Consider the following 72,089-nt stretch of genomic DNA (forward strand, 5'->3'; position numbering starts at 1 on the left):
CATAATGGTTCTGCTAGTGTAGTGATGCCAACCTGGAGAAGAGACTTCACAATACCAGCAGGAATGTTGAGAAAACTAAGCCAAGCAACATTTTTAACTGGGGTATAAAAATATTTTGAGTTTGTTTTTTACTTCTTTTTGCTGGTAAAAAAAGTGTATAATTCATCATGTCATCTACAACAGTGCATGCAGCAACAAACAAGGGGACCTAGAGGACACTGTGCAGCAAGAAAACTATGATGTAGTTACCTTCACAGAAACATGGTGGGATGACTCCCACAACTGAGTGCTGCAAGGAGTGACTATAAACACTTCAGAAGGGATAGGCAAGGAAAGAGGGTCAGTGAGGTAGTCCTGTACCGTAGAATGATAGGTAGCTGAAAAGTGTTCATCAAGCTGCTTTCCATCATTTATAGCAGTTTAGCTAACCACAGAGGTCCAAGATAGCTTGAGGCTAGACAATGTGATGACTACAAGAAGGACTAGAAAGAGGATCTGGGGAACTCCAGGCCTGTCAGTCTGATCTCGGTGCCAGAGTAGGTCATGAAACAGATCATCTTGAGTGCCATTGCATGGCACATACAGGATGGATAACTGTTGCAATCCGAAACTCAGATATCAGCAGAGAAAGCAGCTGATGGGATTATGTAGCAGGCCATGGACAGCAGGAGCTGGGAGAAACTCCACTCTGAGGAGCTTCATCACAAGACCCGTTAATATTTATCTATGTTGATTGTCCTGTTTCCTTCAGCAAGATATGGAAAGATTTCGTGATGATGTTGTCAGACCATGTAGCAACCCCTTTGTCCTCTTCCTGCCATGTGGTCCTTGCTACAGGAATATATTAACCACTTGTGTAACTGTAGTAGAAGATTGTGTAATCCTCTAGTTAGCATAATCCATCCCCTAGTTAGCATAACCCATCCTCCTCATTAACATGTCCTGCCCCCAAGACCCTTAAATTGTGAGACACACATTCAATAAATATTCCAGTTTCTACCCCTGAATTGGGATTGATTAGTTATTGACCTCTACAGATAACCAGAGGATCAGGCCCAGCCAGAATGGGTTCATGAAAGGCAGGTCCTGCTTGCTCAATATGACCCATTTAATGAATAAGGAAAAGGCTGTGGATGTTGTCTATCTAAACTTCAGTAAGGCCTCTGACACCATTTCCCACAGGATTCGTCCTGGAGAAATTGTCTTCTCATGGATTGGATGGGCAGACTCTTTGCTGGGTAAAAAGCTAGTTGGATGGCCAGACCCAAAGAGTGGTGGTGAATGGAGTTACATCCAGTTGGTGTCCGGTCACCAGTGGTGTTCTGCAGGGTTCAGTCTGGGACCAGTCCTGTTTAATATCTTTTCTGATGAACTGGATGAGAAGATCAAGTGCACTCTCAGCAAGTTTGCAGATGACACCAAGTTGTGTGGGAATGTCTGCTGGATGGTAGGAAGGTTCTGCAGTGGAATCTGGGCAGGTTAGATAGATGAGCTGAGATCAACAACACGAGGCTTAACAAAACCAAGCGCAGGGTCCTACATTTTGGCCACAATAACACCATGCAGCACTACAGGCTGAGGGCAGAACAGCTGGAAAACTGCCCAGCAGAAAAGGACCTGGGGGTGCTGGTCAACAACTGGTAGAACACAAGCTGTCAGTGTGCCCACATGTCAAGAAGGCCAGTGACATCCTGTCTTGTTCCAGAAATAGTGTGACTAGCAGAACTAAGTAAGGGATGATCCCACTGTAGTAGGCACTGGGGAGGCAACACCTTGTTTCCTGTGTTAGGTTTTGGGCCTCTCACACTGCAAGAATGATTTTAAGGTGCTGGGGTGTGACACTGCGTGTGTCCAAAGAAGGGCAATGAAGCTGGTGAAGGGTCTGGAGCACAAGTTTTATGAGGAGCAGCTGAGGGAACTGGGGCTGTTTAACTTGGAGAAAAGGGGAAACCTTATCATTCTCTACAACTGCATGAAAAGATGTTATAGAGAGGCAGGGGTCAGCCTCTTCTCCCAAGTAACAAGTGATAGAACAAGAGGAAACGACTTGCAGTAGCGCCAAGAGAGGTTTAGATTGAATCTTTACAGGAAGAGTTTTCAAGCATTGTAACAAGCTGCTCAGGAAAGTGGTTGAGTCACCATCCCTGGAGGCATTTAAGAGAAGTGTAGATGTGTCACTTAGGGACATGGTTTAGTGGTGGACTTGGCAGTAGTGGGATAAAAGTTGAACTCAATTATCTTAAAGGTCTTTTCCAACCTAAATGATTCTATGAATCTATTCTATAAAGCAGACTTGGCAATGGTATTGAAACAACTACACCTGATGTGTTCCAGATCTGATGTATAATAATTTTTTTTTTTTTTACATTGAGATGTACTGCACAGAGACGATTCTCCTGCTCAAGGATGAAAGAGTTAACCCATAAATGAGCAAAAACTTGTGACAGATGCATCTGTCATAGAACAACTGGAGACAGTTGCAGAAAGGCGTCTTAAGTCAGGATCAATGGTTTGTAGGTTTACCATTACAGGCAGTTCTCAAAAGTATGTATAGGAATCCAGTCTCTGAGTTCCTTGTCCTTCATTGTTTTCTATAGTGCCCAAACAGGTTTCTTAAAAGCAGTTGCTGACTCCTGATACTGTTCTGATAGTAGATAAATGTATACAAGCTCCACTGTTAGGTCCTCTGCAATTTTAGCTGTGAGTTACTGAATCTCTAAGAGCTTCTTCAAATCCAGTCTGGCAGTTTGGAACCCATCACATATAACTCTCATGAAGTTGAAGGTAGTTTCAAAGACTTCATCCCTGAAAAGAAAGTTTACATTGAGATATACATTTTTAACTTGATATTAGAGCATTGTATGGAAAGGTACTGCCTTGTAATGAAAAATGGGACTAATTCACAAGTGAAAACTTACTGCCTATCAGAAAATAATTTTAAAGTTCTGTAAATAATTTCCCTTCAGGCATTTTCTCATAATAGCCTGTCTGATATTCTTTCTGCCCCCATACCCCTTTCCTTGGGGATTGGTTGTTTGGGGGTTTTTTTCACCTTTTGGTAGAAATAACTTTGGTTTACTTATTATGTGGAATGTGTTTCCTTCAAGCTTTTGACATCACATTAGTTCCCACCTCCTCCTGTATCAGGTAAAATTTAAGTTATCAAATATAGAAACAACTGTCTGTTTTTAAGCACTTCTTCCAGGTACTGGTCTTTCTACAAAGACTCAGGTCCCACTTCACTAAAGTTAGTCCTCAGCTACATAACACTGTCAATGACTTCACATCACAGCATTCTCACCCACACAGGACTGCCTCAGAAGATCTCAACAGATCAAAATTCCTCAGTGGTCATCTTATACTGGTAGAGCTTTATAAATCTGTCTGTCTGAGGGTCACTAAGTTTCCCCAGAACAAAGTTTATGTTCACAGTTTACAAGAGCAAGAGTGACATGGCCACTGACAAGTACCAGCAGCATTATTAGCTTGAGCAGACATGCTGTCCAATCCAATTTTAGGCTCTGCAGACCTGCCCATAACTGCAGTTCATGAAAGGTCAGACCTGTCATTTGTGATCACCACACAAAAAAACAGATTAATGTTTCTGTTCCCATTTTGCTGGATATGTGTGGCTTCATCCACTTGCTCTTTTCCCTGGAGTGCTAGAACAATCTTCATTAGAGTCATCCAGAAAGCTGGGATAGATAAATAGCTTGTATGGGAGCTGTGCCTCCTTCTCTGCCCTGCACATTCACCTTTTACATAAGGTCATATTCAGAGGGCAAGGAGAGGAACTGGTCTGAGCCTGGAAGCACTATTAATACATTTCATTATTCCTGTTTGATGTGGTCAAAATCTGCATTGGTTCTGTCAGCTGCCAATGAGCAAGACTCACTCTCATCCTGTGTTATGGCCTGTAGCTGTGGAAAAGTTTCTTGTGATCTTCCCAGGGCTCTTAGGATTATTCCTTGACTTCTTGCAGCACCTTCTAATTGCTAGCTCAAGTCCAGATTTGAGCAGGCACCCTTGGGCAAACTCACCATGACACATCTAACTTTTGTGTCACAGAGCACTCAGTTTTGCTCAAGGAAGTCCTCCGTATTGAAACATCTTTAAGGTGAGGCCCTAGTTAGGGCTAGTACTTTAATTGGCTCTTAGTAAAGTAGACGCAAGTACTTGTAGAAACAGAAATTCCCTCTGAGTGTCTCACTCCAAATTATTTTTTCAGACCCTATGTATTTTTCTAAAATTGCTTATCACTGCCTAATTTCTTCTAACTTCAACCAGTAAGCAGAGAGCATCACGCAGGTATGACTGCTTTTAAATTTATCTGACATATGGAATGAGTGCAGACTTTCCCTCTGCATGTTTTTAGTTGATTTTATTCCCTGAAGTTCTGCCATTGCTTTATTTCTTCTGTGTATTTTATTGTTCCTTTCTGATCCCTTTTGTAGCACTATATCTGATGAGAAACTTGTTTAAACATGTCTTAAAATGGCTCTTTGTGGTCCCTTTGCAAACACGTGTTTCTTCTTCCCAACACCCCCCCACAGCAACTGTTATCTCCCATGCAGGAATGTCCTGGGAAAAGTGTCCTGAGGTGTCCCATTGGTCCTTTGTTTAACCCCTTCCTATTGGCTGTTGACCCTTTACCTGATGGTTTCTTTTGTGTGACCCTGAACTTGTGATTGGTTCCCCTTTGACCCTCCTAAAAGCCTTATAAACCCCTTCCCAACAATAAACTCTCTCTTGCCTCCTCTCCACGCCCGGTGTGCTGTCTCTGTGCCTGCCATGGAGCCACGTGGGTGCTGGGGGGAGGGGAGGGCACCTCTCCCCTCCAGGCTCGGGGCCTGAAAAACCCTGTTTCTGGAGTCCCCTTTCCCCGTCCCACAAGACGTCGGAAATGGTTCTTCAGACGGAGAAGGAACTAGAGCTGGGCTCCCCCACGTCGTGGATGGGGAAAGGGAAACCCAGACCCTTTTCCATTTGGATTGCCATGTAAATATAGATCACCAAATGAAAGTATCACAGAGTGTACTAAACTGACAGCCTTATCTGCTTTTGTGTTATCATTAGTATTGTTATGTTTGAATAGGACATCATTTCTTTCAACTTTTGAAACCCTCAGGAGCAGTTTGGAGGACTTACATTGCCAGTGCATGTTTGCGTAGAAGGAGAAAGAAAACTCTGCTTTTCTGCTACATTGTGAGTTTGGTCGCAGCACACAGAAAAAGGTAGTACAAAGCTGCACCATCCTGTGGAGGAAACTGGAAGTAATCTGGACTGGACACTAATCTGCCTCAGAAATATAGTTTGTAACATATCTTTAAATGCCCTGGCACATTCATTAGTGTTGACTGGTCTGAGGAGAAAGCGGTGACCTCCTTTCTACTTTGCTTCAGATTGTTGTCCATAGGAAACATAACCAAAACTGCCCACTAGCTTCAGCTAGAACCCTGAGATGCTCCATGAAGGGAGAACGTAAGCCATTTTGAAGTCCAGCTGTCAGGAGGTGAGTCAACATGGAAAAGACCTTCATCCTTCCTTGTGGCTTGTTGTCTTTAAAAGCCTCTACAAACTTTCAGGAACCTTCAACAGTAGTCAGCCATCAAATCAGCTTAAAATGTAGAAAGCTGAATTCTGAACATCTCCTCTCCCAGCAACTGGGAAAGGTATGACCCTTCTGACAATTCAGAATTTAACATTCAATGCTGACTAGGCAAAACAACAAGACTGTTGAAAGTTATGACCCCCACATGGCAGGGGAGTTGGAACTAGGTGATCTTTAAGATCCCTTCCAACCACACCATTCTATGATTCTATGATTCTCTGTCTGTGAACTAAGGATTTTCACCTGGCTTTCCCATCTTTGAGACCTTGTCTTATATGCAGTTCTATGACCTTCATAAGACCACAACAATGCTGTCTTTGCCTGGTAACCTGGGGACTCCTCAGAATCAAGAGGGGCTGTCAGTGTCTGCCCCTTTGAGTAATGCTGTATTTGCAGAAAGGTGAGGCTTAACAACTTGCTCTTCCATGCTTGCAGAGCATCGCTGTGAATACAAAGATGTAACATGTTTCAGACCATAATGCACGGGGATGCGCATCCTGCTTATCGAACTGAAAATCCTTCCTAGTTTATAAAACACAGAGCAACAAACAGGAATGGTTGAGCTGAAGTCTATATATAATGGATCTAAGAGATATCCTTCTGTCATGCTGAGACTTGATTACAGCCTAAGTGCTGTCAGAAGGGCCATATGTTCCATTCACAGCATGGCTTAGCCCTGTGCAGGCTCAGCAGGAGTGGGCCGCAGCTTGGCAATTTGTCCAAGGCATGTCATGAATTGACTGGGATAAAGAGATTAGGGCCCTGATCCTCCGGTACCTTCCACCTCGTGGAGTGACTTGTGTGAGTGCGAAGCGGATGTGAATGGATTCTGCTTGGCCTCGATAGCAATTTAGCACCACTTTGGGCTCATTTTGAAAAGGTAAAAATTGCTATAGAAGCAGCAGATAATCATTGACCTTAATTCCTGCCCTGCATTTCCTTTGTACTTGTGTGTTTCTTCGATGATTTGTCTGTTTCTAACAAAGTGGAGAGGAGAAAGACAAAGATAACAGCTTCTACTGCGTTCCTTCACTGCATTTGAATCTGCCTTCAAACCCTGGGTACCTGTGGTCACTAAAATCAAGACGTAACAGGAAACGCTAATGGTTGCTTACTAACAAAATAAAATTAATAAAGTAAAATACATTAAAATAAAAAAGTGGACTAGAAAATTAATTCTCTTTCCTTCTGCCAGTCTCATATTTTACTGCCCTTTTGTCCACTCCCAGTCTCTTTCTGTAATGGTGTTTTCTTCAGTGCCTTAGAAAATGGCTTATAGGCTCATAAATCAGAGGTGCAGCAGTATTTCATGCACAGCTTCTAGAATGGGGATCATGCCCAGAGCCCCACTAATTTTCATGCAAATTACTGACTCTGTTTAGAAAGGTCAGTACCGCAAAATGGTAACAAAAACACAATAGCAGGCAAGCCTAGTGGAGTTAAAGGTTTGCTCGCAAATTTTTTTTGCAGAGTCCTGTAGAAAATAACCCTGTCTCTGTCACAAAGAGAACAACATTATGATTTGAAGTAAGATTTCTATGAGTCAGGTGAGAAGTGGATAATGTACTAATGTACTTCCATCTAAAAGAGAAAGGGAATAAAATGTCAATCTCCCCTTGATTTTTACTCTCAAAGAATCTGAACAAAAGTATGATCCCCTGAATCACAGGTATGAATCAGAATTTTACAGTTTTTTGGTATTAATTGGCACTACTCATTTCTTCAAAAGGGCTCTCTGCAATTAATGCAGACAGGACAAAAGTAAGAAAGTTGATGTGGTATTATAACATCAAGCTTCATCTGTAATAACAGGTCAACTTAGTGCTAGCAGGTATAAAATTCTGTATTTTGTCATATAAGAGGACATTCAGTCTGTGATTTCTTTTACACTAGACAGAGTCTGGTATTACAGCCGTACTGGAGTTTTCTGTGCCTTTTTTTTGGTTTAGGGAAGGGAAAAACGAAATTAAATTCTCTTTCATTTGACCCAAAATAAAATATGTAACTCAACTATTTAAGTTTTTAACATTAAAAAAAAGGTGGCTATTTTTATAAAAATTGTCACTTCAGATATTTTAAATGGTTAGCTTTAAAAAAAAAAAAGGCATTTTTTTCCATTTTGACTGAAGTGACCCCATTTTTTTTTCCCTGAAGTTGTCATTTTGAATTAGTATGTTCCCTAGATGCAGTAACTGTCCATGCAAACTTGCCAGTTTATATGAAAAAGAGAAAAATAACAGCATGAAAAAAGCTTCTTTTCTGAGTGGTTGGAGTAGTCTAGAGATGACTGACTACAGTCCATGATCCATATTATCCGAAGCGAGTATTTAACAGTCAGTTCTGACTAGCCAAAAGAACGAGGCTGTTGATAGAATTCAGCTTCCTGAACCCTTACCTTAACCTGTTTGTTTTGCTTTGCTATCTGAAAACACTGTAAAATATTTGATTTAGTCCAGTTTTGCCATTAGAAAGTGCCTACAAAGAAAAATTCCCGAAATCCAGGGAGGACCTGTAAAGTGGGAGGAAGGAGCCATGGGTTCAGATGAGGTGCTGAGTCTCTGTTGTTTTGCACGGTGGGATGGCGAAACTTTGTATGCTGCAAGATCAGCTTCAGGGCATGGTTCATTCCACTGGATTTAGTGCTGGCAGGACTGGAACTTCAGTGCTTAGCAGAGTGAAAAGCACTGTTACAGTGTGCCATGCTTTGGACAGTTTGCCTTTTTAGCTGTTCAAAACATCTCTGAAGTAGAAATAAAATGGCAAATAATTTATACCCTTTTCAATGCACATACTTAGACTGGACTTCCATTCCTTCTCAGCTGCACAAATTTGTGTGTGTGTTGTGTGTGGCAAGAAATATCAACCTCTGACAACCCGTTTCCTAACAATTCACAAACAGAAGGGAAATTCATCACATACAAGCCTACGTGCTCTAATTCGGTCACCTCTAACATTAACTATTTCAACACTCTCCTTCTTACCGACAGTTCTGTTATGCCCTGTGCTAGTTCAGCTGCTCCCTTCTACTCCTCATGGGAGCTTTGCAGTATATTTAAAATAAACCCTTTGGCCTCTAATTTCCTCCATTGCTGTTCCATGCTAGTAGGCTTCTGTGATTTTCAAAGGTGAGCTTGGAAGGAGCTGCTTTAGAGTCTGATTTCACTTTTTTCTTAGTGTGCAGAAATGAAAAGCACACCACAACAGTGCCCCTCTGCTTTGGAAAAGAGCCAGATTAAAAGACCATAGAGACTTTTATAAAGCTCCATTACCAGGATAGGTTTCAATCCTACACCATTCAAGCCCATTAGACATGTGCTGAAACACATACTTTCCCCATTCCTAACACAGTAGGATACAAGGTGACACAGATCGGGTTCAACAGAGAGGTATTACCACTGTATTCTCAAATTAGAGTAAAATTGGTTTTGAGAATTCTTTCATTGTACTCCCGTGGAGAAATCTTGTCCTCAGTAAATGTTTTTTTAATCAAGTGCACCAAGAGAAACTTCAGAAGTACTGGAAGTGCGTCTTTAAAAAAACCTGTCTTCTTTGTTAAATTTTGATAAAGATACACATTTAAATGGAATCCACAAATATGAAAGCAGTATCAGTATTTGGAATTCACACGTGTGTTTATCTTTATAGCTATTAATCTAACACTAAGCTACACATCTATTAGAAAGAGCATTGAATATTGCCTTTCATCTGCTCTTTTCCTCTTCCCAAAAATAGATCTCACTCGGTAACCTTCCTACTCTTGGATAAGATGTTCAATATCTACTGGTATCCTTTCTCTTGTCAGACATGAGGTTATTACTGAATAATGATGATAATTAAAAGTACTCTAACTGATGTGACTAATAAAACAAATTCACATCAATTGTGAAGGGCAAATCTCAACATATTGGGTTTGGTTTAGATAAGCAGCCAAAAGATTGATTATCCAAATGTTATCCAAAGGCTTTGTGCTAAAATGGGAGCAGCAACAATTCAGATGAAAATCTTATAATAGCAGCTGCTTTGTGGTAAATTCCTTCCTGCAGCTGGAAAAAGAAGTGCTGTAGTTTACAACTGAAGGCAATATAACCACTCATCAAAATGGGCTGATATATGATGTCTTCCCAGAACTTCTCAAAACCATAATCACAGATACTGACACTTTTTGGACCTTGATGAATAGTTTTCAATGACATAGGGGGACTTGTGGCTTTCCATTTTGACCACTGAATATAAATAAGATCTGGTCCGGAATTTTATGATAAATATAAAAATGTTTATATTAAGACTATTTATTAAAATGTTTTATGTTATATTTATATTTTCATTTGCAATAAATATTATAAATCTATATTATTACTTATGATATATTGTCATGTATAACACATTCAGCTTTCAGGTCTTCAGGTTCATGCTTATGAACACTGTCCTCTTTAAAAGCAAATGCACTACCTTCTCAGCTCCATCTATGCGCCAACCCTGTTTGCTTCTTTGTCAACATAAATGCAAGCACTCCCTTCAGCCATGTTAGCCTTTGTCTACCAGTTAAACTCTTCTCTCCTTTATATCTTTGAGGAAATCTCTCCTCGAGTCCTACCTTCCCAAAAAGGTGTCCAAGAAATCAGTCAATTTTCTGCGAAGTGATTGAAAGGACAGATAGAAAAAAAAATAGCACATGTAGATAAAAATAATCAAATAGAAATGCTTATCCCCATTGAAGACTGTAGTTATTCAGTTGTGCTATTCCTCTCCCCTCCTTTAGCATTGGTGGTGTCCATTGTGCCCCTCTGTTTGCAGTGTAAACACAGCCCTGAAGTGATCCCTAAGGTGTGCAGGCAGGCGTGAGAGTACCCACCTTATCAGTCAATGGAGCATCTAAAATCCTCTTCCACTCTTCTGCCTGCAGAGCATACTCTGCCTAATGAATTTTGGTGCCTTCATGTGCTTGCTAATAAAAAATAAATATTAAGTAGGCAAAGGAAATAATTTTGGAATAAAAAGCTAAGATGTCTTAATGTAAAATGTATTAGTTTTTTTCCACACAAACTCAAACACATTGGTTAATAGGCAAAAATCTCATCCTATGGAATTTTTTTCATATATAGAAAGCTGAATTAAATTAACCAAATGAAGTATTTACCATGAATAGTTCACTTTGCTTTAGTCCTTGTTAAAAGAAAATCCCCAGCTGTTACTTACAGCCCTATTTGACTTGAAAACCTGGGAATCTGTTTTTAGATTTTAGAGTATATTATTTTCCTCAGGATTAGTGAATTATGTCAATATTACATTATTCAAAATACATGAGTAATGGGGCTTGGATATAATCAGTTACCTTCCTTTTCTGTTTAAAATTTCCTTGAAGGGGAAAAACCAGTAGAATTCCTTAAAAGTTAAAGGTAAAATTAAAAAAAAAAAAACAAAAACAAAACAAATTCCTTCAATTTCCTATGAAGAAGCCTTTCACGCTGAGCGCATTAAAAAAAAACACACAACCTAAACACATTCATATAAAAAGCAATTTCCTTAGATAGCAGCATTCTTTATTCCTCTTACTATTATTAAAGATGCTAGTGTTTGAATAGCTTTCTCCCTCACAAATCAGCTTTTCCTTTAGCTGAGGGAAGTCATAACCCTGTGTTTATGACATCTCATGCTGTTTCTCCAAAAATAACTTTTGTGCCACCAGTGCAGAAAAGATCGCACAGCTGATGAACTTTTAATATGTTAAACACTTACTTTGATTCTAAAAACTATATTTTCAAATTAGATGCATCCTGGCTTTCAATTTTGCACAATCAGAATAAGATACGTACATGCCCCAAGTGCACAAACTGGACTACATGTGTTCTTGAGCCCTTGAAGTGGACACAAACAAAGATGTGAAATACAAAGGACTTCGTTCTGTAAAGAAAAGCATTTCTGAGGTTTTTAGTATATATCAACTCCATCAGCTTCTGTTTAACTGAACAAAAAGTGAAGAAGCAGAACATTCTAAGATACCCATAGATAAGTGTTAATCTTTAGCTTAATAGTCTCTTTTTTAAAATACCACTTTACCGCATGAGAATTTGTGGGATTTTTTACTGTAAGGGTGACAAAGCACTCAAATATGTTGCCCAAGGACACTGTAGAGGCTCCACCACTGGAGATATTAAGCAGCCATCTGGACATGGTCCCAGGCAACTGGCTCTAGCTGGTCCTGCTTGAGCTGGAGGGCTTGGACCAGAGGACCTCTGGAGGTCGCTTCCAGTGTTGTCATTTGAGATTCACAACAGTCAGAAGGTGCTGTTACTTGCTATTATGTAAAATAAGTGAGGCTACCAAGATGAACTACTAGCAAAAACATTTACTTTTAATAGAAAACAAAATTAGCTGGGTAAACGATGGAACTTGTATTTTCTTTTGTTGGAGGGTGGGTATTATTTTTACATTCCCCTTACCATACTAATGTCTTTTTTAAAACATGGAACAGTTTCTATGGTAATTTTCTAATTTTAAAAAGGTGAGTGAAATAGCACTTCATAAAATGTATAGAAAAACACGATTAAGGTAAAATATATTGTTAACAATTTTCAATGGGAAAAATAAGTCCATAATAAGAAAAATGAAGAAGGAATAAATTTAAGCAAAATAACAAGATGACTTTTTTTTCTTAACACTATCAAAATTTAATTCTCCTGAAACCGCATTATACTAGTGTCATAGTTTGAAATTGGCCCCCCTTGAGAGCTCGAGGGGCTCAGAGCTGATTGGGTGCCAGGGCAGTGTTCCCTGGAGAACCAATTCACCACTCATGTTGTTTGCTTCTGCTCAAAATCATATATCACAGCACCAGAAATGGTTGGCAGTTCTGTCTGGGTTGTTTTGCTGTTGGTGTCTGCTGCGTGTAGGTGGACAAGGCCTCCCCCCCCTCCTCCGGGGGGGAGAGGGGAGCCCTGCGACCCCCCAAGTCAGCCTTTGGCTAGAATTAGAGTCAGCATTTGGAGTGTGCTGTGAAGGAAGAGATTCACAGCACCTGAGGTAAGAGGAGAGAGGTAGGCTTTGCAGCCAAGCCCTCTCTTCCCCCTCCTTTTCTGCAGTGAAGTTGTAGAGGGGGTCTTTTTCTTTCCCTCCACTGTAAGTGGAGGAGGGGCTCAGAACTGAAGCTGAGCCAAGAGCTTCCACTGGGCCGTGGAAGTAGGCCCGGCGCTCGGGAGAAGAGTCCCAGGCGAAATTGGAGACAAGCCAAGAGCTCGAGAGTTGCCTACTGAAGCTGACCGGGGGCAGCTGAGAACTGATGTGGAGGAATGAGGATTCCAGGATGTGGACGCTTGATAAACTAAGCTACACTGCAGCAGCCTACGAACCGAGGTGGGACACCAAGAGGGAGAGATCACCAGCAGCAGGAGAGCAAGGACTCAAAGCTATCTTCTCGAACTTCATGAGGAGGAGAGACTACAACAAACAACTGCTGGACTTGGTGAGGAGGGAGTGTTCAGGAGCCCAGAACACTCCCACAGCAAAAGGCTGTGTTACATGTCAACCTTAAAGGCTGCTCCTGGACTAAAGTTAAAGGAGGGGCTTGAAAGGACTGACTGATAGTAATGTAATATATATATATATATATATATATAGTTGCCTTTAGTTTGTATAGTATTTATTTGTGTAAATAAATGTATATACTTCCCCCTTCCCCTACAGAAGCCTCTGGCCTGAAAGTTTCTCTCCGGTGTTAGGATAAATTGTTGAGAAGGGGTGGGGGCAGCCTAAAAATTGGATTTTAGATTTCTAATGTGGCTCAAACTGCCACAACTAGTCAGATGAACTCAGAATAAAAAGGGGAAGAATTACCTGTTTAAAGAACTCTTTATGGGCTCCAGAGTAATCAAACTCTTGGTTAGAGGATGGGTAAACCAGTGCATAGATAACTTTATTATTCAGCCTAGAACCATGTTTACCAGTAAATCCAGCTGAGGGGGAAAAAACATCTAACATTGCTTTCAGTTCTCCAAACAATTTCCCATACTTCTGGTTCCCTGCAGGGTTGGCTGGTGGCTCCCTAGTCACCCTGTTGAGGACAAAGAGGGTAGTTTTATACCTCTGGTACCCCTGCTGTCCCTCCAGTGTGCCATCCAGCCCTGACACAGCCCCTTGGTCAGGAGGAAGCATTACCAGCTGAGAGCTTGGCAACAACCAGCTGAAGGAAAACGGCAACAATCTTTTCCCTCAAAACTCTCCTTACCTTCTGGCCCACAAGTACAAATTATGGAGGGTTTGGAAGGTGGAGAACACATGTCTAAATCCACTAGTGACATGGAAAGTTCTGACTCATATGCTTAATGTTAAGACTAAATGTCTTTGAGGTGGAGACTGGATTTAAGTGCATCCTATAGTCAAGTCACAATTAAGAAAGTGTGTAGAACCCTTTAGATTTGATTATATTGATCTTCTACTTTGCCAGAGCACTAACCCTAAAACTAAATAATAAATAGGCCCTAGACGTTTTTCACCTTCTTATGGTGACACTAGAGAGACTGTACTTTTACTTTTTTTATTGTGTCCTTTAGCAGGTACCTTTCTCATCTGGATTCTATTGCTTTAACATGAAAGAGGAACTGCTTTGTCTTACAAATTAGAGCCACAAAGAAAGTCAATTTCAAAATTCACTAGAAAACAAATAAGAGTTCCACTGAATCTAAAAATCACTATGGCCTTTCACGTCCAGACAGGTTTGCATGGCTATAGGAGTTATTCAGTTACACTGTGAGCATTATTAATTCAAGTGATCCAAAAAGGAATCAAATGCTTAAAACACACATGAAACTTAACAAATGTGACACAGAGAATACTATGTACCATATCATTCAGTACCTCTTGAAATTAGTTAGAATTTCATGCTTTAAAGAGGAGAACACTATTCTTTCCTCAAGTTGTTTATTTTCCATGTCTAACCCTATTAACACTGAGCTGTTGGAAGTTGGGGATCAAGATACAGGCAAAGAGAACTAGGATATTGACAGAGCATGAAGGGGCCCTGAAGAAGAATGATAATTAATTAGGTAACAGATTTGACACCAAGGATAAAATGGCAGCAGATAGTTTGCTTGGTTTGATTTCTCTTGGACAGTTTTGTCCTAAAAATTCTTTAGGAAAGCAATGCAAGCTCTGGTTTCATTGAGGACTGAATTTGATACACTTTTCCTTCAGATACCCCTATTAGCCAACAACTACATATTCTGAGTTGTTTTTTGTTGTTTTGCTGGTTTTTTGTTAGTTTGTTGGGTTTTTTCCTTGATGAGTCTTTCACATTTCTAGAAATAAGCTATTGTGCTTGTAAATTTTAGAAGCAAGAAGTGATAACTAATCAGATTTAGTGTGATCAGTAAGCTGTAATAGGTTTTGTGAAAAAAACTCAATTTTTTGATAACAAAAAAAGATTTTTCTGTATATGCATGTTTTTAGCTTCAGTAGTCATATCGTCTTTGCTGAGATCTAATCCTGAAATTAGTAAAAAAAATACTAGTCTGATTTTGTCTGTAGTACCCACAGATCAAACAATCCACATGCATATCTCTAAAGCCACAAAAAATACTTAATGCCTTACTTGTTTATGGACAGCTCTTACAATAAATCAGTCTTCACATATTCAGATGTATTTTAATAGTTTTTATTGCTTTTAGCTGTTAATTTCCCAAGATAAATTTGTAAGATAAGGAAGTGGAAATTGTTCCAGTCAAAGATGCTTTTTTAATAATTTTCCATACTACTACTCTTATTGAACATTAATAAATATTGGAAAAAAATTGAAGTATAACAGGAATTACAATTCAAATTACTTTGAGCAAAATTAAAATCAATATTGAAATAAAAATAATATTAAAATTACCAAATCTATAGATGGAAATTCGTGGGAAAATTCAGATAAAATTTTCAGATTAAAAAAATCATCATTAAAATATCAGCATGCAAAAATCTAATAAATTTTGTTTAAAAAAGAAAGCATATGTTTATTTAAGATTTAGAAAATGAAACTCATATGCTAGATTCCAGATAGGTCTATCTTCTTTTTCCAACTCTTCCACTAATTTGTTTGACATCTTGCAGTTCCTTGTTTGGTTTTTGTTTTTCCTAATATGTGCGGTCAATTTTGAATAATGTTATTTAAAACAACAACTAGCTATTTAACTCATTCAGATTTGAAAACTGTATTAATATAACATAAGAATGAAACTTAAACATTTTACAGCCTTTCATTAAGTTACATAGATCTTTCCCTATGGAAAGATTTTTTAATCTTTCTTTTCTCTTTCTCTTTCATTAAAAGGCTCTCTGGAAGGACACACAGAAATGAAAATGATATCTTCGAAAAACTCATTGTTGAACTGCCTCAGCTCTCAGCAAGGGTCAGTGCCAGTTTCATCACTGATGCCCCTGCAGCTCTTTTCTGTGCTGTTTTGCAAAAACATGACTACCATATTTCAGATCTTCTTTGTTACTTCTCTGTGGAAACTTAAATTCTGCATTAATAAAGCTTAAAACAAGAAGATTAACTTTTTTGTTCCAGATTTTGTATAATAGTGTTTGATTAAGTAAACGCAATTAGTCAATTAAGAACAAAGAAACACATGAAGGTCATGCTGAAGCAAGACACTATGTCTACCATCAGATTAGGATGAGATTAAGTGAGACTGAACTGACATTTGCAGTTCCTATTAGATTTAATTCTGGCCAGTCATGAGGAATTATTTTAGGAAGTAATAGGATTAACTAAGCAAAAACCAAGATTCAGTATTCACTTTTTTTACTAAATTAGAAGTGTTCTTAAAAAGCTTATTAGCCTTTTATTATTCATTCGTACTTACTATTAGTGGATGCTCGTGGCAAGAATATAAAAATCATAAAAAAAACAAGGCAGAACACAACTTGCATATCTGTATTTGGAAATGTTCTTAGCTAACTAAGTTTGACCAGTAAAACATACCTGAGTTAATAGAAGGAGATGATAGATTGCACATAAACCAGCTGGATCTCCCAGCTACTTGTGTCAACTTTCCAATCTATAAGTATCTTTATGGTTTTATTTTTTGTTTAAATATTTTCAGAAATAAGGGACTTAGATGGAATTCTGCGTATGTGTATACATATTCACGGTGGTCATGGCAGGGAGACGAAAATCCTAAGCATGCAATCTATTCATCTAGCACAAAGATGAGAAAAGAAGTACCAGTATGCTATCTTTAAGCATTGAATATACATGTACACACACATATTAAAATAAGGCAAGAAGAGGTCAGAAACGGGCTGCAAAGGTCGGGCTAAGAATTCTTCTTCAAAGAGAAATAGATCAGGAGGAGAAATGGATTTTCCAACAAAGGAATACTTTGAAGAACACAGGGAAAACCTCAATTTATTTTCCTTACTTCATTTGCAAACCAAAAGTCCACCCACCTCCCAAAAAAAGCTCTGATTTGTTTTTGTAGGAGTTATCAACTTCTAGTCTGAATAAACAGAAAGCTGAAAAAAAGAAGCAAAGGAAGCAACTTCACAAATTCCATTTAAAATGTCAGAATAAGACATAAAAGTAAGTGTGAGACTTTCACATAAGAAATGTCTTTTTAAAAATTTCCTGGTTTAAAGTATCAACCTGCTGAGGTAAAGGGCATAAGTAGGATTTTGGAAAATTCCAGTGCAATAGCACTGATGAACCAGCAACTCACTTAGCTGGGCCCATAGCAGCCGCTTTTTTCCAGTTCTTTTTAGGCTGCCTGTTGCTGCAGGAAGGGGATCTTGCTGTAACATGATTGGTCTGAGAAACCAGAGCTCCATCATTGCACTGAAATAAGTAGACATATTTTAATGAGCACAGTAATTGCTGTAGGTATTGTCAAGACCAGGGCTACAGATAAAGCAGCTATAGATGGTTCCCTAATGCTCCACCTGTATCTTCTATAAGGGTCAGAGCTCAAATGCAATAATCTTGCCCTTTGTGTATGAATGTGTGCAACTGAACATTTGAACAGAACATTTGATTGCGGATACAATGCTTTTTCAGCAAAAAGGTTCTTGTAATTTTTAAAACTTAGAACACTTAACTGATTCCTGACAAATGAAATTACTTTAATGCTAAGGTTGAGCTGTCATGGGAAGATGACTCTTGAAACACTGGTGAAATCACTAACATTTCAAATCCCTATTGTGTATTGATTTTCAAGACGTATTTATTAATCATTGATAGTACTGTTTTCTATTGATTAGCTGGTTTCTCTGTGCATGGGTACTTCTGTGCAGCTTTTCTGTCTCAGTCATATAACAAAAGACCCCAGAGTTTCAGAAAATGGGGGCCATTTGAAAACTACTTAGTAAATGTTTCAGCACTTAGCAGCTGAAAACATCTAAATGTAGTTCAACTGTAGGAATTATTTCAATAATCAATACTTACAGAGAGAAAAAGAATATGGGAGATGAAAGAAAGAAAAAAATTTTTAACTGAGGAAGGAAATAGACTCCATTTCTGAATATATTTCTATTCTCTTGTTTGCATTACAAACCTGACAAAACACACTTGACACCTTATATTTCAATACTTTTTTAGGTCATACCTGAGCTATCTGCTCAATACAGTTAGTTCATAGGCAGCTCCAGGTTAAAGAACAATGACTAAAAAAATCCTTGTTCCCTCCCCCTCAAGAAAAAATGCAAACAAACAAAAAAGCCCCCTAACCTTGGTTAGGATATACTAATCTTCTCCTTTTCCAAACAGTTAGTTCTGTCGCTGCTGTTTTATTTCTTAATTTCTGCACAAATATTTTAATCAATTTGGAAAACTCGCATATGCAACAGAAAAAAATTCATTTATGTTTTACCCACAGACATTAAAACTAAATAATGACTTGAGATCTCATATGTTTAACAAAACAAAATTAGACTCTGCACAATCATCTCAATATTCTATTATGTTAAGGATACAGAGGAATAAGTCTAGTAGTTTCATCTCCAGGGGAAACTCTTCAGCTTTTGTGTTCAGATATAACATCCCAGACATTTTCTAGCTTCACTTTGTGAGACAATCAGGGAAAATACCAGCCTTCACATGTAGTGGTTTCTGTGATAAAGTCTTCCAGAAATACAGAGGAAGGAAGAGTCCAGGTGCTCTACTTGACAGAGGCCAAAAACCTGAACACACCAGAGCACACATGCAATATTCAGTTTGGAAGAAGTATCTGACCTTCAATGCACTTCCATCTCCTCTGGATTTAGCTCAGACCTTCTGACATAAGTGATATTTTCATCATCATCATGGCTGGGCTTCACGAACGAAGATTTGGGGAGGGCTCTACCCACGTTTGTTACAAGCGTGCTGGTGGCTAAAAAGGCCAATACGAGACAGGCACGTCCGGCTGCAAAAGGCACAGCAGAAAGACTCCTTAGGTGGTATATTCTGCAAGACACGATTCTTTCTGCATTGTCTTTTCTCCTCAAGAGTGATCCTGCGTGCGTTCTCAAAGGCATCAGCTGCGTTATAGATGGTGTGTCTCCAGACCTCTCGATTTGAGGCCAGAGCTGACCAGTTATGTTGATCAATATGGCCAAGGCTGAGATGTTGTTTCAGGGAGTCCTTGTATCTTCTCTTTGGGGCTCCTCTCATGCGGTAACCGGTGGCAAGTTCACCATAAAGCAAGGTCTTAGGGAGGTGGTGGTCCTTCATCCTGGAGACGTGCCCTGCCCAGCACAGATGTGTTCTCAGTAACATGGCCTCAATACTTGTGACTGCTGCTTGTTCTAGAACAGATGTATTAGTCATGTAATCTGACCAGTGAATGTTTAGGATTGCATGGAGACAGCATTGATGGCAGCGTTCTAGGAGTTGCAGGTGGTGGCGGTAGATGACCCATGATTCGGATCCATATAAGAGAGTAGACAGCACTATGGCTCTGTAAACACTGATCTTGGTACTTTTCTTCAAGTGTTTATTTCGCCAAACTCTTTTATGAAGCTTTCTGAAGGCACTATATGCCTTTGCCAACCTGTTGTCTATCTCTCCGTCAATCTTACCATTGGAGGAGATGAGGCTACCTAGGTAGTTAAACTTCTGGACTGATTTGAGCACTGGTTTGCCAATGGTGATATGGGGATGATGGGGGACTTCCTGTGGTGCAGGTTGATAGAGAACTTCTGTCTTCTTTAAACTGACTTCCAGCTCAAAGAGCTCAGCAGCGTCTGCAAAGCAGGATGTTAAACGCTGCAGGGTTGCTTCTGTGTGGGAGACAAGGGCAGCGTCATCAGCATAAAGCAGCTCCCGGACAAGACGGTTTAAGGTCTTAGTGTGGGCCTTCAGTCGCCTTAGGTTGAATAGGCTTCCATCAGTACGGTATCGAATGTAGATACCGTCCTGATCCTCGAGGTCTGCTGTGGCCCTTTGGGGCATCATGCTGAAAAAGATTGTGAATAGGGTTGGTGCGAGAACGTAGCCTTGTTTCACACCATTAGTTATTAGAAAGGGCTCAGAAAGTGCATTACCATATCTGACTTGGCCGTGCTGATCCTCATTGAGTGAGATGATCATTTTGAGGAACTTGGGGGGACAACCTAAGCATTCCAAAATCTGCCATAGACCTTTTCTGCTCACAGTATTGAAAGCCTTGGTGAGGTCAACAAAGGTTACATAGAGACCTCTGTTCTGTTCCCTACACTTCTCTTGCAGTTATCTGAGAACAAACACCATGTCTGCGGTACTCCTGTTGACTCTGAATGTCTGTGCTACTCCTATTGGCTCTGAAATTGATATTTTAATGCTAATCAAAAAGCAGAGTAGGGAAGAAAATGCCATTCATTCTTTGCAGCTTACATTTTGCCACAGTGTACCAGAATTGTCCTGGCTTTTAGGTAGGCCATGTAAAGACAAAAAGAGGGAAAAATCCTTATACCCTACTGATAAGGGTATAAGGACATGTGATATGTACACATCCACATAAGCAAAGCACGATGACCATAGTTATTCAAACAGCCGGAGTCCTGTAAGTGCTTCTGGAGGCTAAGTGAATTCAATGGGTCTGATACTTACAAATGAACACAGTCCCACTATTGTAAGTCAATAGGTGTCCTGTTAATGTACAATACCTGAAAATCTAATAAATTATTTTATACAATAAAGTGGAATTTTTAACATTTGACAAATGCCTATATGGGTTATTAACAGCAAAACAAAGTAATGAAAACAATACTGCTGAAGAATTCAACTGTTGGCTGTACCATCCAAAATAAGAGATGATTCAAGAAATTAAGAGAACAATACATTATTGTGTGTTATTTGCAGTTTTGCAGTATGAGTAACACAGAAAAAGTTCCTAAATTACTTTCTGTGATTGGGGTTATTTGTGCATTTTATTTTATTTTATTTATTTCTTAAAAAATAGGTAACATCTAGAAGATTTAATGAACTGTGTGATTTGTAAATACCTGTAGAACTTGAATTGGAGATATGAATTTGACCATTGAACATCAATGTATTCATATGATACTACTCTCCCCCTTTTTGTTCCCATAGCAAAAAGATATTTCCCTGAAATATTTTCCTTTACTGAAGGCAAACCAAGAGAACAAAGGAGAGAGTTGCACTGATTTAGAATCAAAGGGACTCACCCTTACATTCTTACAAATCAGTTATATTTCACATATGATCACAGTCAAGGCACAGAAAGACTATTACAAACTGCATCACAGAATCACAGAACCATTTAGGTTGGAAAAGACTCTAAGATCATCGAGTCCAACCTTTGACTGGTCTCCACCTTGTTACCTAGACCATAGCACCAAATGCCGTATCCAGCTGTTTCTTGAACACTTTGTGAGATACTGGATCCGAATCTCACTGAATTATGGATGTGGGTCGGAACCAACTCACAGTGAGTGTCTGAGTGCGTGTGGGGAAGGGCTGGGCCTGGACCTGCAGGAACATGGCAGGGCCTGCACATCAGGCCTGTGCTGAGGGCACAGGGCAGAGCTGAAGGCAAGGCTGTCAGAGGCTGAAATGTTTAATGATTTATGCATTCTAGGAGACTTTTGCAGGCTTTTGACTTGCATTTTGGATGGACAGTTGGGCCCATCCCTCCCTCCAGTAAAGAGCCAAGTTTGCAGACTTTTGACTTGCATTATACCTCTGATGAGCAATTGTTAAAATAAACCCTACCTATGTATGTTTTCAGACACCGATTATTCAGTGTCGTTTCACTCTAATCCACCCCAAGGGAATTATTGATAAGAACCTGGGTTACTCCTCTCCCCTTTTTCTGGGGTGGGTCGTAACAAAGGCCTGCAGCCCACGCAGAGCACAGGGCAGAGCTGCAGGCCCTGCAGCCGGGCTGTCAGTCCAGGCAGAGCTGCCTGGTAGCCCGACCACACCATGACCCCTGGAGCCTGTGACTGCTACAGCACAACTCACTCTGGCCTGGAAGGCAAGGACAGGATATCCTGCCTGGGAGGGAAAACTGAACTGTGAATTCGTGACACTCCATGTGATCTCTCTCTCTTCCATGTAAATCATCAGATCTTGTTGGTAACTATTTTTCCTTTTCTCTCTCTCTCTCTTCTCCTGCAACCAAAACCATATGAACCATCAGATCTTGTCAGTAATCATTTTATTTTCCTCCTCTCTTTCTTCTCTCTTTTTACTTTTTTAATATATTTTCTTCTTTTACTCTCTTCCTTCTCTTGTGGGAAAGTTAAAAATAATGAATTGTGTTTTACTAAAGCTAGTATATTGATTGTGGTGTTTTCTGTGGAATGGGTCTTTGTGCTCAGTGTTTTAGTGAAATATTTTTTCTTGGTTGTATTTTACTCCTGCAAAAATTTTTGCCAAAATATCCTATTTTTCTCACTAAATTAAAAGAATTTCTCTTAGAAATTCTTAGAAAGAGTGCGTGACTCTTTCTCCGGACACTAATTCGAGGTTATAACCAACCAAAAGGCTTTTAAAAAGTCTTAAATAAAATGTAACTGCTCTGGGCAGCTTATAGCTTAAAATCTGGAGTGTAATACACCTCTAGGGATGGTGACTCCACCATCATCCTGGACAGTCCCTTCCATTGTTTAACAACCCTTTCTGTGAAGAAATTCCTCCTGATCAAGTATAATGGTCTCTTAAAATATCCAGTGGTTATTAATTTATATTGGCAGGATCATTAGATTAATAATTGATTTTTTTTTTTAACAAATGTGGTCTTCTTAATGTTAACATTTATTTGCTCCGAACAGGACAGAGTTTTTCCTGCTCACTCAAGTGTTTGCTTATTCAGATTTTTCTCATTTGGTTTTTTAAGAGTTCATCTTTGCAATTGATCTCTTCCCTTACTAAAGACCATGGATGAGCAAATTCTGTTTTCTTTCCTTCCAAACTACTCAAACATTGTACATTTAAGTTTTAACATTACTTGCATTCTTCTTAAAAACAACCAATAAAAAAGAAAACAGAGGGGCAGACAGAGGGGAAAAAAAAGTAATTCCTAAATCCTCTGAGTCATAGGCTATCTATTTAGAATATGCTTATTCAAAACCTAGCACAATGGAGTTCTTCTGTTCCCATGACTGGCCTTCTCTATGTTACTGTGATACTAATAATAAATTGTTATAAGCACAGAAAGTAAAAATTTTTATGCATTCAAATGACAAGGAAACTTTGACCCCATTTTCAAAAGCACCTAAATTGCCTTCAGAGTCTGAATGCCATTTACTTTCTTACATACAACGGCACTTTTGAAAATGTTACCTAAGGAGTAAAAATGGATCAGTAATGAGCCAAAACTGAGATACTGTGAATAAAGAAGCTTAAAAAAGGAGAGAGGAAAATCCAATTTAAATGCATAATACATACACACACATACACACATGTATATTTACACACATACATATACACATATATAAATTGAATATACGGTGCTTAAACAGCATAAAATTCTCTTTATCTAGGAATATTTCATAATAGCTCAAATATCTTTCCAAGTGGCAAGCAAGCTCACACTACAAGAAAAAGGGTACTTCTGGGCACTACTTGCCTTCATGAACCTTATGAACTCATAAACTACTTTGTGAGATGTGCAAAACTTCAAACCACAGAAACAACAATGTAGTCCAGAAAAAACAATTTATCTTAGAATGCTTTTTTTGTAAGCCTTCCCACTTCCCCTGCTGTCTTGCTTTTAGTTTCTCCACTCTGACAGCCACATGTGATACACCACATACACTGCTAAATCTCTGTTGAGCAAATTCAAAGCTGTCATAGGGTAAACCAGGCAAGTGTTAAGATCCTTAGAGCAAGGCATACACATTATTTAAGGTGGTCCCAGATGGCTATGGGAGACTTGCTATATTTCTTCCCTAAAATTTAAAACAAATTTAAAAACGTGGAAACAGGGAAAATTACTCAATTTTTGCTAGCAGCATGCAAGTTTTTGTAGTATGGGAAGGCACTGAGATACACACTACAAGACTTTCTCAAACTTTTTTTACTTTTTTCACAATTTTGGTTTCTGATGTGAACTTCCTAGATTTAAGAAATATAGGTCAGTTAGAATGACCCAAATTTATCTATGTCATATCAAAACTCTACAAAGTAAATGTTTGATCAGGCAAGCCTCTCAGTAAAAGTGAACACAGATCATCATAAAACTTCAAATCAGTGAAGTTTTGCACTGCCAGACACTGTCAGACTTGGATGGGATTACTCAGCGGTTCGTCCAACTTCTCTCTTCCAGGAATTTCTCAAGAATAACATCGCCACAATGGTCCTGAGGCGCTGTGGTACCCCAGATCTTCAACACGCAGTTAAGAACAATGGATAAGCTTAGCCAAGTCATGATGAAGGTGATGATATCACCACTGTCATGAGGGCAGTTTTGAATTCCTTTTCCAGGAGATCTTTGTCTTCATATTTTCCTGAAATGGAGACTTGGATAAAAACAGACTGGATGAGTCAAGATCAAAGTAAGTAAAAAATAAAGCTGGTTTACTACAGACATTTTGTAAAGACCTTAGCAGCTAGTAATTTGAGAAATAAGGTTTTCAGCATAATTTATTTTAATTTATAATCATATTCTTGATTGCCCTCTATTCCTAAGAGGTTTTTCTGCCATGTAGTGTTTTTCTTTCTTAATTTTATGATCAACAGAACTGCTTCAGCAATGTCTTTTAGGTGGGAAGCTCATCTTAGTTACTGGTACCACTTTGACCTACAGACAGATCAAATGCTCCTCCATAAATTTATCTCTGAGGAAGAAGCTTGGTCTAGAGAGGACTACTGTGACCAGTCAGCTTAATCACACAGACCACAGGGATCTCATTAGGCCTTAAAATTCACTTTCAGGAGTTCTTCAAGTACAAAAGCCATTCTTTAAATCTCCCAGTTCTGCTGACTCCTGTGTACCCAAGAGGCTACATCCCTCCCTATGGCAGTCAAGTCCAGCTATTGCACACTTGCCAACAGTGGCTGCAGAAACTCAGTGATGACTGAACTCTGATTTTCATAGCCTTAACTCTTCCTCCTTTCAGCTATTTGATGCTGGATATGCTGGCCATCAAGGAAGAGTGCAAGGCCCTGCCATGCTCTGAGGCTTCTGCCCACGGACCTTCCTTTCAAGCTCCCAACTACTAAGTCGTTTCATATTCTTTTGACATAAACTTGAGACTAATTTTTTTTTTTAAATGAATACTAGTAGCACAAGACCACAAACGGCTTGCAACTATGCTCTTCTATGATGAATATATCTTCCTATGAATATATTGTTCAAGCATTTTCCAAGAAGACAAATGTCTACTTCATATGCTGTTAGTAGTGCTTGTATTAATTCACAACCCTTTGTATACTGGCAGATTGGACTAGGATTAATAGATTATGAAGACCACTCATACCTGTCATTCCCTAAGGCATTGCCAGCTAATCCAGCTGGGTCCCAGCTGACAAGCATGGAAGGTCATCCAAACTATACTAAGAAATAAAGTAAATCTATGTCATTGCTAGTTATTGGCTCTTTTTTGAACCAAAACAGAGTTTTACTGTTAGTGCATGTTATTTTTATGATGTATTCAGGGACAACAAGGCTAGTCTGCTGTCCTTATTGACTTCAGTTTACAATATAGCCATTTCACCATCCCATTCTGTCTTTAATTTAGTCACAAAAGGCCATGAACTGGAAAGTTCTTATTATTTATTTACACCACATTACTGCCTAGGCACCTAATCAAGGATCGATTGTGCAACGACAGAGTGTACAGACATATAACAAAGAAAGCAGTCCCTACCTCAGGCAGTTGCAGTCTGTGTGGCAAGTACAGCAGGTAAACACAAGTGATAAACAGCGCAGGGCTGGATAAGTGAAAAATAACATGCATAAGATATATCAGAAAATAGATGTTCCAACTTCCTATCCAGGTTTTATGTTTGTCCTGTCTTTAGCATCCCACTCTAACGGTTGATTTTTAAGCTCTTTTGGTATGAAACTTTATGCTTACATGCAGATAAATTCCATGAATAAAAATATTATAATAATTTTACATGTGCTTATAAATAATACGTATATGAATTACACAAAAAGTTAAAAATTAGTGAGAAAGACTAATGGCAATCAGGAGGCTTTGGATGTATATCAGCGTGCATCTAATCATGAGTGCATGTAGGTGTTTTTACTGCACATCGCAGTTCATTGCATGTATAGAGTTAATATCTATTGATATACTTCAAAATCATTATCCCGTTTTATACTTGTATAGGATAAGAAAGAGGTTGGATAAATGGCTTGCAAAAGGTAGCCTATACAGCACTAGATAGAAGTGAAGATGAGTGACAGAGTCACAGTTTTGAATCACTGTCCGGGTATGTACTCGCTAGAAAACTCTCTTTAATTTTCTTCATAATTGTTGTTTATAGTGTATGTTTCATCAACCTGGTTACACTGATTCCAATGAGAGATGCCATTTTATAATTGATGGATGACATTAGGCAAACAAGTGAGGTCTGACATTCAGGTCTAGCAATCACAGAAGGCCCAGAAGCAAAGTGAGTCAGTGAAAAAATCAACTACTCTACTGTAAAATGCCCTGGAATTTAAAACAGATTTATCTCACTGAATTCATTGAGCTGACCCTTCAAATCAGGCTGTGCATATCTGAGGTGAAAATAAGAGCTGTTGTCTCTGCAAATTCAATGCTTGGGCTGCTCACCAACATCTTCCACGTGCAGCAACTGTTACCATTCTCTTCTCATTCTCGTTTTTGCAATGGGAAAATCAACACCTACTTTATGTACTTGATTAGTTACTCATATCTAACTCCTACTTTATTTTATACATGGAGAAATGTATAAGAATAGATCTGAAACAGAAATTGGAGCAGAATGAAGGCATGCTGACACTCCATCTGCTGCTGCAGAGAAGACTTAGGCAGAGAAGACAGCTGTTTCCAGATGTTGCTACTTTTGTAGACTGAACTCTGTGAAAAGCCAACATTTATGGAGAATAAGTGAGGAATGACTTAGCCTACACCTATTCTACTACATAAAATAAGGCCAGGGCACAGTCAGAAGTTCAGTACAGTACTGTTGGAGATCGTTGAATTCTTTTGTCATTATCACACTCCTTAACACAGTTTCAGCACATGCCAGATGATGCCTGGATGTGATTTGTGAAACAGCAGCTGTCAGGACCTATTCCCATTAGCCAGCCTGAAAGCTGTGATGCTGCCCTCTCAGTGGAGCAGGCACAAGCTATGTGGACACAAAGCCAGGTCACAATTTGGCCTCAGGAGCATATAATAGTCTCTGAATCACTTTACGTACTGATGACACATAGCTTTTTGAGGTGAAGGACATATGATTTCCCCATCATGAAGAAATACCCATGAAATCTATGTCCACATTCCTTCATACTGACTTCCTCTAAAGACTCTTATTCTTGTCGCAAAGACTACGTGTCACAAGATACATTTGAAGATTAGGATGTGAAAAAGACCATCACTAATCACATCATGCAAATCTGGACTGAAAACAACTAACTGGGACTTAATTTTGCTTATAAGGATCATCAAATATAAGTCTATGCAGAGCCTTAACTATGAATTCTGCAAAAAATAGGTCAAAGGAGAGAAGGGGAGATCAGGCTGACAATGCAGAAACAGATAGAATTCATGGCAGGGTGGGAAAGAGAGGAGTGAATTTGCGTGAGATGATCAGGAACTGCAATTAGGATTGGGATGGCAGGAAACAAAGCAAGTAAGTCTGTTCCTAAAAGTTACTGCTTTTCACAGGCTACAATCATAGTAAGGGTGTCTGGAAATGTTTCTGAGTAGTGGAACTCATTCCTCTGTAATATTAAGTTTTTAGGAGCACTTCTGCCATACCTTTCAGCCAACTTTCATGATTTTACATTAACAGTTTCTAAGTATATTTTGAGAATTAACTGGGATAAGGACTCTTCTCAGTAGGCAATACGGATTATGTGTCTGCATGGTGAAAGATGAAATACATTTCTCTATGAATGCTGGGCATCCAATGCCTCTTGGTGTTAGTGGAAGAGAATGGTCCAGGCGTGTTTAATAAAACTGTGTGGTCATAGTCCTTCCCCTGTCAGCTGGCTGTGATACTAGACCTTCATGGGAAGTCTGTTTTCTAGCTATGTGAAAACCAGTGACTAGCTTCCTAAAAACAACTCTACAGGACCGTGTAACCTAGATCCCAGCAGGATTTAATCAGTGGGTTAAATCCCAAAGGCCTGATAGCTCCAATGGAAAGAACTTTGTAAGTTTTACTGGTTTGCACGGATCTAACAATACAGTTGACAAAACACTATTAGGCACCTAGGAGGCACATCCAGTTCAGTAAATTCTCTCAGTTGAAAATCGTGTATTAGGAAAATATTAGATGCAAGCGTCACATTCATACTGCACTTGCTCTAAGTATCTGCTGATGGCCACTACTGGTAAGAGAATACTGGAGTAGAGACAATCAGGTGACTAAATTATGTTTTAAGGTGTATTGTTTATCTGGACATGTATGCATACACACACAGACATAGACAGACAGCCTCAGATACCCTCACAAACACAAAGAAACACTTTGAATAGGTGTTCTAGGATCATAAATTTGAAAGGTCAACAACTAATAGCTGAATTTTCTAGAGGTTAAAAAATATTACATCCAAAATTCAAATTAAAACTTGAAACGGAAGGTCAATGACTACAAACTAACAATCTCAGAAAACTAAGTCTTTGTTTCTGATATATTCTTGGTGAGAAGAAGTAAACCAATGCACTCATATTACGTGCCTTTTTTATCCATGCCCCCCACTGAGTAAATGATAGTTAAGCGTACTTACATACAGTGTATGAAAAGAAAATGAGCATTTTTGCTGGTTAATTTGAAGTGTAGCTGTCTGATTAATTTTAATGCAGTTATTCCCTAAGAAACTAGTTTATTAGAAGAAGCTGCAAATGCTACTCTTCTTCTGTAGATGTTGTCTTTTATACATTTTCAGATATTTTCTGTTGCTTTTTTTCAGAAAAGGAATAAAGCACTCTTATCAACAAATCTATGTACTTTGGGATCTGTACCTCAGAGAAATTTCATGAACATAAAAAAAAAATTTAATTTTACAGAGCTGAAGTCAGGAAAACAGAGACACAAACTATTGATATTAAATTACATTGAAAAGGACGTGTCATTTTTACCTCCCTGCTCCTATTTAATATTTTTATGTTTCAACGAACAGTCTGTGTGCACTTATTTATGGAAGGAGCCTTATAGCTGCAATTCTGAGCAGTAGCTGAGGACATTCAGCGGCAAAATGCTTTTTCTTTCTTGTGTAGCAAGAAAGCAGCCATCCCATCTTAGTTAAATCTAAATGTCAGTGGTCACGGCTGATCCTGTCCAGGTTTTTTATCATCCCTGTTAACTTGTGAACAGAGGGATCAACATTTGGCAACCAAATCAGCAGATATGGCCAGCAACACTTTGTGAGATTTTCAGGCACTCTTTAGGGGACTGTTCTTGCTGCTCTGTAAGGACTGTGAGCAGGAAGGTAAAGGGAGCTCAAGCAGCCATGGAATTCACAGATACCAGACACAAATTTCATAATATGCCAAGATTGTATCCCCCTATGACCACTTTTTTTTCTTTTTTTCAGTCCTTTCTTCCCCCCTTTAAAAAAACAGAGATATTTTTTGACTGTTCTGGAAACCCGACTCTTCTTTGTCTGCTCTTCCAAGGGGAGGGCTCTTTTACACTGTATTCATCTTCAAGCTGGGACTGCCAATTATAGCTCCACCTGGGCTCAGGAATAAAAGATGTCAGACTGCAGCCTTTGTCCTTTTTTGACTGCTTTATACTGCTATTACATTGATTGCTCTTTGTTTCCCTGCAAATGGGGTTTTACAATTGCAGTCCACCTCCTTCCCTCCCTCTACCAGACTCCCTACTCCTTGTTACAAGCTTTTTTTCTTTTCTTCTTGCTCTTCTTTTCTTTTTTTTTATCTCATTTCTACTATTAATTTTTGGTAGATGTTGAGTTTTGATGAGAATCACTTACCCAGCTCTGAACCATTGTGTTATTATTAGATTTTAAATCTCACTTAGGGACAGGCAAAGGTAAGTTGACAGTGAGATCAACACAGGCATTATCTTTATCCAGGAATAATGCAGCACCCTATGTCTCATTTACACTTTGTGATTATGACTGCTTTTAATATGATTCTTCTCTCCATTTCAGAGACCTGATGTGGATTCTTATGAATTGGTAGTGGATCCCTGCCTCTTTGTGGTCTGTTCACATCTGTCCAGAGAGCAGAGCAGGAAAGCTTCAGCCAACAATGCCAATACAACCCTATAAAGATTAATAGGGTACCTGAAAAGCAACAAGGACTTTGAGTGATTTCAAGGATTCCAAAGACTCAAGAAATCAATTTCGGTGAAAATGTCCTTGCTAATTTAGTACCTGATAGTATTTGACACCTCTGTACTCCACTAAGAACACTGAGCAATATAAGGATTTCTGTGCATGCCTTTTGCAATCAGGATTACAAATGAAAATTAATGCTAGCTAAATCCATAAGGACAGAAAGATAAAGAATACCCTTCTAATGCCTATCTATTCAAAACAAAAGTTAGCTCTATTATTATCTTCACATCTAATGAAAAGAAATAAATTAGTAAAAGAAAAGAAATTACAGACATTGGCTAAGTAAGAGTGGAATATTGTCTAAACTATTCAATCTTGCATATCATGTCAGAACTAATGCAGCACTGCTTAGCACTGAAGAACCATGTAAGGCTGCTGGGGAAAAAAGCCCACAACTCTTCCTGACACGAGAAAATTTGGATTCTAGTAGACTTGATCTTGTCATTGTTTCATTGCACATTAACAAAGACTGGCTCATGCTAGATGCTCAAAATAGGATAAAAGCAATCCCATAAAATAAAATCTCTCCTCTGTTGATGTCTTAGGTATTAAAATTCTGTTTATAGTGAAGATTTTTATATGTCCTAATTACATACTGGAACTAACTATTGTCAGTTCTGCCATGCTGAAAGAGTCTTAATGATGACATTATAGTTTGAATAGAATTTTTAAGCAGATCTAAGGTAAAAAGAGATGTAATTAATCAAATTTTAAGTTTAGTTTATCTAGGAATAAAGGCATGTTATATATTTCCCTAAGACTATTGCAACCTTTGTGATGCAAACAAGGTCTAGAGTAATGAACTTTCAAAAACAAAATAAGAAAGTAAATTACTGACATTTTAGAGGGCTGCAGAAGGGACAAAATACCTAATAAGGGATACATTTCTTCTTCCAATATCTAAAAAAAGATATTATAAACATCTTTTTTTTTTTATAGGAAATATAGTTCATCAGCATTAGCAAGATCATTATCCACATCTCATTTCTAGTGTGCCAAACAATTTACACATACTGGAATACCAGAGAAGCAAGCCAATGAAGAAGATTGAAGATTGAGTGATCTGATATACACTATTGGACATCAGATGGTACAAATCAGATGTGTATCAACAAGTAGCAGCACTGATATTGCATTATTTCATATGGAGAAAAAAGGTATCATACTGGACTTCTCTTTTTTAAAAATTCAGCTTAGTTAAGAGTGATGCCTAAAAGAAAATTCAGGGAGAAAAAAACTTCGAGACAAATTAGTTTTGAAGGTGATAAGGAAAGGATTTTAATTTGTGCCTAGGCATAGGTTACAAGACACACGAGTCCCCCAGTTACAGATGTTACAATTTTTAATATTGTTTGTCCAATTCCAGGTGTTTCCATCCCATGGTTTTTGCCCTGGACCACCCTCAGTCATGACCCTTGGGAATTGGGACTGGGATCTTTAAGACCCTCTCTTCATCAATCTTCATCTTCTTCAGGATACAGGGGGTATATATTCACCCAGTTCTTGACTGTACTTTTGTGGTTCAGGCCAGGATTAGATGTCCTCAGACAAAAGAGGCCTATCTTAAAGAGAGACTAAACATTTCTACTGGAATTCAGGGGATAATGATGTGGGGAATTCGGGTAAAAGGGGTGGAGAATGAGAGCAGTTTCTGTGCTAAGGGTAAGGGAATAAGTGCTGCCGCTTCTAAATCTACTTTTACTATATAACTACTTATAAAACTTAGAAAAATTAGAAAAATCAAAAAAACAGATGAACCTTAAGGCATCAGAGAAAAGATATTTCACAGAGCTTCAGAGAAATCTGTCACACTTCGCATGGACTGTATACACACACACTTTGTGTATAAGTACATATATTGTCCATACACAGACATACCACAGAATATACATACAGATTTACGTATAAAGATATATGTACAGGCATATGGGACAAGCAGCACACACCAGTTCATTATGTATCAAACTACATCACTGCAAGGAAAGAAAAAACTGCTGACCCTCAAATCACAGCAAACATCGTGATCCTGAGCTGTATGCCTAAGTAAATGTTTTATGTTTTAAGTACTTATGCATAGGTCAAGTTAAACTTTAGAATTTATATATTTGAATCCTACCTACCGTCAGCCTAGACTGTGTCTCTAGTGTGTGAATAATGCAGGTTAATCACCAAAGCAGGTAGCAGTGCTAGGACAACACAAAGCAGCCACCAACCCCAGCTTCCATCTCTCATCACTGCTGGCTGTGCTTTTCACTTTTATGCATTGCCTGGCTTGACACCATGGCAAGCTGCACACACATTTAAATAAAATGTGTCTAATAAGTGAGTCTCACAGATCTATTTTATATTTGCTATGTTCACTGGCCTCATCTATACTGATGAAAGCTAGTGAAAAACTTGTTAAAGGGAAGAGAAAAAGAAAATCAGGGCAGTCAGAATTAATAGCTGCTGCACTACTATGAATGGTGCTAGAAGTGGCCTTTAAAATATAATTTCAAGCTAAAAGAAAACTCTCAGAAAGAAAACTCTCAAAAAGATATAACAAAGGTGCAGGAAGGTCGTTTGTGCTATTCAAATAACCATCACATTGAAATGTTACTGCCAGAAAAGTGACATTTCCAACAGAAACATCTGCTTCCTATGAGTCGTCTGAGTAACATCCATGGAGCATAACAAGAAAATATATTTGAAGCAGAGATGCGGGAGTTAAAATCTCTGTGTTAGTTACTGAATTTGCCACAGCACTCATACAGGACCTTGAGCACCTTGCTATATATTGCTAAGTTAGGCTGTCTTCATCAGCTAAATAAACACACTAAAAGGTAGTAGAGTTAAAATAGAGTTGATCTCATTGAACGCATCGGGAATCTGTTCTAGATTAGAAGTTCGCCCCACCTTCTGCCACTTAATTTATAAGCATTAATGCTCATGATAAATTTTGTAGTCCTTAGATAAATAGGCAGACATGGAAGAAGGGCCACTTAAAGACTACATTTTACTGTGCTTTGTGCTGATGACTCATTATTTTTCTGGGAAAGAAGGTCACTGCCTCTTGAATCATCAGTAAAATGGTAGTAAATTCTGATTTCAGACTGTGTACAGTGCCTGAGAGGAGAAAGAAGAAAAAGGAGAGAGAATTTTGCAGATGATTCCTGTGAATTTTAGCCATCAGACTTTTTCCCCACCTTTTTATTTAGCCCAGGCAGGAGAACCTGTTCTGTCCGTGAAAAAGGCCAAAGACATAGCCCTTGTACCGTCAGATAAAAGTTGTTGAAAGAGGTCTTCTAGAGGTCATAAACCTCTCTCCAGAAGACCTTAGCTCCAGCACTTCTTTCCAGGTGCCCATGTGGTTTCTGCAGCTTCATGCTGCTTACTGTTACGGCTACCCCAGTTTATCTGCTGTATCTGAGCGTGGAGAGACCAACTCTCCATGAAGGAACCATGTTGGGCACTATGGCTCTGCAAATGGGAGAGGCTGGGAAAAGTAATTTGGACTGAGGTCGAAGATATCACATCGTAGACATCGCTACTTTCTGTAGACAAGCTAGATATGAAAATAAAGTCGCCGTCTACTAGAGGTCCTATAGTGTAGACCTTGAAAAATTGGTCTGTTCTATAACTCCATTTCCTTTTATTTTTTTCATTTTACTGGAATTTTTGACCATCATACTTTGTTTAAAAAACTATGAAATATTCCAAGAAAATTATTGCATCAAACCTGAGCTCCTAGCTGTTAAAAATAATACCTTACAATTTATATTATTGGTAAATACATATAACACCAAAGTTATTATTCTGTAATCCTCAAAATGATCAGTTTAAAGTTCCTTGCACCAAAATATCAAGTATCAAGAGGAGTAGCTATCTATAGGTTGAAGTGAGGTCATGAACCTGTATTTCTTCCATTTAGAAACCCTCTTGAAACAAAATATGTGCATGTCATCAGTAGCAACAAAGTCACTTCCTTGTCAGTGCCTTATTCTGTTTTAATAGATCAATAGTCCACATAACCAATTTTTTACCAAAAAAAGGTTTCTCATCTGCTGGTTTGATGTTCCCTAAAATACACTCTTCACATACCCACCGCAAGAATTGGACTCTTCAAAAACCCGATAGCTTTGTTTGAAGAAGGAGTTGTCATTGGCACTCCTTAGTGTTTAGTGTTCAATAGTTCTTCTGCTTTCTTTTCTGGGCTTTGAGCCTTAGCAGTCAAACTAGTCTTTTAAGTCCAGTAGATTCACAACACTTAATCAGAATCTGACCTAACAATTCCCCCCTCAAGTATTTACTAAGCAGTGGTTAAGCTTAATATACTTTTCTCTTTTCTGTGTATTTTTTCAGGCAGATGTCTCTGGAATTAGACCAACACATTCATCCAGAAAACAAACTAACATCAGACCAGCATAAATTACTAGACAGCAGTTCCAGATTTGTTAGGAAGGGCAGTTACCTACACACGCACATAAAAAAATTAAAAAAATCAGATTTGCTTTTTCTATTTTTTTTTGCTTTGGATTTAGAGGATAGGTTACAAATTTCACTTCACCCCCTGCTTGGCAACTGTGGAAACAAAATATGTCATAAAATGGAATATTTATCCTAAACAACATTTAATTGTAATCTGAACATAAGCAGCACATTCATCACGTTTTTGAAAGCACTCACCGCTCTCCATTACCCCCTGTTTTTCCACCTACCAGCACTGCTCGAGGCAGAGGTCAGACCTCTGTGAAAGATAAGGGAGGGAAACAAACACTGTGGAGATGGAGCCCTGAGGAAAGAAGATGACAGACTACATAGCACGGCCGCAGTGGTGCATGTCGGGGTGGGAAGGTGGAGTTACATGTCAAGCCCACAGCTTCGTATCCTCTCTAGTGTAAATCAGGAGAGTGCTGAAAACTCTGACTGCTCTAAGTTGTGTTCTCTTTAGCATCTTCTGATTAGAACTTACATGCAAATTGTATTCTGCTCCGAGCTAAGGTTTTTTATTAGCAAAAGCAACAGGTCAAAAGTTTATACCTTTGCACAATAAGTTTGTTAGATTAAAGGCCATTTTTTTTCAAAACTCAGTCCAAAATATCTAAACCAATTTACACAAATTTACAATTTACAAATTTACAATTTACACAAAAGCTGCCTGTTTTTGCTGTGCTGGTAAAGGTCAAACATAAAAATTTAACAAGTTTTATGGAGGTGCTTTCTTCTAATATGTCTTACTATGATACAGAGAGAGGAATTAGCTTAATTCCTGTTCCGTATAGTCAGTAAAAACTGTTTCATTTAAAGCAGGATTGGGGAACTCCTGATCAGAGCTTGATTAGACCAATAACACCCTTGGTTTGTAATCAGACTGAAAAAGCAAATTAGAGAGGAGGTATGATTTTGCTTTCTAGAAAGAAAGTAAGTCACACCAACTTTCTTTCATCATCACCAGGGACTGGACACCATCAAATAAGAGTAGGAGAGCTACACTCCAACACCTGGTTGCCAGATGGTGTAAGACAAGGTCTCTGTACTTATGAAAGAAGTAGAGACCAACTATTGAACATCTGTCCACCACCCTGGTGTCTTCAACATCAACATCATCAAGGTTTGCTGCAAATTGAGTGCCAAAACGGATTATTATAAGTTTTCAAGAATTTTGGAGGTTTATATATAAAGACTGACTAAGGAGAAGAAGAAATTTAATGTACATCTGTATTAAATGAACAAGGAAAAAATCAGTTTGGTAGAATGGAAGGGTCAGGGAAGCATGGAAAGAAGGCATGATTTGCATGCCTAAGGATAAAATGTGGGCATGGAGGGTCATTTCGGAGCTTGCACTTTACTGTGGATATTTGGAGAGAAACAAATCTTGTGTTATCTTGTCCATCCTGCCTGTTGGGAATGATACAGTCAGTCCATGAACCATGCCTGATTGCTCCATTGGAAAGTGTTGCCTAACAGGGAACATGGTGACTATCAAGCACCTAGAAAATCAGTAATCCATGATTGAGCTTGTTCCCTGGTTTGGTTTTACATAGCATTATGTTTTATAATTTATAATGTTGTAAAACACACAGACCACAGGAATTCTCATTACTCCTGGAGATTTTCCCTCCAACTTTAAAAGTGCACCGTGCACACGAGGCATGAATACTGTGCATTGTTTCTTTTATAGTCTGGCAATTCTCTAGTACTAAATATTATTAGACGTAGTAGTAAGCCAAGACGACCTGAAGATAACACAATACTCTTAAGAAGTGCTATGAAATTTACATTCTCTTCATTTTTTTTCCTATGTAGAGAAGGGTTCCTATTCATTTAAGTGTGAGTTTTCTCTGAGTAAAGATTCTGCTCAAAGTAAGGCTTAATGCTGATCCACTTGTGTTTCCTATGCAAATCTGACAAACATTAAGGGAATGAGGAGTTAGTATTAGTACAAAACTTGAGTGGGCAGCATGTACTCCCGATGCCAGACAGCAGAATTTGACTCACAGGAATGCTGGAAAGCATCTCCCATCTTACTCATCTCAAATGACCCCAACTAAGATTTCAAAAATTGTATGTGTGATTGTGTGCATGTGTGTGTGAGCCTCTGATTATTTATTTTCAAGTAATCTGTCAGAACCACATACTGGAAAAAACATTTAAAATTATTTTTCTGTAAGGAAAGAGAAAAATTATGTTTATACCCATCCTTATCTAGGATAACTTTCAAAATGCTACCCCTAAATTTCTATTGGGTAACACATTCCTTGTGTGAACTGAAACTAAAGTGGGTCATTTGGCTTGTAAGAGACATCATTATTTTGAGCTGTGTGCTAATTAGTTCACTTTCACTGATTATCATTAGTACCTGTGGCTGTATGATTCACATAGGCCAATAATATGCACATAAAACCAAGAGAATGCAGATAAAAAACTTAGACTGACTTAAAAAAGATTAAACACAAGCTGCAAATACAGAAACATAAGAGACCTGAAATGAAAAAATGACATATTAAACATCAAATTTAAATCTGCTTTACAGAAGGATTAAATGCTCACTGTGGACTGTGAGAGAATCCATTTCTAATAGTGAATTTGTATCAGTCCACAGGGAACCCTATCAAGGCTCAGCTGACTAATGACTATCATTTTCACTTGATTTCATTAGTATTTAAGTTATAGCATGAAGTACATTCCCTTCGGTGCCCCGAGAATTAGTGATTTACATACATTTGCTGTGAAGGTTTTGCCTTGGCTAATATAAAACTGATTTGCTAGTAGAGAATGTATTCTTTCATATGTCCACCTAGTCCACTCATTCAAAAACAAATGTTAACTTTTCATATGGTCAGTCACAATACATTTTAGAGGCATGTTAAAATAAAATTAAAATAATACTGTCAGCCTGAAATCATTCTCTTTCTGGGTATGATGTAACAATCTTTGTTAATCAGCCTCTAGTTGTTTGTTACCAGATTTTTCTGTACAGCGTGTGCATGCAATATGTCTTTTTCCTCTACAGTGTCCAAATCCACAGTGAGAGCAAAATATCATAGGCAAGCTTCAATTTATAGACAACTGATCATGTGTGTCTTGGTGACTATACCTGTAAAAGAAATTTTGAACATTTGGTCAAGATGGGTAGCTTTTTGAAAAGGGGTAGAAGAAAATGCTGAAAGTGAATGGCTGTCTGGGTGCCACTTACTGGAACCTTTCTCCTGGATTCCTCATCCAATTAAAAATAAAACCACTCATCCCCACCTCCAGTTTTTCCTAACTATTCTCTCGCCTCCCATCACTGAATACTCAGACAATACAGCCTACCTAACTAGCTGCTCCTCATATACTTTTTCAGACTTTTCCACCTTTTAACTTTACTCATATCCCTCCTTTTTTCATGCCTCTCTTCATCTCCAGCTGCATTTTCGACTTTCTCCCATAAAATGCCTGACAAATAAAACAGGTACAAGCAGTACTACATCAGTATTTTTCAGACAACTCCATTCACATCAACTTTCTTAAGAATATGCTTTCCTCCTGAGCTTTTCTGTCTGCACCATACACAGATACAGCACACAGTCACTGTTAAGTAAATAATATGCTCTATTACTCTTAATATCAAAGCTCTGACCCACTGCATACATGACACTAGCCTAATTACTATAGTTGTTCCCTTTTCTTATTTCTTTTAATGGGGCTTCAGGAAAGATTGCAATACTGTGCTTAAGTATACTGTGCCACATGTGTAAAACATCAGGTTTACATGCATAAAAAGTCCAGGTAACCCCAAACCTATAGTTATATTCAGAGGCACAAAGGGATTAAATCCAATGTACCGTATAAAAAGGAGGCCTATAAGTGTGTGCTAAGACAGTCCAGCAACTGAATAGAAACTGGACACAAAAGTTGTGTAGAGAGGGAATGAAGGGGTAATACACTGTGTTTGCCATGTATAATCACCTGTAAATCCTGGCCACACAGGAAAGATCCTTGCAAAAGACTTCTGATTTTCGTTACCACCATTAATTACGTGTGTCAGCCAGACATCCCCATCAAAACTGGAATGCTATAAACAGAGAGGTGAGCTCATGTGTCAGGCAACTGACAGGCTAAATAGATAGGGTGGGAAAGGGAAACAGAGGAAGGATTGCTATTCCTGTGTTTTACCTGGCCTAATGAAACAGTGAAATCTTATACAACTTATTCAAATCACGGAAAGGCAGGGCAGAAACAAGCTGCAAACCCAGATCTGCCTTTTGCCCCAGTTCACCAGATGTTTCCATCTTCTTTGTTTTCCTCTTATGTTTTGATTTTGTGTTTCTTTTGATTAGGGCAACTACTCCAGGTTCAATTATTCCAGTAATGAAGCATGCATGAATCAAGAGCGTGTAGGATGAAAGTTTTGCTTGATTTTTTTTAGGATGAATGCATCAAGTTGAAATGGTCCTTTTTCCAGTTCAGCTGCTGCATTCTCCACTCTATATAACACTCCTCTGCTTCGATGCTCTTGGTATAATATTGCAGTTTCAGCAAAAACTTTGAAGGTGAAAAAGTTTATTCCGAGAACATGGTGTATATGATCATGTAGCCTCTAAGTGGAGAATTAATGCTGAAATGGGGAGCTCCCATGATTGTGCTTCTCTCCCTGCCACTAGAGTCGGAATCTCCAGTTAGCCCTTCCAAGCTTATAGAATCACAGAATCACAGAATATGCTGAGTTGGAAGGGACCAACAAGGATCATCAAGTCCAACACTTAGCCCTGCACAGGACCATCCCCAAGTGCCCAAGAGTATCATCCAAAATCTTCTTGAACTCTGTCAGGCTTGGTGTTGTGACCACTTTTGTGGGGAGCCTGTTCCAGTGCCCAACCACCAGTGAAGAACCTTTTTCTTGGAGGTCCTTTCCAACCCAGCTGATTCTACGATTCTATGATAATATCTAATCTAAACCTCACTTGACACAATCATGATGTAGATTTATTTTGTGTTATGTAGTGGATGGATCATAAACAAACTATCAAAACCAGGTTTTCAACTCTAGAACAGCAACAAATTAGTGAAAAGTAACAGCATACACTTCAGTGATATTATGCTAGACATCCCAAAGGCCATGAAGAATGCATTGTTTTACCCATTTGATGTCAGCTTTGAGAATACTGGGAGTCCAGCCATTCCTTGGTTACTTAAACACTCAAATCTCATTATTCCATTTCAGTAGAAGGTCTTTAACTTCTAGATCCAAGCACAGACATGCCTTTACTGTGCTGCAGAGTTCAGCTGAGACAGTAGTTCTTCTATGTTCCTGTCTGCTAACAAATGCCCTTTAGCAAATGCTACTACTTTCATCGCTGCATTTCCCTTCGAATTATTTGCAAGACCACTGAGTGGTCTACAGTTTGTTCTCCATCCAGTTTCAGAAATAAAGTAAAATATTTTAGATTAAAAGGAAGTCTCTGAAAATTAAGACTACCAATATGTTATACATGCTAAATCATTTTGAAAATTCTGACCTCAAACAAAATGTATTATTAGTTAAACACAAAGAAAATAATTATTTTTGCCTACTGTTATTTTGCCAGCCCTTCAAGGTAGATTTAAATGAACTCAAATCAAAGGAGTATCTGAAAAAGAACATAGTTTTAGTGACTCTGTTCACAGTGGCTGTTGATTGCTCTTTGAATTTCAACTTCATCTGTTGATAAGAGAATTTGTGAGCACAATGTAAACTACCCTTGAGGGGGGAAAAGAAGTATAGTGGACAACAAGAAGGACTTCATGAAAACGTAGCTGAATGTTAACTGAAAGTATTTATCTTCTTTCAATATCAGTGGTTAACTGAAACCTTTACATCTCTATTACATTAAATCATTTCACTTTCTGTCTGTATGAAAAATCAGATTCACGTTGAAACTTGAGATAGAAAATATTTTCCCTATTATCTGCAAATCAGAGTATAATTGAAAGTGGCAATGTATGTGAATAAGCACTGCCTTAAAGTGCCACTAGGGAAGTTGACAAACTAGTAAACAGAAAGGCTTTTTACACCACAGAAGTCAAAACAGAGAGTGAGTTTTTTCAGTGTCTGGTTTTGTTTAGTTTGTTTTGTTTTTCCATGCAGAGTCACAGGAAGAATTTCATTCACTTGTAAAGCATGTTGAATGGCACAGCATGCTTTAAATGGTTGAAAATGCTACCTATTTGTATAAACTGTGATTAACAGTCTGCAGAACTCAGGTTATCCAAATTTTGATGATTAATTGAACCTTGTGTAATTTTCCTATTGTATTTGCAATAAGCCAGACCGTACAATCTTACAGCAAAGTACTGAATCATGATTAATTGTATCTCAGCAAGTCTGTGGTTCTTGGTAAGGTGATCTTGTAGCTAAAAGCTTGTAGCTCCTCTAGGCTGGGCTCCATGAGGAGAGTACCTCTTGGTGAGAGAGTGTAGAAAATTTAGTAGAACTTAAAAGGCTTGTTTCTTCATGAGATATGGAGTAGGCTTTGCTACTGGCATGATGTGTAGACAGATTCTATTAGATTCCATGTGATTTGTTTGAGTGGACCGCCCTAAAACCTGTTCTATTTTTTGAATATTCCGCTGTTCTACATTGCTGACAATCAGAGTAGAGATTAATTATATACTATTATTATTATTACTACACAATTATTACATGATTATGTGAATAAAATAGTGCTCTTTGTACACCTTTAGACCCTTGAGTTTTACATGTCGTAATTTATAGAAATTGTCAGTCCTGAGAAACATATTAAACTCTGCCTTGCATCTTCTTCTGGAAACCTTGAACACACAGCAGATGTTGCTTTATACTACTTTGGCTCTCAAATTTATAGCCAAACAGGGCAGCTTAGAGTCAGCTATTCACCACTGTCAATGGGAAAGTGACATACAATTATATGAAGTTTTGGGCTGGAATTTTCTTGGTGGAAGCCACTGTATAAACTCTTGTCCTTGGTCCGCCCATGGACACCATTCCTGTCAGTTTAAAATGGAGTCACAATGACGTTTGAAAACCATGGAAGGTTTAAGTTTATCTGAGAGGTACTTTGGTAATAGGATAAACTGATTGTTCAAAGACTAGTTTCACCTCCTTAGAGATAGCAATTTCCTATTCTCAGATAAACAAACTTTCAAAAATTTTGGTGACTTGCCACTGACAGTGTTCATGTGAATGACATCCACAAACCTTTGGTTGCTGTGACAATGCCAAAAAGTATACAAAATCAAGTAGTGCTTTATTCTACCAGACAGTAGTAAGCATATAATTATATTGTAATTAAAAAGCAATTATTTACTGGCAACTATGGAAGATGTCTGTAATAGTAATTTTGAGTGCTACTACCATGTAATTTGTAGAGATAAATAAGTATGCAATTACCCTGTTAGTAACACAGTAATTACTAAATGCATCCATGCATCTTTCTGTTTTCTGACATGGAGTTACTGACACCTGCAAGGCATAAATTACATGGAAACTACATATGCAGCTGCCAGGTGATGTACAGTAGAATGAAAAGATGGCAGATATCATTTCAGAATTAGGGTCCAATTCACTAACATAAAACTGATCTAACAGATTAGTGATCAGTACTCAAATCTGAAATAAAACCAAGCCACTTAAATTCACAGAGACATACAGGCTTAAAAGAGCTATAAATGGTCTGTAAATCAAAACCAAATCTTTACGTAGAATTATGGATACAATAAAATATACTGTCACAAGTCTGGAACTAGGAGTTTACTTTGTGAACTGATTCTACCCTATTCAAAAGAGAGAGGCTCTGTTGTTTCTATCACAGCTTGCTATCACAGATCGTTCATGAGCAATAGAGCCTTGCTGTACATGGACCCTCATAAGTCAGCTTCTCAACTCCCTCTTATGTCATTTTTCTTGTGACATTTGTAAAATAACTGATTTGACAGAAGGTGGGTCCTGAGCAGAGGAACTTACCAAGTGAGTGGGAAAGCAGAAACAAAAGTCCTAAGGCAAAAAGTGTCATAAACATTTTATAGAAAAAAATAAATATATTATTTTGGAGCAAATTACATGTCATTTTGTGATTGGTGTAGGCTACATTCATTCTTGTGAAATAGATCACTGTTCTAACAAAATCCATGTTTATTCCACATAAACACAGCCTTAGTCTTAGGCATTAGACTTAAAAACAGATTGACTGTTTGGGTGTTTAAAGCTAAAGATAGGTTTATCTACATGACCACACACTTATCATCTCAGTCTTGAAACTCATACATCTAAATCACATGCTGCACACCAAAGGTTCCTGTCAAAAATCACACTAAAGCACATGCAGACCTTAATTTTAAAAAGTCTTGACACTAAGAAATTACTATGAGCTCTAAGTGGTAGGAATGCTTGAATATCAGTCCAATATTATGCAACAGCCTACAATAAGGACCTGTGTTTGAGGTTTATTTATGAGTAATTAGTCTAAAATGAAAATAGTCTTTGTGTTCCTCAAAGGAAGGATGAAGGGAATAGAGAAACATAGTACGACAAAAGACCTTCCAAATCACAAAGTCCAAATCCCAGAAAAGATGGAAAGCAATTTATTGCAACTAATGCAGTGTGATGCGAGACAGTACATCGTCATGCTGGCAAAATATACATATTTCTCTCCAGTTATATACCATTTCCTTTTCTTGTTCTAGGAAAACAAAGCTCAGTAATAAAACTAAGTATGTCCATTATTTAATCAGACCTCTGATTTCAGTTATTGCTATCATTTTGTTTAGCATTTGCCATCTCATTTTATATGCTTACTGAATTACTTCAGTAGTCTCAGAATACAGCCACTTAAAATTTATAGCAATTCATTCAGTGTTCTGTCAGCCATCAAGATTTATAACAATACTGTCCAGAGATGCCTGAATCCTATATAATGAAACACAAGGCTGTTGACTACAATATAAGATGGTGAAAGGGCGACTGGGGTGTCTTTCTAAAAAGTTGTGGAGGAAAATGTGAGTCATCTTACAGGACTTTTTTTGAAATGTAGCAGGATAAGCCTTCCCTTTCACATCACCAATAATTCAGAGTGATAGAGGTAATTGAAGGTTTGTCCAACAGCTATACCAGGGAATGCTGCTATCCTTCTCTTCTCTGTCCACCCTGGGATGTTTCAGGGTGATTAATTGTTAATTGGCAAATGTCAATATACCCTGGAGCATATTTTGCTGAAAACATACAGCCAGTGATGGCCATTAATTTTTGCTTCATCTTGTTTGCAAAATTGCACTGAGTGGTGTTCATGTCTTATAATTTATCCAAGGGTCTCTAGGGAACAATAGATTGCATTCTAGGTGCTGGAACTCTCTATTAAAACCTTGAATTAGGTATAAAGAAGGATAACTGATGTGTCTGAGAGACTGGATTGCAGTAAGATGGTACCTACATCTAAGCATATAACAACTCATTTCTTCAGTTAAACATGTTCTTAAATGCAATGGAACTGAGACCAGAGAGTGACCTGGTCATCAGCACTCTGTGTCTGCTGCTTATTTAAGTTAGAATAGCAGAAGAAAAGAAGAAATAAAACTAAAAAAGAAAACCAACCAGCCAACCAAATAAAAATCTACAAAATCCAGCCTTGCTTATTGAACGGACTTCCTGCAATTGTGTTACCAAAACAGCTAGAAAGACTCTAAAGTCATGACATGGGATTTTAGTGACAATACAACTACTACCCAGTTCCTGTTGCTTTGTTGTATCGTTGTTACAGTCCAGTAGTTGTATTTCAGCTGCAGTGATTTTGGAGTTGGTATGGAGGTGGCTGCTTCTGCAAACATCTGGGAAAAAAAACTCTCTTCTGCCACTAATGGATATTGCTGTACCAGTGTAAATGGAGACATCAAAGGCTGTTTGAGCATGAAAACACTGTACTATTAAAAAAAAAAAAAGGAAAAAAAAGGAGGATAATATCCTTTTTTAATGGTATGTGAATATTCTGTGAGAATTCACTGCAGTGTTTTTTAAAATTAGTCAAAGCAGCCATAAATACATGTAACTAGGTTTGCATGCAGGATATGTTTAGTTGTTGTGGTTATTTAGACTCACAGCATCTGTATGGTTTCTTCAGATTATTGAATAAAGGTCAAAATACATTACTGTGCTCCCAGTCGTAGAAGTTTCCTTCCAGAACTGTGCTGAGGAAACTCACTCCTCAGTTGCCTGCTTTTCTGCCTGTAACACAGATAAACAGAAACCTTCATTCTCTGGAGCTGTCATTCTCATATCTTTCATGTGTTCTAAACTCAATCGAAAAAATATTTCAGAGGAAAACAATAGAAGTGCTTCATAACTCATACACAGTAATTGGTGTCCTGTTGAAATCTGAGGCCATATCTTGAATTCTTAGCTCATCTTATGCTTCCCAGGACTTCACACAAAAGTGTAGTAGGACTGTGTCTTTGCTGATATAACTTTCATTCCAGAGGTACAATCTTTTTATTGGTTTACTCTCAAAACATTTATAGGTACATTTATATATATATATATATATAAAAATAAAAGTTTCAATCTAGTCCAGTGAAATAAAGAGTGAGGAATAAAGAGTTTCTGAATCTTTTGAGGATGTTTATTCCAGGCTTTCTATCTAAGAAGTCTTTTTTTTTCTTTTTAACTAACAAGACCTTCTACAAGGTCTTAAATGGCACTATTTAATCTTAAAATATTTGGTGTCTTTTAATAGGTAAAGATAAACAAACAATTTCATTTTAATGCCAAAACTCTTAAAAAAACCCATTATGGACATCTACCATATTGGCTTTTGTTATCTCTCTTACATGAAACAAAAAACCCCACCCTTTTTTGACAGCAAACCACACCTTACCGTGTTATTAAAGGTGCAATAAAAATTCCAGAGGCAGCCCAAATTATGATTGCTTTTGGAAAATTATTCCTGAAGGATATACCCATTTATGCCAAAAGGTGTTGAATTCAGGAAAGTTGCATGTGCTCACCTTGGAATCCAGAAATCATCAATTTTTGGCATGATTTTTGGAAATCATCAATGGCATGCATTTCTGTGGTAGCTAGAAGGTGGATGAAGGGAGCATGAAGTGGAGTTGTACACACAAAAGGACTCCTGAATCCATAGGTAGCAGAAAACTGGAGCACAGCAATCTTCCACTTGTTGTTATATATCTGTATATCTATCTGTATATATATATATTTGTTGTTGCATATATACGTATCTTTTTGGTTGTATATCTTCTGCTTGGTGCCTTTCCTACAGGGAACTCACCTTGTGTCTGAATTCTAGATTTTGTCACTGGTAGAAAAAATTAAAAAGAAAAGTGACCATTTCAGAGGTCTCAGCTACTGTGGTAAAAAAGCTAGTAATCCACGTTGGCTGAAAATGAGCACAGTGAAGTGCTGGCGGGGGGGAACCACAACCAAAGCACATCTTCTTTTCCTTTCCTTACTTAGCCCAAAATTGAGCACAAGATTTATCAGTCAAGTCTAACTCAAGCTTCTCCTTAATGACCTGAAATCTTAGGCCTCTGGGATCAAGTCCGTTAGGAAGCCCAGTCACCAATCCAATGTTAATTCTTGAAGGTGACGTTGTTTTTCTTCTAAACGTTCCATTAGTTCTAGAAGTCAAACCCTATTCTTCCCAAGAGTGCAGTTCCTTAGGAAGGAAGCTATATCATAAGGAAGTCCAGGAAGCTTGGAGGAAGAAAGGAGGATCCAGAGCATTGAACAGCTCTAGGGAAGTGGTTATAATGAGTAAAAAGCCCACAACAAACAGACTTAAGTACAGAGAAATAGGCATTGTTTCTAGGATCAGATATCTGTCATTGAACTTCAAAGGAATCACATCATCATCATTATTGTTGTTATTACTATTACTATTATTGTCATAAGCATTATTACTGTCATAAGAATTATTACTGTCATAAGCATTATCAGTGGTTAATCAGATCAGTTAAAATAAGAGCAGGCCTGTACTTCTACTAGGCCTTTTTTTGAGTTTTAAAAAAAAAGTTAACATTTTCATTCACGCTTTTTCCTCCCTTCTTCCTACGTATAAGTTGGGAATTGTCCATTATACTGCCAAACACTAGTATTGCTGGAACACAGAGAAAAGACCTGTGTCCTTACATTTCCCAAAAGAAAAGCTATATCACACACTACATTACTCAACTGTGCATTTTGCCAAGTGTTTGTGTATAAATTTAACCATGAATGGGAAGCTTGTGTCCATATCTTTGTCTGAAATGTGTCCAGATATATACTATACTTTTTCAAATCTGTACATGTCATTTCATTATTTCTAGTCTATTCAGACTCCATTTCTTATCTTTTCCCTTATCTCCCTGGAAAAATGGATAAAATTGGGTCACTACTGTGCTCATGTCATCCCCTGGGCTGTTGGACACCTCGTTTTTTAGGACACCGTAATACGACAAATTTAGCAAATTTTTATTGGTTTTTATGTCAAAATTCAATATCTTCAAGATATTTCACAATATAACATCCACATCAGTATGATGAGAGAGGTATTTAGATCTCTTTTTCAACTGATATTTCCCACTTGCTTCTGTGAAACAGCAATGCAGTTTCTTCCAACAGCTCAAAAAAAGCTACGGGGTCACATATAAGCCCATCACATAGACAATCATATTCACCCTTGTCTCCACATCTGAAAAGAACTGGTGCAATCATAAATCTCAAATAACAAAGCAATGCTATATACTCTTGTGAAATAAAAGGGGGGCACGGTTTGGTTTTCTTCCTTTTTAGCTTCCTTTTAAGAGTGGTGAGAAGTTTCCTGTGAACTGGCTTTAGTTTTAATTTACCTCTTCAGTCTTATGGCAAGGTTTTAACTTTGTCAACACGTAAATAAAATTCATGTAGCCTTTAATATTTTTCTAAGCAACTTTCAGGGTTATTTAAACCTTCTTTACCTATGTTTGGAAATATTTAAAATAAATATTCCTAACATTAATCAAATTCATTGAATTAACTTTCACTGACTTGTTATCTAAGGAATACATAGACATTTGTATTTGCACAAACCTATGTGGAACCCTGGTTTCCTGGATTTACATTTGGGTAAATAGTTGAAATAAGTGAGAAAAGACAACTCACGGGTGAGTCTTCTTTTGTTTATGCACTTACATTTATCATGCTTTTGTACATGAAGGTTTATCACTGGTGAAATATGGCATAGCTCATTTACAGTTGGAGCACCTGAATATATGATGTTCAGAAATGTAACTTCCTTTCCTGTGGCAATCCCATTTTGTTTCAGATTAAATTATATCAATGCTTCACTTCTAGAAATTTTTTAAATCACCAAAAGCAGGAGCAGGGGGTATTAATTTACTTTATAATAATTGTTCACTGATACAGGCACTGATACACTAGAACAATGTATATCATTTAAATAACTTACAACAGATGGTTTATGTTGCCCTGAAATAACCACAATAAGAATAGGCCTGCAAACCCAAACATTATGAGAAGATTTTCTCAGAAGGAAAACCATGCTATCCTCAAGACCTGAGCTTTCAGAGAGTTGTAAAATCTGCAATCAGGAGGTCACAGTAAACACAGGCCTGTCATACCCTGTCTTCTACAGAGCTGTTGCCAAAATGGCCTGTGTTGCAATTAAGGAAACACAATGCTCAGGCTCAACCTGGCACTGATGACCTCTGGCATTCTCACCACTACACACTGCCTGAGTGATTTTAACAGGAGTAGACAACACGCATTCAGAATACCAGCAATTTATCAGCAGCACACAGCCAACGCTCAGACCACCATCAGCTCTACACCAATGCTACCACCATCTCATTCCAGCTGGTTCAGCATCACAGAAATATAACAGGAAGTACTTTGGAAAAAGTTACATACTGATGTAGGAACTGAAAGAGAAATTCCTCTAGTCTCAACCACACGGCTAATGCCTAAAATTAGCCCACAAAAGCTATACTGCTGAGCACAGAATGACTTCAAGACCCCTGCACAAGAGAGTGAGATCCCTGTCATTATTTAAATATGGCTCCAGACTGATGAGTAAATTTCATGTGGGTTTTTTGTTTTGGGTAATAATACAGTGAAAGGTAGCCAGCTAATCAGACTCTCATATTATTAATTACTATGGTCACTTGACAGCTAAGCTTGCAATCACTAAAGGCTAAAAGATACATGGTTTAAGTTTGATTGGAACATCAGTAGAAAATAAATGACACATTTTATTACAAGATTATACAAAATAAAGAGGTGTATTGACATGAACTCACACAAGATTAGGCAAAAAGGACTAACTTACACCTTATCTGAGAGAGAGGTCAGGTGTTAGTGAAAAGTAGAAAGAAGAAACTTGCACTGTGACAGAGAATGTCTAAATATTAAGAAAAATTACAAAGCTGTTAATTAATATCAGGATATCTTTACTATGTAAGTTTTCAAAAAGTACTTTTCCTTTTATCTTTTTTTTTAGACACTTGTTAAAATAAAAGCTTCTTGGCTGTGACTGAAACACACCTGAAAGTTGATTGCTTTGGGAAAACAATGAGATTTGTGGTTTTATCAATCAGGATAGAAGTAATGGAGAAAGGGAATGGGTATTTTTCAAGGAAAAAACAGTGTTAATAAAACTTGCATAGGAAAAATCTGCATCTTATTGAGTAATAGAAACAGATTTCTTCATATAAACCTCAGCACTATAGTTTAATTTTGTGACAGCATTAGTTTGCTGTAGCAGTTTATCAGTCACCAGCTACTCTGCTGGGATATTCAGATTTCAGCTTTAGTAAGAACGGCAACACAAATGAAAAAGCAACAAAGAACAGCCAGTCTGCCAAAGCAGGTCACAAAGATACATCTGTCTTCTTTAAGGTAGGAGTAGAAGTAAGGAAGTGTGGGAAATTAGTTCAAACTGGAAACTTAGAAAGCTGACATTGATGTGGTCACTGTAGTGGCTCCTAAGATGTTTCAGGCTCTTGTCATGCAGTGGTTCACTGCAATGTAAGGTCTGAAAAAGAGAGGAAGTAATCCTGAGCTTGCAACGTCCTGCAACACTATGGATTGTTTTAATGAAAGAAGGAAAGAGAGAAGTACAATGAGGTATTTTCCAAAATTGCTGCCAAACAAACCACTTAAAAAACTTTCCAAGCCCATTCCTTAAACCTGATGACCTTGGATCTCTCAGGACAATGATGAAACGACCCAAGTCCAAGGATGTTTGGTTTCTTCCCAAATAAGACATAAGGGTTACATTTCTTCCAGCCTGGCTTTTTCTTTCACTTGAAATCCTAATTCTAACAACTCTTACCTTCTATTAATCTCCTATGTCTTTAGTTCAACTAAAGTACTGTACATAGCCTTTGTTCTCAAAGGATAGTGTCCACTACTGCTATCCACATGTAATGCAGATTTTAATCACAGGAACAACATTCACTGACAGTACACTGAAATTACTTATCTTTTTTTCTCGGTTTTTGTCATTGGTAAGTTAAATGAAACTCCTCTAGTCTTCAGCCTTCCTTCAATTGATAACAGGCTACTTGAAAAGAAAATATTAAACCTTGTGTGAAATGAATTCTGATTCAGATTAAAGAAGCATTTAATAGCTTACCTTGCCAATAGCAAAGACCTCCAGAGGAAAGGAAAAAAAGAGTGCAACAAGACAAAAACTAGTTTTCATTGGCTTTTAAGCTGCTGAATGTAACAAGGCTCTGTAACACTTTCATCAGCCATTAACATCTTGGCTCTGGGGTAAAAGACCTTTGATAAAGAGAAAATTCTCCCCATTAGCATAATATCATGGAAAAAATGTTTAGGGAAGTTTACTTTAAAGATAATCTGCTGGTGCTGAATTTTAAGGAAACTGTCTTGTAATTTGTCACTGTGTCACAGTGCTTTTACTCATCCTGGTAGCGGGGTTGGTAGATAATCCATCAGTGGCTTCACAACAGCTCATAAGCCATTGTTTGATAGCAAAAAACATTTTGGAAATATATGGTAAGATAATAGTACAGTCTCTAGCTACTTTTCGCTGGCATCTCAGTCCACTATGCTATGACATCTACCCCTGTGAAAGATGATATGATAAATCTCAACTATTCTCTTGTCCTAATGGGAAGATATGGTGAGCTGCTGGCTTTTCTAAAGATGCAGAGCTGGACTTATGATTAACTCACTTTAGTATTTCAATTTTATTTTTCTCTGAACATATACAGAAGGGTAATATATGCATAGAAATGTTTGCATAAATTAACAACTTAGAATAATGTAGTTTACAAAAAAACCACAACAGTAACTTGTCACAAATTAATGACACAAAATACAAGACTCTAATTCACAGATCAAATCTGATCCACGTCAGTAATATCCAAAAGCCATCACCAGTTGATGGCTCTTTACTGTTTCTATGACAGCTATATCCCCAGGACAGGCTGAACATCACCATTTCCATCTGGTGGAAACAACACTGGTTGAACGAACACTAATTTAGTTCTCACATGCACTGACACTAGAGTGAACTAGGATGAAAACTACATTTTAAAAATTTAACAAATCAAAGGCAAGATCAAAAATACATTGCTAGCCTCCAGGGCTACCACCAGAAGTACTCATTAATTCTGTATGTTTCCAGAATTAGGTTTCTGTGGGACTCCCGACTTATACCTACCATAAACAGAGGTGTGCAACCCAAGTCAGTGATGCAACTTATATAATTAAATCTTGTCGTATTCAACAAAACACTGAAGCAGATTCATGGCTTAGGAATTCATATTAGTTCCTATTATGATCTTTTCTGAAATCTTTCTAAATAAGAACTTCCTTCTCTTTTAAATTCAGTCCTCTTTCTTAAGAGAGAAAGATTCTATTTATTCTTTTTCTGTAAAGAGATATAGTGACTCACCACTATACATGAACTGGAATCTATTGTAAAACTGTCCTTTTCAAACATTCTTTCACTTGACCCATCACCCAAAGAACAAATAAAACTTCCAAGAGAAAAATATCTGTTCCCTCTTCTTGAAGTTGCCCAAGGGATCTCAGCTTAGGCTGAAGTTAATGGTATTTACGAGTGCATGTTAAGCCCTGTTTTCTGACCAGATCCCTGTTTCACACAATTTCAAAGTGTGGGCTGAGACACCAAGGCGAGTAGTAGCTCCTTGGTTCTCTTTGAATATGCAGCCACAAAAACATACACACAGTCCAGCCTATAAATAACAAAACAGAAAGATAAGGCACCTTTAAGTGGGACATAAATCAATGTGTTGTGTGTCAAACCTCCCTGGGTTGCATATTTGCATAATGTAGTATTGGCTACACAATCAGCCTCTTTTAATTATTTATTCCCCCCCCCAGAGAGCCAAAACGATTCTTTCTCACAGCAAGCCTTATCAAATGTACAGAGGTTCACATAGCTGTGTCATGAAGTGATTTCCTCATACAAAACAATACTTTGTTTTTCTGCAACATACTACAAACACCAAAGAAGAAAATGTTTCCACAATAAACATGCATATTATTCCATAGAGACATACCACAGGCATGGTTTTTCTGTTACATGTACATAAATTCTGTCTACTAATCATATCTTGATATTTTAAAAATACAGTTTGGTCCAGATGCACCTCAGCTCTAGACGGTGGTAAACAAAGTCATCCTGCTGTGCTGCCTTGGCAGTTTAAATGGATACAGAAATCATCCTGTCTTTTTGAGGGGTATCTCATGGCCATCATTTTAGGAAAAGGTGAAGCGCCTTGACTGAACAGCGCTGTATTACTACTCTTCCTATTCCTCATAGGTGGATGAGGAAATTGTGAAAATCAGATGACTGCTCATTCCTTTCAGCTGTAATTAGACTTAAACATATAAGATTGCCATGGTCACTCAAAGGCTGACAGAGTCCATGCTCCTGACTTCATCACATTTGAGGGATTTTCCCAAGCTGGGTCATCATTATCTTGTGTAGGAGTTAGAAAGACACAAAAGGTACAACATACCTTTTTTTCTTTCCCCACACCTTCAGATCTCTTTGAAGTTTCTCAGATTTAACAGATTTCTCAGGTTTCTCAGATTTGACAAAACTTCCACTTGAAAATTGAACACCAATGTTGTGCTAAAGAAGAAGTCTTTGTAAATTTTATATTAGTAATCAGACCCGGAAACATATAGATACATATCTAGTATCTTCTAGACAACATCCACAGATTCAATCAATAATAAAAGTACTTTGTCAAAGTGCTTTTTTTTGTAATGGATTCTGAGGCTTGGCAAACATAATGTGTTTATAGCGTTTATTTCAGTATTCACAAAATTTTGGGGAAGGGAATTAGCCTTTCCTACTAGTCTAGTTTCTCACTGAGCCAGAATAAACTATGAAAATAAAAGAATGGTCTCCCTTATATCACAGGTACATTTTACTGTATTTTCGATCTTTCTGAGCCTGTGTTCAGTGGAAACAAAAGGTATACCTCGCTAAGTTATGCTTTGCTAAGTTATCGAAAGAGAAGTCAGCACTTGCCCATTAACAAAGTATGTTGTACCATCACTGCCATGCCCTTCTCTTTTGCAGTACTCCGCCCTTTCTCACTACATCCAAAATTCTTTTGTGTCAAGAATGAAGAGGGAGAACAAGATTAACCATATAAATATGTACTATTGCATAATATTCTATTACCTTTCTTAACAAAAACCTCTACTGGAAGTTTTGCTGGAGAAAGGAATGCAAAACCCAGCCCTCAGCAGTGACACTCCCTACTAAAATGAAGTGTTGGAGTCAGCAGATGATCTTCAGAACACGATTAACAGCTTGACATGTCTTGGCAGTTCCAGGAAACTGTAAGTGGATGAATCTGACTTCACAGCCTAATGTATTTGTTTGTCACAAGAAGTATTTGCCCCAAGAGATGCAGTTTCTATTTCAGTATTTTGCTGTATTACTCAAGTGAACACACCTCTCTAAGAAGTACCTTCCACTGCCTGATTGTCCTTCAGAAGGCATATTTCCTACATAAACGAATCAGTATTTACCTTAGAGATGCCTGTAAAGAAAAAGAAAGACACACTTCTGTCTGATGTGGTAGCTCAGGACATACTATTTTAAGGTCTGAAAACATTTAGGTGGAATATATTTTTATTTTTAGTTGAAAGTGACCTTTCAAGGTAGTAGTTATTTCTCCAGACAACTTCAAAGTGTGACGTTGCTATTGTATAAGATCACTTCAATAATCCACAGATTCTCAGTGGCTCTTTTTCAGGGGAAAAAAAGAGAAAGAGGAGGGGCAAGAGGGGGTGTGTGTGTGGAAGTATAAATCTTGGGAAACATCAAATAAAAATGAGAAAAAAGGCTGGTACTAAAATATTTTAAAAATTTATGGAATACATTTTAACAGCATTAAATATTTCTAAACTGTATTTATATGCCTGGCTATGTACTAAAATCTAAAATACAAGCCACCGGATTATGAAAATGGCATGGTTACTTTTTAAACAATTCAGTGTGGCACAGGCAAAGCTGAGTTCTTGTTTGTATGAACTCATCTTTTCTAAACCCAGTGTTTAATAAAGGCAGAGAGTAGAGCAATTATTTTATCTGCAAAAATAAACAGCTATTAAATAGAGCAAATATTTGGTTTTTAAAAAGAAAATGTTTTAAAATATTGCATATATTTGCAAATGTTGTACCAATTTACTTATCCTTGTTTATCTACAGTATGACCAAATTTAAAATTGCCCACATTCAATTTAATTTCTTGTTTTGAATTCAGATAAGCAACATTGAATTTTCCTAATTTGTTTACTGCTGCTGCTTTGCTTAACTGACAAAATACAGTAACTGGCTCATACCAGTCGCCACACCACAAAGGTATTAAAGAACTGAGGATGACAGTGAAAATCAGGATGAACAACACATCTTATTTTCTTTGCTTTCAAGTTATGTTATAACCAGGAAGGTCAAGCTCTAGTAGTTCCTTTTTCTTGCCCCATGCACTGATGTCTCCTGAAATTTTTCTCAGTGTTATGCCGCAGTTTACAGGTTCCAGTACAAGACTAAGCTGATAGAAATGCATCAAGGTTGATCTATTTACAGCGGAAATTTTCTTATCCTTTTTGTAAGTATATTCAGAATACGTAGGGTTTGTTATCCATTAGTATTCATATCACCTTAACAGCAAACCTATTAAGGATCTTGCAAAACTGTCTTCAGACATCCTAACTCTTACATAGAAAGTTTGACGAGTGGAGAAGACGAAAGAACATAAAGTATCAAAGCAAACTATTTCCCAAATATAATAAAAAATAAAAGAATACAAATGCAACAACATGTCAACAATATTTAGTACATTGGTTGTGTTATAATCAAGCATTAGCACTATAATCATAAAATTTTCTAAGTCACTGAAGTTATTCAAGTCAATAAAATGGAAGTATCAATAGCTTTGCAAACAAAATCAAACCCAAAAAGCTGAGACGTGAGGGAAACAAAATTCATTCATCATGTGCAGTAGTGTAGGTGTCCTTCCATTGTCAGTGGCTTCAGTTACTGACGAGTATCTGAATCCCATAAATCATTTAGCTTTTTAATTCCTGTTTAACATTTGACCTCCCAGAAATTTTTATAAGTGGAAAGTTAATACCAAGAAGTCAGGATACAGACATGATAAGGCAAAGTCCAGCTTCCTACTCCAGAAATTCTAGTGTTGAAATGACTGCAAAGCAGGCTAAAGCCAACATACAGAAATGAAAGGGAGAGGCAAAAAGAAACAGAATTGGTTAGTAAGACAACCAAACAATCGAAAAAATGGTTCCAGGTCAGTTGAGGCAGACTATAAGTAAACCTAAAGCTAAACATCTTCCATAAGAGAAAATTATCTTCGGATTGATCTGTTCCTCCTAAAACATCAAGACTAAATTCTGTTCTAAGATGTTCAGCAAAATATAAATTGATACTCGCTCTCTTAAATCTCACTTTTTATTGTTTAGTAATTATCATTCTCTACCTGATATAGAGACTCTCAAATATTATCACATACCGATGAAAATTTTCACCCGACTAGTAAAGATTAAAGTAGATACTTTTAACAGTATTGCTTCAGTAGAAGAAGTAAGAATGCTACTGTGAGGTAGACGATGAGCTAAGAATGATTTTCATAAAGATTTTTGCCAGTTATTCCTCTTTGTTCATTCAAGGAACCGTCGCTGGAAACAAAGCTCTAGGTTGCAGGATTGGATAGCATATGGTGTCTGTTAATATAATCAATATAATCAGTAGATCACATGGGTTTATATTTTTCTAATAAGAAAGTACTGACATCTCCTCAAATTAGCCAGCTGAACTTCTATTTAACCTTATTGCAGTTCACTTTTTTCTATATACTTTATTGATTTCTTTATTGGGGGATTGAGGATGGGGTGGGAATTTTGTTTCTTTTTTTTAAGGAATAGCATCGTAAAAGAGCCAGTCCAATATTTCTATGCGTAGTCAAAATTGATTAAGTTTCCTCATTTGTTTCGTGTCTTTTATATATTTGTGGTTTAAGCTAGAGTTCATGGGCACATTCCTTTTAAGCCAAAGAGATGAAGCTGGTACTGACCTGGTTGCTACAGATTTCCCATTATACCAGACATCTAAATGTTTTAGTTCATCTGGATTGAACTGACTTGTCTTCTCAGCTCCTAAAATTTAATACACATCAAATTAATTGCAATGTGTCAGGTAAGAAAAGAGGAATTGCCAGGGATAGCTCAGTGATATTTCCTTCTCATCATAAGAAACATGAGAGGAATTAACCCAAAATTGATGCTGGAACATTAACTATTAAAAATCAAAAGAGTAAAGTTATACACAAAGAGAGGAAAATATTTAATATGTTTATATATATGTAAAATGCATATGTTCACACATTAACATATACATAATGTATGAATTATTTTAACATCAGATTTATAACATTTTCTCTTCTTCTAGTTTACAGGATTTAGTCCTTTTCTGTAAGAAGAATTGTAAATAGACAGTTTCTGAAAGCAGAAAAAAAGAATGCTAGCAGCCCTGAAAAATGCCCACAGCAGTTCACTTAAAAACCTTATTTAAAAAGAAAATGAAAGAAAGATCATGATAAATATACTAATACAAGCTACAGTATAGAAGAAACACTTCTCGTATTACTTTTTCATAAAGCAGTCTGCTAAACTAGCAATGAAGCATTCAGTGAAACTGGAGAGAGAGTATTTTTTAATATGTTAAAAGAAAATCCTCCCTGTACACAGAATTCACCTGCAAAATCTTTGCCACAACGGCAACAATCCAGCACAGGACTGAGCATTAACAAGAGGACAATGAACAGCCGCATTTCCAGTCAATTAAGATTAACATAACTACTTTAGCATTATTAATCCTCAGGTTTCTAAGCACCAGTCATGATCTGACAGGTTAGGATAAAAAAAGAAACTTTCCTGGGAAGAAGGTTGTTAACCATTGACCATTTAGACTTGTCTCTAAATCACTTGGTAGCATCCGATTTTTAGTACACACTGGTTTGAACAAATATGGTTATGTCTAACATTATTATATTTGGAAGTAGGTTATATATTTAATTTCAGATTGCTATCTTTATTATTAAATTGTTGATGAAACTCATGTCTTTTATTTTCAAAACCCATTCCAAAATTCTAGGTCCTTTTTTGTACTGGGTTTATTGTAACTCGCTTCTTTTTAGAAGGATATTGTATGACATGACTTGCTTCTCCACTAGTATTATTATATATTCAGATCAAATCTCCTTTTATAATTTATCCATCTGAACTAATGTAATGTGTACATCAGTACAAAATATATTGGAGGAGAAGTAAACATAAGGAACTTATTTCTTATACATTTATTTCTTATAGTACCCTCTTGGTCTAGACAATTTCCATTAGTATTTTCAGGGGGGAAAATATATAAATAAAAGTCAAAATATATTTCTAGCACAATTTTCCAAAAATGCAACCTTAATGGAAATTACCATTTTCTGTAATAACTACTGTAAAAATTTCCCCATTTAACAATTATAATAATAGAACTTGGGTTGAATAACATCTAACTTCTTCTAGACTAACTTAGAGCCTGACAGCAATTTCTTTTTCCTCTTACATGTTCTCATGTTGCATCACTTCCCCTATTTTTTTCAACTTAACCAGTATATTTAAGTAGTACAACAGACCCTGGCCACTAATAGTTGCAACGTCTCTGTGGCTGCAGTTACTGACAGTCTCTGGTCCCAAGCAGAGATTGAATCTTTACCACCAGAACCACAACACTCATCTCTTACTAGCTGAGTTAAAGAATAGAGATAAGAAAGCAGTAGATTACAGTTTTTGTGGAAAGCAAGTCACAGTCACGTAAACAAGGTCATTATATCTTTCTTTTCCTATGAGGAAGGCATTCCGAGGCATATCATAACAATCTCTGTGGCCTTTAAAAGCTCATGCCATTTTCCGAGACCAATTTTATTATGAATGCAGTGATATATATTATATATATGTATATAAATGTGGGGCTGTGATAGTCCTTAGTTAATGCAGAATGGCATTGCCATCTTCTGATCAATGCTTTAGCTTCTCTTTTTCATTCACTGGCTGTATTTCACTGCTGGTCTCAAGTTAAGGAAAAGTTGCATTCCTCTGGAACCAGTGCTGCTGAGGAAGATGGGGATTTACTCTCTACTGACTATGTTTTCCTGAAAGTTGACAGCTTCATCACAGGTTCCTCCATGCCTTGAAGCTGGTCCCCACAGTGGAACCTATTCCTGCCTCTGCGTTCCCCCAGACACTGTGTGTTCCAAGAGATTCTTCAGGGATTGTTCTAATGGCCCTGCAATTCATTGTGAGATGTTTTAAAATGAAATAGCATTTCTTTGGCAATTCTATAGCAAAAGTGAGAAAAGAATGAAATACCAGATGAAAATAATCTTGTCTGGACGCATACTGTGGAAAACATTGCTAGGCAATGTGTACTATAGAACACTCACCTTCCGGTGCTGAAATAGTCACTTGGACATGTAGCATGCTATGAGCCAGAGCTTTTCTCAGAATTTTGTCAAAGCAGCATGATGCTCTGAAAGCAAAAACCACTAACACAGTTTGTTTTAAAGATCACCTATGCTAACAGACGTTTGCAGCTTTTGGAATCCTCACAGCATTTTAGGCTCGCAGCTGGGTTAGCCAAGCTAATTAATTCCTTTGGACCACATCATTCATAAAGAAAAATGACATTCCTTGTCAAACAGCTGAGGCCTTGATTTTTCTTTTTTTTTTTTTTCAAGCCCCTTAAATTTGCAGCAAGGATTCATTCCTTTTTTATGAGCCTTCTGGCTTTCACTGTAATACTATTTTAATGTTCTTTGACAACTGACATTACTAGAATGCCCAGCTCATTGTTCTTAACTTAAAAGTTTTCCAAACTAACATTAGCCAACTAGCTGGACAAAGTGCAAAATACAATTAATTACATAAACCTTTCAAACCTATATGAAGAAACACTGTGAATCATTGTGCCATAGATACTTATTGTCACCTACGCTTAAATATCTTTGACTCTTAGACATAATGACAATGGACAGTCCAGTTAAAGGATCTTGAAATATAGTTATGATATTTACAGAAATAGTTGATAGACACCCACAGTTTTCTTCCTTCCAGTTCATTTGTAATAGTGGCAAGGTGCCTGCTTAGGGGCTGCTCAGATCCTACCCCTAACATAAAATGTAGTGGGTTTGCATAAGAAGCTTGCCAGAAAGGGAAAAGAAGTCTTTTTGATAGTGTCCTACCCTGTGCCAACCCTGACACATTGATGCCACATGCCTCTTTTCAAAGGATTATATCAGTCCATATTTAGTTACAGAAAATAGCTTACATATTTCTTGTAAACAGCATATTTTCAAACCAGAAGTGTTGTGTATAGATGGTTAACACATAATAATAAGAATATAAATTCTTAAACAAACAGTATATGAATATCTATCCTCTGCCCCAAGAAACAAAGAGGACTGAGAAAGCCTAGGTGCATTAGATGAGTTTAATACATGGGATTAAAGCCTAAATCAGTAATTGTAAAGGTGATTACTATTCCACAACTTGTGCCTAACTTTCGGGTTTTTTGCCGGTCGTTTTGATGCGGTACCCAAATTTATTATCATTCATGATCGTTTTATGCAGATCTGCCTGTCCTTGTGCAAGGTACATTCTTCAACCCTTTTTCATATTCTTACATGAAAAAAATTAACAATTAACAACACCTGCACTAATGAAGGAGGTGCATGCAAATGTATATGAGAAAGGAACATTCTCTAATTAAAACCTTACCAAAACAAAATAGCAACTGCTTGCGATCTGTTCTTGGGAAAAGAATAAGAAAATCAATTTTACCTAGAACAAAAAGTAGTCACCCAGCTTAATGCACTCCTGGATAGTACTCAAATATTTGGTGATGAGGGCAATTCCAGAACTTGCACATGGGGTTTGAGCAGGTCTCTTCTGCACGTAGAGAAAACGTATTGACCAGACATGTGATGATATACAGCTTCAATGTAAGGCACTAGACTTAATGTCAAGTGTTATCTGCACATTATTTATGCAAATTATATAGATGTACATTTATATTTGAAACAAACACATTCTTGAGACAGATGAGTGAATATCTGAATGGAAGAATGAGTTATCCATACATCCACATCAAAATCCAAACTTCCTGCCTAAAAGGCAAAGCATTTGAAACTGGGCTTTGAGAAGACTCCTGTCTACTTTAATGCAGTATACATTTTAACTGGGCCCAGGAAAAAAATTGTTGTATTGAAGTCTACAATAAATTCATGTTGGTCAGATGGAAGAAATATCAGATGTTTCCAAATGGGAAGGAAGTAGTTTTTCCCCAGATAGTTCCATTTATAACCAATCCTTCCAACATCACTATAATGATATCATTTCCTTTGTATCATTACAGCTGTAACTGCAAGTAGATAAAGTATTTGTTTATTGGATAGTCATATAAATGCTGACTATTGCCTTATACATCTTTAGTGTTTAGACTTTCCTGTTCCTTCTCTGGCAGATTCCCAGAATATCCCACACACTGTCACGCAAAACATCATCTGGTACAAAGTTCAGTTGTCTATATCTTCTCCATAACTCATACTATTTGTCCAGAACAGATTTCTCACAAACATCCAAGTATTCTAGGAGCTAAGAATCAATTCTTTAAAATATGCTGCTATTTCTAGATATTACAAATTCCTATTACACAGTTGCAGAAGTATTAGTCTTATCAGCTGTTCTTTAATGGAAGCAGCACTTACACAATTATGTTTGCCTTCTCCTAAAAGCTTGCAATCTATACAGAGAGGAAAAAAACAAAACACCCTGAAATACTTGCTTTTCTTTTCTCTCCAACATTCTTATTTCAGTAAAACTGCATTGTGTACTAGATTGCAACAATTACCTCATGCCACTGAAAGGCCAGATTGTAACCATCATTTTTTCAGCTTGCATTAAAATTTTAGCACAGGTACCTGAGCAAAACATAGATTTGCAAGTGTCACAGCAGGTGACTGTATGCAATGGTCTATTAAAGTAATAAAGATTAGTAAAGTAAGTGCAACATGGAATAATGCTGTAGGGCTAGTAAAATGTCTTAAAAGTATAGCACTTATGATGCTGTCAGCCTATGGACTGGTGTGAGATAATAACCACTTTTCCTAAAAGCTGAAAGTACTCAGATTCTCACAAGTCCCAGCCCCATCTATTGGTGAGATAAATGACAAACATCTGGAGTCAGGAGCAAGTCTTTACTCCCTGAGCATCTGGAACACTAGTGCAGGGACTCCCGAAAATGGAGGAAGGGCTGTTGGGTTTTGGTTTTCTTTTCCCCACACAGAAAGGCACACATCAGGCAGGGGTGAAAGCAAGTCATATTGAAATAATCAGCATGTTTGCTCTGCTTATGGCTAAGTAAGAAACCCAGAAGATATATTCCCAATGTAGAAGATAGCAGGTATATTGTAAAACTTTTATCACTACTTTCTACTGCAAATCTTGCCATGGGTATATTTACTAGAGTGTTATTTTCTTGTAAAAAACACATGCATTGCTCTTTAGCAGTGTAATGATGTTTCTAAATGTGAGATTAGGTAAATTATGTTAGTTTACCTTAAGCTTTGTTTAGGAGGGGGGAGCTAAGTTTGCTTAGTAAATCTGCTTCTCCTCCAGTTTCTCCATACCTGATTACTAACCTCTCTGATAATGGCCACTTTAAGTGGTAACCCCTCATTATTAGAAACATACCTTAATGCTAGCAGGAGCAAGGAGCAGGCAGAAAACAGCACATACCTATGAAACATAGGCCTTTTATTAGGGATCAGATGACTTCAGAGTATCCAAGCCGGAGCAGCAACACCTATGACACGTAATTGCCTCCAGCACAGACAGTAAGTTCTGAGACATTCACCTTACACTCTCCCTGCTCTTTTGGAGCAGCCATCACATCATCAACATAAAGTCAGTAAAATAGCCAAGATATCCCACAGGTCCTGGCTATGTCTTTTCCTATTATTGGACCTATTCAGCCTGAAACTGCAGTCAGAGTTTAGTAAGGGGTAAGGTGTAGAAAGCCAAGTCTCATAAAGACAAACCAGAAGATCTTCAGAAAGCTGACAATACTATCACTTCGAGTTCAGTGCTGAAGTGGGGCTTTTTCAAACCATCTGTGATTCATCTCTGCAGTCATCTGGTTTCAAAGTGCTTACTTCTGTGTTTATATCAGCCTTACCAGAGCACCACACAGGTTTGAGACAGCTGTGGACTACTCTGTTACAGTGCTGCCACCTGTTCCTATGCCGTGCAACCATACACCCCAGAACAGGTTAGTCAATCACTAAATTTCAGAATCCTCTTTGTGGTGTAAACAGAGTAATGGGAATTCCACTGGAGAAAGTACCAGAAATTGTAAAAGAAAGTAAATACAAATTACAGTTGAGTCCTGCACTAACTTAGCGACATGCTCAGTTACTTGCTGTTTATCATATGGATATACTTGTCTATAGGCACACAGTCCAAATTTCAGAGGAAAAGCTGACATGAGTTAATATCCTGAGTTAATGTTCAATTCTAATGTTCAATGTATCATTCATGGAGCAAAACTCTGTGTACTAAAACCACCTCTCACCATTAAGAAAAACAATAATAAATTGGCTGATTAGCATAAATGTACAACTGTGTGGTCTCTTAAGAACTGTTATCATGCCTTCCAAATGTAGTTGTTTCAGTTGTTAAATTTATGAATTCTTCTGGTTTTTTAATATATAAATCTTGGCACCTCTATCACACATGCTATGATTCCCAGTAGGTAGAAAAGCCCTGAGCAAACATAAAATGAACTTTTAAAAAAATATATGAAGCTGGGGAAAAAAAAATACAGCAACCCAGAAACGCAATTAGTGTTGGTAACAGTCTCAAATAAACTTTGGAATGGGCAATTTACAGAATTTAATCCAGTGAGATTTTGTTAAGCCTTGATACAAACTACATAAGGCAAATAATAAATTAGTCTCTTCGATCTTTCAATTCTAAAATAAAATAGTGTCCCACTTCTGGTATAGAATGACACACACACACACACACAAAAGTATATTTATATTCAAAAGACTATTTCCCTTGTGAGAAAAAAAAAATAAATAATCAGCCCATTATCCCTGAAATCCAAATGTTCTAATCAGCTGAATTCAAGAAGTCCTTTCCTGTGAAAAGGCAAAGAAACCCTGGCACTAGTCATTCCATTGACTTAAATAGAACCACTTGAATAAACGAGAATCTCCCAACTGGGCCAGAGCTTTCGTAGCACTACATTGTAAATTATAAAAAGATATACTGTACTGTATCTGCGCCATTAGGCATAGTTCAGCTGTTGAGAATTGTACTGTTGGTAACTCTTTTATCATCTAGTGAGAATATATCTAAGATAATGAAATTGTACATTACCCTTTGAGATTTACAAATCTGACACCACATGCCATGTCTGCTCTCCCTTCTTTAAATTAACATACAGGGAGACATCTCTTTGTATGCTGAAAATAATTTCTTTCTCCATAATTTTAGAGGTCATTTAATGAACAGAATCATGATTTGATAGAATCTTTCTCCCATTGTAACTAATCTAATAAGTATCTAACATTTTAGGTAGTACTGTGCTGTCTGTATTACTGCTCAATGAGGCTGCCATTTATCCTGAAGACAAAAACTAGGCTGGCTGGGAAGCAGTAGTTTGGCTTAACTTCCCATACTCGCCTGTCAGAGAATTTCAAATCACTCTTCATATCTTTAGTGAGCTCATTCTTTTAGGAGAAACAGCTTGGGTTTGGCAACTGATTTTGGGAGTACATATTTCTCTGATGTTCTAAGCAGTACTAATTCGTGCCTTATAAATTATACAAGGTACCTATCAAGCAGTAAATAGGTAAATGGAAGCAAAGGTCAGTAGTGTTTGAATGAATCTGCTGCTGAAGATTTCTCCTTTGATATTTTAATTGCTCCCCTCTAATGCATTAAAAAGGCATGATTATCTTTAAATAATGGTGAAAATATAGACCCTTTTTAACTCCCTCTGCTTGATCAACCAAATCAAGCTCAAATTTTATGTATTCACCTATAAGGCCCCTTGTAGCTCTGTCTGCAGTACTAACTTATTTCTTCTTTTCCTCCTCTCCTTACCCCTTCAGACCTGTCAAATTGCAGGGTTTTTTCTTGATCTTTTCCCATTTTCCATAATCATCACTGCATAATTTTTCAGTTTGCACAATAGTATTTGTAGTGATATTTTGGCTAGTCTTTATAGTTTGCCTGGTTATTTACATGATATACACGTGGGGCTCCATTATTGGATATGCATTGCCCAGCAGACTAATGCTGCCTATTGTTTCCATCGCTTACAGAAACCCTTTGTCAAGGCTTGATCCTATTTGCAGAGCAAAGCAGCATTTTTTTTAATGACAGCAGGATGAAAGGAACAGGTTAGCAGCTGTGTCCAGATTGCAGTTCTGTAAATCCACTTTTACAACAGAAGATCGAAGGGTTTGAGCCAATGGTTTGAAACACAGCTCATGGCTCTGGGGTTTTTTAAGAAGTTTTGAGGAAGAGACAACAATTTATTTCTGAGAGACATTCACAGCCCACCCCCATGTGATCAGTCCTAGGATGGAGTGAATTTTGTTTAGACTCACAGCCATCATCCACTTTAAACAGCTTACTGAGCCCCAGGCAAAGACCCAGAGCTCCACAGGTCACTTTACTACTGCTACAGAGAGTAGTGACTAAACCCCCTCCCCTGGAAATCTCAAAGACCTTTGTCTTGAAATTTCTGATTTTCAGAGTATTTTAGAGGCTACTAGTTGAGTAAGGACAATGAGTTTTGTCCTTCAGTCTGTTTTATAGGTAGAGGTTTCTTGTAAGTAGGTTACAAATTAAATTCCCCAACACACACAGACTATTCAGTAATTCACCACAGCTTTTTAATCATAACTCACAGTATGTGAAGTAGTTCTCCACAGGAATGAAGGATTTTCAGGAAAAAAAGCACAGATACAGTTTATTCTATCATTGAACAACAGCTGGACATGATGGCCTCTTGAAAGCCTTTTTATGGTTCCTTTAAAATATTACTCCTTTTTTATCCAGTATATTTTGCAAATACAGGACTTCAAAGACTACAGTTTCCCAATAATAAAAGTATTCATCAGGCAGCTTTTTTCAACTGGAAGATGTTACCCAATTATCACACTCATCAGGACTTGTAACCAGAGGTTTGAAGCCTACAATAAAGATAGTCTGCAAGACAAGCCCTCATGCATTTACCACTCACTCTACATGGCTTCTGCTGTGAGCTACTTCTGCTTCTTTTGATACGAAACTTCCCTAGGAGATGAAATAACAGCTATGCCTACTTACATGCTGATTATCTACATCAATTCACCAAAACCTGTGGGAGATATGCAGCAAAACAAAATTGCTTACAACAAACAGCTTGTTAAAGAAGTCTATAAAACTTCCCTCTTATTTCTCACCCACTTCCCCACACGCTCCCCTCTGGTAAATAAGTGGAGTCCCTAGATTACAGGGAAGGAGGCCAGGGAAAGTTTAACAAAACCCAAGATGTTAAACCTCTGGATTTCTAAGTCGTCTGCTTCTGAAGCTTCAACGCAGGCAGCAGCCAGCTCAAAATCTACATCCACCCACAGATGTGATTATCACTGCACAAATTGAAAGGAAACACAGAGATGACCTGCTTTAGGTAGGTAGCACAATGAGTAGCAGAGGAGAAGAAACAAAGCACAACTTAGGCTCAGTAAATGCCCACTAGCGGTAACTGCCTTCCCTGTGGCTGGTGCCTAAGTTATTTATTCCCAAACTAATTTTTAAAAAAAATAGTATAAAATTGAAGATTGAAATCAGTACCACAATTAGAAAGGAAAGCATTTTATTAACCAGACTAGACTGCTATAGTTCAGTCAAATCAAGGCATTCCAGACGGTTTGGTACTGAGAGGAGGATTTCTGGTTTGTTTAAAGAAGGGAATTAGTTCTCAGCATTTATTATTTACTTTGTACTTTACTTACATTGATATGTGCAAATTATTACATGAAAATCTTATCCTGCAGTGCTGAAGATCTTTTGCCTGGGATAGTTAAAAAATAAAGGTAAACCCAAAGAGCTTTTGCTCTTATTAATCTTAAAACAAAATTGGGTAAAACAGGCTGTGTTTGCCTTAAGATAATGCTGTGTAAAGAATATTTAAAATGACATAGGCACTCTTTCCTGAGGACCTCCTGATGTCTCCTGACATTTCAACCTCGTAGTATACCGGGCCAATTTTATTTTGTTTGTGCAATTAGTCATGTTACTTAGCAATAAGAAAAGTGCTTTTTACACTAAACTCCAGGGAATAAAATATGCAGAATTCATGAGATACAAAACACATCAAAATTTATTTCCTGAGCAGAAGCACTGAAACATTGTGTAGGAAAAACTATTACTTTTTTCATTGTGTTTGTAATAAAGAACTCAAGCAACCATGCCCTTCAGGGCTGGGCTCCTCACCACTTCACTTGAACTCAGCCTCAACATTCAGCCGTGGCATGTGAAGTTAATTACTCTGGGCACTGGGGCTCTGAACAGAAGAATGACCCTATTTGCAGCTCCGTGTACCATGTACCACGCTACAGTGAATTCTTTCAGTACCTACACATCGCACACTCAGTGACTCTGAATGGAGCAATAATTCTCACACTCTGGAGGGAAACTCAACTGTCATCTCATTTACGCAGGGACACTTGTCTTCCCAGGTAACCTTTTAATGGGGGCTGACATCAGTGCACATCCAGTCACTGTCACCCTCCCAGTTCAAATGGCATGAAAATCCAAGGGTTACAGCTTTCTGAAACTGTCATGCAAGAGGGAAGGCTTGAAACAGTTTCTGAGGCCCTTCTATCATCTTTCATGATAAGGACATCAGAATTATGTAGATTCAGAAATCTGCAGCTGTAAGTGACTCCTCATCTAGAGAACCAAACACTGTCTGCAGGGGACCTGGTTTACATAATTTGGCAAGATGGTTGACTTACCAAGGAGCTGAATATTTTCATAGGAACTGCATAGCTGGGGTAAAATAATTTAACAAAAAAGCCCATTAGACATGATTGCTAGCCAAATACCTAACTACTCGCAGTTACTGTTGCAGTTAGAAGTTGTAGCAGCATGATGAAATACATTAAGAAATACACTGACCCTGCACACATGCTGAGGTGTCTGAGTTTATCTGACATAGCCAAAAATTGTCAGATGGTGTGATGTATATCTGGTCAACAGTAATATTAACCTGGAAGGGAAATAAAATAAGAGAGCAAAGATCTATGACTAGTAAAATCAGTTGCAAATCTGACTCAAATAATAGAGGCAGTTTCTTTTAGAAATTTAGTTTCTTTAGCGGGATTTGTACCATATTATTTATTAATATCATGATACACTTCCAAGTTGAAATGAAGTCTTTATCACTCAAAATTTTGAACAGTAGTTGCAGGAAATGGAATAGTCACTTGGAGGCAGAAATCAGGAGCTGGACAGTTATTTCTTAGGATATTCTTTCATTTTACTCCAATGTAAGGTAATAAGTTTACAATTTTTTTTCTACACTCCAATACTTCTTGACTTCTTTTTCTTTTTTTTTATTTCCTGATTTTGGTTCTTTAATTGATTTATTCATTCATTTATTTATGTCTAACCTAGAAACAGGTTATTTTACAACTTCTAAATTCAATTAATAAGATACAGACCTTGCATAATCATACAGGGAGAACAGAGCCCAGAGAAGAACTATGAAATTGTTCTTGAATATTGCCTTAATTCTATAAAGGATAGGAAAATAAATTATAGGTTCAGTTTTTAACTGATTAGATCTGGACTAGTCAAACAGCCAATTTTTAAGCATGGCTACCATTTATGAATATTCCTTTGCCAATAATCATTCACAGGCCTTTGCTAATAGGATACCACCTCTAACAGAGGTGGGTCCAGATAAAAACACACTTGATCCCTTACTGGTACATATATGTTTGTACTGGGATGAGTTGCATTCAGAGACAAATTAGGTGACTCTAAGAGGAAGAACATTAAATGTTCTATCCTTTGGAAACTGTTCCTGCTTTTCTATAGCTCGTATTACGCCTATGACTTCCAATAGAACAAGGACAGTCTTAATATGCTTATTTCAATACCATGTACTCAATAGCTGAAGAGTACTGGATTTGTTTTTTTGCAATTAAATGACACTTCTTTTCTGACTGTTAACTCAGAAATATAACCACTTATTTCTGTACAATTTTTTCAGGCCCCATGGAGTTGCAATTATTTTTTTTTTTTAAAGAATATAAGGTAGCGTGTTCGTATCAACAAAAATTTTGCCTGAAACTTTCAAAATCCTAAAAATAATCTCCTAGATCTCCTGAAGTATCATCAAGGACAGAACCCTCCTGTTTCCTTCTTTTATTCATCCATTTTTTCTTTTATTCTCAAGCTCTGAGATGATTTTTTTTCCAGTGCAAAATCAGAAGCTTCAAACAGACATCCATGAAGGTGACGCTTTAAGAAAGCTAGAGTAGGTGAGGTCTGGAATGGTTTTGCTTGAATTGACAGCTTAATGTGCAGAACTTTCATGTGGTCCACACAGAAAAGGCAACACCAACTTTTTCCTGACGTGCTCTGTGAAGTCACTAGAAGGTTTATAAGGGGTGAACTTGCTTGTTGGGACACATGTGCTTCTATAAAACCTTACTCAGTTACTTCAATATTAAAAGAATAAAGTGGGGTTTGGTCCCACTTTTTTTTTTTTTTTCTCCAAAGTGTGTCTCCTGTAATTTGTTTTCTTCTTTACTAAGAACCTGTTACAACAATCCAGACTATGAAGTTTCAAATTCATCTATGTGAATTTATAACCTGCTTAGTCATGAATTGTCATAGTCAAAACCGATCTCAATAAGTACAACTTTCATATAAACAGTTCTCTAAATAGTATCTTTCAGATTCTTTTTCTTTTCAGTATTCTTTTCAGTAATTTCTTTTTAGTATTCTTTTTGATTATTTGGTAGTTGTTATAGTCAGTAGCTTAGTTGTACAATATTATTTCTTCTTGCACCTGGATAGCTAAAACGTTAAAGCCAGAGAATAAAAACCAGAGGGTTGTAATTTACAGCAAATGATACTTCCAGGAGAATATTTAAGATCGATATTGGTTTGTGAATACATTCATCAAAGTTTTGTATTTCTACACATTTTCAAAACTACCAGACAGTTGTCTGAATAATCATCAATATAATTGAACTAGTTAAATAATCCAACTGATTCAATCTCTCCTTATTTCTGTGGAAAATTGACTTTTACTTTTAATGCACTTTTAGCTGTCTTGATTTACTTCTCAGAAGCCAAGATATTTTTTCTTATTAAATCAAATCTGATCACATAAATAAGTATCATTTAAATCTGTCAGGAATAAAACATATTACTATATGTTATATACTAATTTTACTATATGTTATATACTAATATTTGAGCCATTCCAAAGCTTTTCAATGCTCCAGTTAAGATGTGAAATCGCTTGGTGGATTTAGAATATGTTTAGGATATTTAAATTAATAACTTTTCTGTGTCACCACCAAATTTTCAAGGAAAAGTCATCTCATGGGACTTAATTACAAAAAAAATCATTCTAAGTACACAAAGATGAATTGTTAGAAAACAATAACTTCCAGAATTAAATTCAGGTTATGTCATGCTTTGTGTGACAAGTTCCCTGGATGTTGAACTCTGCAGATTTTTGAAACAACATTGAAAGGTTAACTTCAAAGAAAGCACACTTTCGAGCCTCCCAGATTACAGGAGAAAATTAAATGCCATCTCTATATAATCTCACAGGAAGCTACTGAATCCAAATGAAAGGCTAATTTATTGGTTTAAGAAGCAGATGATTTGTGTGTCCTGCAGCAGTCCAGCAACTGTTGATAGAAACGGCGTCTCTGAAATGGCAGCAATTAATATTTTGGTTAATATTTTGAAATTTCATCATTACTTTTAAAATAAAACTTAATTCTTAAAAAAAAAAGTGTAGAGAAAGAAGGAATCACATAGCTGAGTCCCCTTTAAGGCTCTGAACCAGGAACATGGAAGTCCCTTCAGAGCAGCGGATGACATGCACTCTCCTATTCTCAATATGCTATGGACTCTTTATCCAGTTGTTTCTCCCTTCTGTTCTCATTAACTGTACTGATGAAAACCAAAGATAGAGCATTTTCCTGAGAACTTTTCATTTTAGTAAACCATTACATGAAATAACTGTAATTTTCCAGGTACACAAGAAGCTCATTATTAGAGGTAGAGGGGCTCTCTTTCTAATGCACATTTAAACATGTGTTCAGCCTGTTAATGACTCTGCTATCTCACCTGGTGAGAATCCTAGACACACAGGATCAGTTCCTAGAAGGTAGTGGAGGCACAGTCTTAGATTGGATCTGCAGAATTTGTTCCCTCAGTTTCAATATTTTAAGTATAGATACGGTAGCAATAAAATTGTATAATGAGAAGCCTTTAATAAAGAATACAAAATCTACCACTGATTCATGGAATCTGCTCCTTCTGCCAGGAATACAAATGATGCATTGATTTCAGTTGAACTATTCTTACTTGGCCCAACCAAAAATCAGGTTCAGAACATGTAGAAATGCCATGTTTAGACATAGTGTTTACATGTGACGTATTTTTATTATTGTTTATCACTGATGCATATACTGTTTCATTTTCTACTTCCATGGTATTTAGAAAAATGAAAAATTAAAAGAAGTCATTTAACTGCTGTGGTAATACTTTTTTTCTGTTCTCAAGAACATTGAGCAATATGCTTTTTTTCTACAGGTTTTTCAACTCTCCTATCTGTAGAGAATCAAGTTATATTCATGGAAATGAAAGTAAAAGACAGACAGAAATAAAGTCACTGGATGTCAATGTCTTGGTCTACTTCTATAGTAGAAGAAAGGAAAAAATATGCTGTTGACAGGTGACCAGAGAAAATAACTTGTTGTAGGAAGGTTTTAAGCCCTGAGGATTTATTTGTACCTGCCGGGTTAGAGATGGCCAAAGGGCAGAAATAATGATCAGACAGACAAATACACAATCACAAATAAACCTGTGCCATTGCTCCTGGCAACAGTTCATTATTTAAAACAGTGCTACTTTGAAGAGAAGCAAAATGCTCAAGACTTGCTCTTTGTATAAAGGTAATGGAAGTCTCTGTTTAAAGATCGAGCATCCTGAGATATCTTTAAAGGTAAAAATTGGTCTTCCAAAAACATTTCTTGTGATACGCATTTAGAAAAGGATGTAATTTGTTTAAAGTAAATCATGAGCGTTCAGAAAACTGCAGGTCCCTGTCTATAGCAGTTCACAAAGGATTGTAGGAATCCATGTCCTTTTGGTGCCATTAACTGAACCTAATCATTCAATTTAAATACTGGTATGATTT

At 37.4% G+C, this 72,089-nt stretch overlaps 2 long non-coding RNA genes across 2 annotated transcripts; both read left to right on the forward strand.

Annotated features, from left to right (window-relative positions):
- The first annotated feature begins 21,587 nt into the window (after positions 1 to 21,587).
- On the forward strand, positions 21,588 to 25,910 carry LOC120323893. Its single transcript, XR_005564807.1, has 3 exons — positions 21,588 to 22,142; positions 24,337 to 24,565; positions 25,811 to 25,910. It is a non-coding gene; the product is annotated as an uncharacterized LOC120323893 (long non-coding RNA).
- A 447-nt stretch (positions 25,911 to 26,357) lies between these two features.
- Positions 26,358 to 35,037, forward strand: LOC120323892. Its single transcript, XR_005564806.1, has 5 exons — positions 26,358 to 26,450; positions 30,334 to 30,531; positions 31,462 to 31,679; positions 31,889 to 32,006; positions 34,864 to 35,037. It is a non-coding gene; the product is annotated as an uncharacterized LOC120323892 (long non-coding RNA).
- Positions 35,038 to 72,089: the final 37,052 nt, after the last annotated feature.

This window comes from Pipra filicauda, unplaced genomic scaffold, assembly GCF_003945595.2.
Source record: "Pipra filicauda isolate LSUMZ 115617 unplaced genomic scaffold, ASM394559v2 scaffold366_size716523_pilon, whole genome shotgun sequence".
Lineage (NCBI taxonomy): Eukaryota > Metazoa > Chordata > Aves > Passeriformes > Pipridae > Pipra > Pipra filicauda.